This window comes from Macrobrachium nipponense, chromosome 4 (genome assembly GCF_015104395.2).
Source record: "Macrobrachium nipponense isolate FS-2020 chromosome 4, ASM1510439v2, whole genome shotgun sequence".
Lineage (NCBI taxonomy): Eukaryota > Metazoa > Arthropoda > Malacostraca > Decapoda > Palaemonidae > Macrobrachium > Macrobrachium nipponense.
The window spans coordinates 57,475,608-57,547,696 of NC_061100.1; the positions used below are offsets into that span (position 1 = coordinate 57,475,608).

At 38.2% G+C, this 72,089-nt stretch overlaps 2 protein-coding genes across 2 annotated transcripts; both read left to right on the forward strand.

Annotated features, from left to right (window-relative positions):
- Positions 1 to 39,229: 39,229 nt before the first annotated feature.
- On the forward strand, positions 39,230 to 40,256 carry LOC135211367 (uncharacterized protein DDB_G0271670-like). The gene is made up of 3 exons (XM_064244680.1): positions 39,230 to 39,296; positions 39,587 to 39,713; positions 40,013 to 40,256. The coding sequence occupies exons 1-3, from the start codon at positions 39,230 to 39,232 to the stop codon at positions 40,254 to 40,256; spliced, it is 438 nt and encodes a 145-aa protein (XP_064100750.1).
- Positions 40,257 to 44,245: 3,989 nt separating this feature from the next.
- LOC135211368 (uncharacterized) lies at positions 44,246 to 45,428 on the forward strand. The gene is made up of 3 exons (XM_064244681.1): positions 44,246 to 44,335; positions 44,757 to 45,206; positions 45,315 to 45,428. The coding sequence occupies exons 1-3, from the start codon at positions 44,246 to 44,248 to the stop codon at positions 45,426 to 45,428; spliced, it is 654 nt and encodes a 217-aa protein (XP_064100751.1).
- The last annotated feature ends 26,661 nt before the right edge of the window (positions 45,429 to 72,089 follow it).

Below are 72,089 nucleotides of genomic sequence, written 5' to 3' on the forward strand. Positions count from 1 at the left end.
AAAGCTTTAAAGAAAGCTATATATATGTTCATAAATCATGGCCAACAAAACCGGAATATCACAAACTTGGCATAGAATCGCAGGAACACGTAAACGCTCAAATAGTGCTCTTTGGTTTTGTTTTCCTACTCAAATTTTCATCCAATACATTTGCATTCTTACCAAAAAACTGTATCTTTTTCATATCATAGCATGCTTAATATAATAAAGAAAAATTTTTCTTTTTCAGTTTTCTGTAAAAGAAAGTTATCGAGATGGCTATTCGTCTGTCCGCCTTCAGTTGTTAAAAACTACGGAGACTAGGGGCTGCAAATTGGTTGACTATCCACCCTCCAATCATCAAAAATATCAAATTTTAGCTCTCTGGCCTCATAGTTTTCATTTTATTTAAGGTTAAAGTCAGCCATGATTGTCCGTCTGAGGTGCCAACAACACAGATCACCATCGGGCTGTGGCTGAAAGTTTCATTGACTGCGGCTGAGAGTTTCATACAGTATTATTATACGCTGTGCAGAAAACTCGTTTACGTATTTTTCACAAAAAAATTTCATTTTCTACACTGCTTTCTACAGGTTCTCCAAAAAGATTTATTAGTTCTATCTTGCTTTTTATATTTTCATGAAAAGATATTTAGTGCATACAGGATATGAGGAAACATATTTTGTGCCACATGTATTCATGAGCACATCTCTAAGCATTCGACATTGGAATTGTAAAGACATTGTCATGGTTCTCTTGGGCAACTTTCTTTACTTGCGAGTAGTTAAGGTTGTGAAAAGCTATTTTGAAATTGATTAGTGCTTATCGACAAAACGATTATTTTTCCGGTTCATTGCTCAGTATTACAATGAATCTAATTGATTCTGTAATAGGTAATATGCAAGTGTGGTAAATACAACTTCCCTATAAATATTTTGTGGTGTTCAATTTTTCGGAGTTCATTTATGAGATTTAAAACAAATTTCAATTACTGAACTACTAAACAACGAACAAATCTATCGTCATCTTTAAAGGATTCTGAATTTGTACTATATATACATTTTTGCTCGCAGTACCTGTGAATTAAGCTTTATTCAAAGGAAAGAATTAAGAGTTTACCAACAGTACGACTGAATTCAACGGATGACTTATCAGCAGCAAAAGAATTTGAATCGAAGGAACGGAAACGTCGGTAGAATTCCGGAAATATTCAAAATGATCAGTTTAGGACTTTGAAATAAAAAGGGTTATGAGACAATCTTAGCCTGTCGCTTCACTAACTGATCTGTCAATCAAGACTTCCCGTAGGCTAAAATGAACGGGAAGAAAGAGGGAAAAAGTCACAAAGATTCTGTATAGAAATCGAATAACACGTCAATAATTCAGTGACATATTGCATTTCATTTCATTCCTTTTCATTTTATTTTATTTCATTTCACTGTGAATAAAAGAGGAAAGATTTTCGTACTCTGAAAGGGTAAAGAGCCGCTCAATTATTGGTTCTTTTGGATAAACTGTAAAATTTAACCTATGGCATTTTTGTATATTCAAGACTTAATAGGAAGCCAGTCCTAGAAGCCAAACGAGTTTTTAGGTTCGGAGGGAGACCGGAAGAAAGGAAGAAATAAGACAACAAATCTGAAAACTTCTCTTATTTTGCCTCTCTTCTGAATTTGTCAAGAAGTCCCGAAACGAACGAAGCTTTGACCCAAAGCTCGTCCTGGATCCCTCGGGCAATGGTAAGGGATCAGACGATATCGAAATGTGAGCGACTGTCGACAACAGACGGCAATAAATTCTTTTCTTTAAGCTCACTTTCGTTGTCGTTTCGAGAAAATGGTCTTGCTGCTAACATCTCAGAACTATATTTACTGTACATCAAAAGGGGTACAAAACCAATGTCATCTCTCTCTCTCTCTCTCTCTCTCTCTCTCTCTCTCTCTCTCTCTCTCTCTCTCTCATCGAATAAAGCAGATCGAATGAACTACAAAGTTCACATTTAGGAGATCTTCATTCGCAGAGTCAACTATTTCCTTTTGAAATAATTAAAAAAATAATTGTAAATTTTTATCGAAATCTTTATAAAAGTTGCGTCCTCTTTAATTAGTATGTTCTATGACTTATTTGGTTAGGAATATAATCATAGAATATTCTGTTGCAATCATGCAAATCTATATAATATTGCATATCTAAGAAGCCAAAGGGTTCATCCACACCACATTAAACATGTCACAAACACACTTCGGTAACTTAATGAATTCAAATCTCACGCCGGTTGAAAACTCTGTGCTAATTGCAGACAAGAACCAGAGCTTTCAGTGAGCAAACCACTCACGTTCCATTTTCCCTTAAGTTACATCCGCATCTCTCCCGAAATCTAATCCGCGCTACTTAGTAGTCTTTGCTTAATTTTGTTAGCAAACCGACAAATTAACAAGCCGAGGGAAACCCCAAACAAAGTCCGCGGGCTGCACAATTTGATTATAAAACCTCGAAGCAACCAGTGGGATGCGCCCCCTTAAGATGATAGCCTGCCTCAATGGCCATGATTTATTGTGAAATCAGTCAATCAGCTCAGGGCAATTCATACTTCATATTTTATCACGTTCTCTCTTGCCTCTATCGAGCCTGGGCTGGATAAGGGCATTACGATCCGATATGATGCTTTCCCTTTCAGCGCTATCATAGATTTGTGACCCGGAGTTCAGACTTAAATAGACAATACATTTTACTTGACCATAGAGAATCGACAACAAGAATTACCATAAATGAGTAAAAAAAAAAAAATAATAAAGTACGGCGGAAAAAGACATAGATGAACGTTAGTCCAAAGAATTCCTGTTGAAAACCGGGAAATAATGAACGATCACAAAAACGAATTCTTTTTGCGACAGAAATATACGAAATTTGGCGAAGGAAACGGTTCGATTGGGGGGCTTACTGCGCGTATATTGTGATGCCATGAATTCCAGAAACGTTCGGTGTGTTGGAGGGTGTCCATTGAAGTTGGAAAGTCCACTAAAACTACGGCATTCCACGGAATGCATTCGTGTATCGAAATGAAAGCTGTTCATCCATATATACAAGGAATTCGATCCTAAATGCCTCCTGTGTTACGGGTTCAGCTGAGCGTCGTGGAAACTAATGCCGTTTCTCGGTTGTAAGCGAGGCAAATGGATGACTCCGATCAGAATAGCTATCCCCACCATACGAGGATTACTTTAAGTGACTAAAAAGTTGCAATTATATTTACTTTTTGTTCATGTTTATTTCTTCCAGGAGAAGGTTATCTTTCTAAAGTTTCATATTCAGAAGGATCTCATGTACCTTAGCTTATCATTCTCGATTTTCCCATCTATGAGCAAAAACTCACAGTTATTAGGTGAGAGTTACCCAAAGGAAAGAATTATGAGTCTATCAAATTTGCATTTTAAAAGCTTGAGGGCAACTTACAGAGAGACCTCATCAGCAATGACAAGACTTCCCGTAAATAAACTGAACCGTTTACCTTGTAGACTTGTTTAATAAACCTTTTTTCTTCTTTTTTCACAGTCTGTGGGTATGACTAAACAACTTCTATATATTCTGATTTACATTTTCCCCGTCAATAACATTTTTACCACACTTCCTTTTCTTTGTGCTTTAGCAACAACCATGCTCACTCACATGTTTAGAGTCAGCTCAATGACAAATACAAATTTCTCTGTTTCACTTTAAAAGGTACTAAACAAAGTAAGACTATGGAAACAAAACTCTCTCTCTCTCTCTCTCTCTCTCTCTCTCTCTCTCTCTCCTCTCTCTCTCTCTCTATGACTTGAAGAAGATCCGTTTCGTCCAACAATTTTTTTATTGAATGAACGAACAAAATTAACAATTCATCATGCATCCAATGGGGAAAGTATTATTAAGAGACGCGGTTGACAGGGACAAATGTATCCATTGGCCATTACCATCAAAACTGTAAGGCATATTTTACTTGCACAGTAAAATGAAAATCTCAACCCAAAATGGAACTAAATACAAGAAATTTACTTTAACAATATACAGCGAATATTTTATCCACATTATTCAAGGAGCCTACCATGTTTCCTAACAATTCAGGTGGATCTTCGAGAATTGGAAACATTTTGGTTAGAAGTATTATTTCCTATATGAGCGAGATCTGCTTGCTCTCTGCAGGATGTTTCAGTGCCTTCAGGTTGCACATTTGTATTGAGGTTAGCGTGAGCTTTGGTTTGGTATTTGGCTATATGTCAGCAATGTGATCACCTGAGGCATGGTTATTTGTTAAATAGAATTTTCTACCTGCACTTGAGCTTGATTCTTTTATTCCTTCTCAGTAAATTACCGTTAGTCATCTGAACTATATATGACCTTGGCTCGCCACACTTATGTTTAATGGCACCTGGAACCCAAGATTGTTTATTTGATTTTGTATTAAAACCTTCATTCCAGGCAATAACTAAGGAAGTTCAAACCCTGGAACTTGGCCAGTTTTGTCAACAAGGAGGCATGGTCTCGTAGCCTAAACAATTATAAATTATTTTAGCTGGTAGAGTAGGAATGAGTCTTCTTTCCATACAATTACTCAGCAGGACTTGGAGTTCTGCTGTCTACTAGGGTACTATGCAGGTATAATTGTGTCATTTGCAAATCACTGCCTGACTGTTTTATCATTTTGAGTACAGATTTCACTGTTTCCAGCATCCATTCAGTAAAGCATTGCTATGGGGATAATGTGGGCTTCTAGTAATATGTTCAAAATCCCAGTCCTTTGTCATTTTTATTAAATCAGCTACAGGGTATTGTGGCACATTGTCAAATATTTAGGCCCACCATAAATTGCGAACAAGTCTTTTCAGAGTTTACCACCTCAGCACATAGTTGTTTAGTCCTTAAACAAAAGTCATTTTGCTAAAATTATCTGCTATGCGGAATGCATGAATTTGCTTCTAACTCAAACAAATCACTTGAGACTTCTTGTCATTTATGTGAAGGGGTTTCATGGAAAATCATATCTTCCTACCTCGTACTTTCGGCATTCTGTAGGCATATTTCACAATCTTTTACAGTCCTCTTTTAGACAGCCATCATATTTGGCTAATAAAAGCAGTATTTAGGTCTAAGGTCACACCCTAGAGATCAACATGAACACTATCCATATGTTCTTCCCTGAAAACGTCTGGTAAAAAAATCTATGCCAGCAATATACCAAGGCATTATCTGCTAATAGGTGATCTCTCAGTAGCCAACATTATCAGATAATCTTTGGAACCAACTTTGACTGACTTGGCTATCCGCTTATTATCTGTTCATATAATACAGATGCAGTATCCTGCTGACTAGCAAAACAAAACCATATCTCTCCAGAGGGTGGTACACTGTCTCAATGGCATATGGCTAAATACAAAGTAGCATTTTTTGTAAATGAAAATGGGCCATGTTTGGCTGTTTTAGAATGATATTCCCTGAAGGTTTTATGGTCACTATAGATAATTAATGGCTTGACAAATAAATATTTATGGAATTCTCCTAAGTCAAAGCAAATACTAGGAGTTCTCTCTCAATATTAGCATAACTTGAAGATAATGCTTTTGATGTCAATTCTATAACCTTACCCAGCTGAACCAGTGCAACACCTAAGTATACCAACGAAGCATCAACCTCGATCTCAACAGTTTTATTTGGGTCAAAGTATGTTAGTCATATCTCCATGATCTGCCAATTTTAGTGCTTGAAAATCTTGTTAATGTTCAATTTCCCAGCCCCACTCTATATTGTCCTTAAGTAATTATCTGAAGTACTAGTCTTATCAGACAAATATGGAATTAAAGGACTCAAATACTGAATAAGCCCATAAAAAACTGTGCTTTCTTAACATCAAGCTTCATTCTATCTTTTTGACTATACAGAAACTTTTAAGATTTTATGTTTATCAGAGTCAAAGACTAGCCCATACTCTTTTGCAATATTCATGAGGAAATGTAATACTTCTTTGAGTTTTTCAATGCACTGCTACATCATCATCTATTCTAATAATAGCTCTCTACCTGCTGTTTTTTAACATCATCCATATATTTCTGGAATATGTCCTGTGAAACACAGAGACCGGAAGGTTCCCAACAAAATTTTAATTTTCTAGCTGGACTTTGGAAGGTACATTAATAACTGCTTTCATAACCTAGTTCAGCATTGTAATACTATTGCTAGGCACCTAATTTTAGAAACACTGTAGCACCAGCAAGCTCATGACTTATCCCCTTAGGTGTAGTTATCTTGCGGTAAGTGCACTTAATACCCTTCTTCAAATTTCTTGGATCCAAATAGACCATAAGCTCACCTGCAACTTTCCTTGAAAAAGCAATAGTTAACCCAATTGTATGTGCTTTCATCCGAAACTTAACTATCACTTCCAGTTTCTTCATTATAGTTAGTTTATAACAAACCTCCTATTATAACTGAATGGGATACTTGCGGGGAGGAGATACAACAGGTATATGACCATCCTTTATAATTCACTTTTATATTTCCTTGGAAAATTACCTATATCTTCAAAACATTTGGGATGCCATTCCCCCAACACTATTTTGTCTGTAATACATATGATCAGCGGTTCAATACGTGAATGGGGCATGGAGATTATGTGTTGCTGTGCGTGGGCGGAAGTTGACATGTCAGGTGAAAGACATCCGATTTAGTTTTGATCAGGTCTTATGAGCGGGTCATATTACCCTACGTACATGTGTGCATGACAGTGAATGCTCCCTATATAGAAGATTATGTATAGTTCGGCACTTGGGGCCGTGTCATTAGTTGCAATGAACCTATTTTGAGTGTGGGCTTATCTACTGCTGAAGGGGTAACCGGTTGAACTTACATTCTACGCCCATAGTATATTTTTTTTGTCTTTTAAATCTTGAACATTGTTGTCAGAGCTTTCTCTTTAATATGTGAATTTGTTTCAGGATATTATTTGCTTTGATTTTTGCATTTTCTTGTGTATTGATTTTTATAATTTTGGTATAGTTATATGGGATTCCTTCTCTCTCAGATGGATCTGGAAGTCCCTAAAAATGGGGAATGAGATGGTATATGTCAAATTGGCTAGGACTCTATTAACTGTATATTCTTGACTGGGGAGAATTATTTTGATTAATTATTTATTTTTTACTGTTGTGTAAAAAGGGATTTTGACTGGTTTTTTCCAAAACCCAATTTTTGGGGGTTTTTTTCTTTGTATTTTGATTTTGCCATTTTCTATGTCATTATATCATTTAGGTTTTGCTCATGTTTCATGTAGAAGTTAAATTTTCAGGACTCGACTTATTTAGTTAAGGGTTAAATAGTCTATTTTTATAATTCAGGAGAGAGGGAGAAAAGCCAGGTTGGCCAACACTACCTAATTATCTTTGCTTCCAAGATAAGTAGAATTCAAGCCTTTATAAACAGCATAGTAGATACATTGTTACGTGGACAGGATAGGAGGCCAAAATAGATATCACCAATATAAATCCTGGCATCCATCCGTACAGTGTAGGGCCCCTTGTGCTGTCCTAGTTAAATTTATAGGTAGGAAAACTGAGAGTTTTATTTTTCCTCTCAGGCTGTAAGTTCTGGAGTGGAGCACAGATTCCGAGGGTGATTGATGTTCCCGGTCAAGGCTAAGTATGAAATTGAGTTCGGTCCTTTGTTTGTGAGAAGCGCATGACTCTTAATATTTGTCTGTGGAGAACCACGCTACATGCAGCGGATGCTTGTCAAAAGGTGTCAGAGTAAGAAAATGTATGCTGAGGTAAAGGTGGAGTATTGAGAATTGGTGGTTTTTAGGATGTCTGGAAATGCACGCTTAGGTAAGTCTAGTCTTGTGTCTGGGAAATTAGGTCAAGTTGTTTGGTGGTAGCCTAACTTTAGAGAAACTTCATGTCTTTGGTACTACCTCAATATTTTTTTTTTTTCTGAGTGGTTCTGTAATGTACTTTACTTTGTCTGGGGCCATTGTAGATTAAGGCTAATGTTGAGTTCAGTAGGTGGTACTGTGATCGGTGCTAGGTGTATATATTTTGCTAAATGAATGTCATTTGTTTTATATACCTTTTATTACCCTCAAGCAGTATCAAGGTGGTATACTAGTAAAAACCTACGTGGGAAATCATCTCGCTACAATATATTAAAGTGCACTTGGAACAAATTTTTGTTTGTTTGCTGTTGGTGTGTTACAAACACCACAGCTGGTGGCAGCCTACCCAAAAGTGTATTAAATGTAATGAGTAAGTTGTAGAAGAGACTACTAAAGAACACGGATTTTTTATTCACTTGGATACATCTGTTTTAATCATCTTGGTGGTAAAATGTTTCCATCTGTATCAGCCTTTACTGAAAATGTAACACGCTGTGAAACATTTTTTGGTTGGACATTTAATTTTGTATCAAGTTCATCACCACTCACCAGATATGATAATGCCAACATATCTGAAAAACCATTGTCATCAAAGTCAACATTGTGATTTTGGTGACTTCACTTTTCTCATTTTGTTGTCTCTTTACATAACGCTTTTTGTTCTGTTTTTCTTTATTGGTTTATCACATGGCTTTCACTTTTCATGATCTGACAACGATTTTTGTGGTTTATGCATTTTTGAAAAATGATTTCCTGGTGACAAATTACACACTTTTTCCCATAAGCTGGGCACTGTTTTTGTGGATGGCTTTTGCCACAGAATCTACGCAACCAACTTTCACTTCTCAAGACACCATATAGCCAGGCGTAAAAGTAGTCTGTACAAAGTACCTTGAAAACCTTTAACAAAATCAATAGCTTCGTATAATTTTGAATAATTTCCTATCTTAATTAAATTTTTTCTTTCCTCTGACCAGTATACACCTTTTATCAGCTGAAAAGTATTGCTGATCACTAACAGCACTGTATGAAAATTAGCAAAGGTTAGCTTTTGCTTTCAAACTACACACAAAATCGTTTACAGACTCACCTCTCTTTGCACTGGTGTTTAAAGCTCAAACCTCATGATCTATTTACTGTAACTAACATGTGTTCCTCAAATATATCAACTACAAATGCTGGTGTTTTCTCATCCTTATCTAAACATGTGTTTTCAACAGTTTATGACCATTATGACCAGCTGTGAAAAGAATATAATGATACTTCTTTTTATCAGGAACATTGTCTATTACAAAATTACTACATAAGAAACCATACACTCTTCAGAAGCATTAATTTGGTCTGTTGCTCCTCAGTCAAGCGTTGATGTAAGACTGATGTATCATTGAAATGAGATATTTCAAATAACATGGATAAGTAAACACTGTTGTAATGAATTAGTATAAATAAACATTTCTAACCAGTGTTGGGTTACTCATAACCATGGCTAATTTACGGTTTACGTTTATGTGCTGTCAAGGTAGTCAAATTCATCCCAGAAGAGTGAGCAGCGAGTCATTAGGCGACCAGAGATCTAAATCCTGCGATTTAACAGTAAATGTGGCTCATCTTATGGCCTGTCCACACTAGCGCAGCTGTTTGTATTTTCTCTCGCTTCTGAAGCGGTGTTACCATGCGATTGCATCGTTCTGGCTACATACTCAGTTAGTATAGTAGAATGGATTATGGGAACAGTATTTGCCCGTCGGGCAGTGCCCGCTAGTGTGGACAGGGCCTTAATTACCTCGGGCTTCCAGAGGTAAAGTTTCCCAGTTAGTCTCCGCTTTTTACTTTTCCGCCAATACATCCACTATCGCCTCCAATGAAAAAAATATGTTTCTGGGTAGAAACTTACTTCAGTCATGGGCATCATCTGTGGGGTTGACATATCCTTCCACTTTTTAGTTGGGGGGACGACATATCAATTGTCCCCTGACTTTTTCCTCCAAGTTTTGTGTAACAGATGGTGGAAAAGAGGCTACTAATATTATAAAATATATACTCAACACAAGTATAAAACATTAAAATAATAAAGAAATAGATTATGCAATTTTTATTAGGTTTGTGGTTAGATTAATTGTTCATTTAATTTTGACTGACGTATCCCATTGTTAACATACATACAAAGTCGGGAAACGCCAACCCTTAAAGTAGCTGCCTGTGAGTTTATTATTATTTTTCCTGCATCTGGGCCTTTCATTTTCCTATTAGGCATAATTTTTCTGCAGATATATAATATTTTAAAGTTAAAACTGGCAACATGGTAGACCTGAATCTGGAATGGCTCAGTTTGGAAGCTACACTATCACTATGTTATAGGCCATATGCGATACACTGCTGGACAAGCTTCTCCCAACATATGAAACATTCACCATAATTTTGGTTAGGAACTACCTTGCTAAGTATGTTAATAAAGTGCCAGACACAAGGGCAAATATTTTTGGCAAATTACAATGCACCTATATATTGTTTGTCTGTATCCAGAGGTATTCTTCCTTTATCAGTTGCAAAGTTGGTTTAATCCTCGAAGGGGCGCCCACAAGTGAATTGCCTCCATGTATCTCTGTCCTCCACCGCTACTTCTCTTCTCATCCAACTATGTTATTGTTTGCAAAATTTTCACTTCATACATTCAACAATCAATTCATTCAGTGTTGTCCCTTTCTGTACTTTCTCCTGCTTCTCATTGTCCCCAGTAGTACATTCTTATTCTTTTCATTCACTTATTTACTACCTCTTTCGCTTCCATCCCTAACATTAGATATTAAAACCCACATTGGAGTAAAAAGCTTTATGTCCTATAAATTCTATAATATACTGCACCATAACCATTACTTATACTGTAAAATTTTGTAATGTTAAATATTGATCATAGCATCTACAGGGTTAAGTGGAGCTGTATATTGAGGATGTCACACTGTAAATTGTGCACTTATAAACTTGTTGACTGACTAATATTGATAAGTTAGTCATCCTTTTCCCTTGATGTCATCCATATAATCAAATTTATAGGGCATTAACTAAAAATGGCTTCTCTCACCAATATTAACCATATAATCTTCAGAATGTCCCCCACTCTTTTAGAGACCAGATGAAGGTCCTGACTTCAGTGAACAATATTTGATCTATACTGTATATGCCTTCCAACAGCTTATTCCCTATTCATGCGACACCTGCAGAGAAGGAATCAGGATCTGGTATACATTAATATTATCACGTGCATCTTTCAATGCACAGGCAGGCTCAATAATTTACATTTATTTAAAGAAAATTAAAGTAAATGTGTGTAGGTCGATAGGACCCCACAAGAAGCATCATAAATGACACTCCTTGCCAATTAGTGACTCACTACTCAGGGAACCCTCACGGAAATCTCCTACCTACTCCGCCCTCTCAGCCTTATGCTAAGGTCACACATTCACGTATCAATGCACGCACGCCCACGCATGAGCGGAAATTGGTAGTTGGCAACAGCTTACGTCAGTAAACCGTAAATGTAACATAAAACATGCGTAAAATCGTAGCCGTATGGTGACGGGTCGTCCGGGCTCTAAGCTCCGCCCACTAGGGCGCCGTAGCCCGCTCCAGTTTTGAAATGTTCGAAACAAGTCGTGGGTGGTCACGCCAAATGTCACCCGACGTAGCTCCAGGCATTGCACGTGGGACCCACGGTGACTATTGCGGGGTAAGCACTACATTGTTCGCCGTCATTGTTTTCTTTCCGCCGTAAAGCTCGTGGACCTCCTAATTGCGCTGTAGCCTACGGGGAAACCGATTCGCACATTTACACCCTGTACGACATGGCAACGCTGTAGCGTGGTATGAAAGGTCAGGTCGGCGCCCTCCTGAACAAGGGAAAAGCCTGTGCCAACAAGAAGTGTTGGCTCAATACAACAACAACAACAACAACCCTCAGGTCAGCTGTTGTTTCCGTCTCCCGAGACTAGCAGTTTTCTCCAAGTACTCTTCACAACGCCCTTCAAGATGCCGAACCTTCTAAAACGACCAAGGAAGGGACCATCAACGTCACATCTTCTTGCAGGAGCTTCTTTCGGCCAGGAGAAGACTCCTACAGCTACTCCTGCAGACACTCAGGTCGAGGAAATGTCATCTTTCACCTACAGGAGTCGGAGTTGGATGAGATACAGAGTGATGACAGCGACACGGAAGACGACTGACGGACAGAGAGAAGTGGATATTGAACATATTCTACTTCCTCAAGCCCCACATCGTCCGTCAGAAGAAGCCCAAGGTGTTGGGACTGCCAATGGTATGTATATTATAATGTTTGACTTATTTTTTTTTATTTGTTGAAAATATACAATATTTTACAGTTCATGCAGAATTCTACCAAAGTGAATTTACAACCTGGATTTTCAGAATGCAATATTTTTACATTCTCTCATACATGTTCCATCACTTTACAGTTTGCTCTGTTTACAGGTCGGCCATTTTGTACCCTAAAGCCCCACAACGGTGGGCGTGGTAACGACGTGAAGTTGACGTACATAGAACATTACACTATCGGCGTAAGTTCCAGGTAGACGTCCAACCTTGCTTTCTTTGCACATACATTTGCAGCGCAATTTACGGTGCTGGCTTTACATCCATTAGCCAGTGTCCTGTTTACCAGCTGTTCAAAGTCATTTCACCGCGATGATGCCCACGATCCACATACATGGGCATACGCCGTCATGATACATGAATGTGTGACCGCAGCATTAATGTCCAGCCATTGTATTTCCATTGTCCCATCCTGTGTGGCTGTTGCCAATTCCCTTTTTCATGACACCTGTATCTTGGGCTGTCAACAAGACGCTGGCTGATCGCCTATCGAGAGCCGGAAAGTTAACGGTAACCTCGCTCCTTGCCCTTGGACAGAGGCGGAAAAGTGGTAAAGGACCAGCATATTAGGAGAGGTTAGAGGTCGCTCGCGAGAGTTCGCAGCCAGATCAGACACATTGGCCGTTGGTCTTTCCCGAACCCTGACCCCTCTCCCACAGAGTGGCCTTTAGTTGTGTTAATCAAATCAAATAAAAAACTTTATTTCCTTTTTACAATGGTTATTCGACATGTCATAGTTGAAAATACATACATAATGAAAGGGGATTTGACGTTTTAAATAATACATATCGCTAGACTAGCAAAACAAAATTGCCAGCAACATCTGAGTTATGCTAAATTCACCCTAAATTTCTTATATGCTTGTGTTGTTACAAGTGATAAAAATGATTAAATAGAAAAAAACCAAATTTAATACATACAATAATGAGAAGTACAAAATGGTTCAATTACTGACAAACTGTGACTTTTTAGAACTTAAAATCTTAAAATCTTTAGAACTTAAAATCTTCAGAACTTAAAATCTAAAAAATCTGAATACATAGGCATTGCCGTTATAAAGTAATAGGTTAATGAAATCCATAACTGGGTAAACACACATCCACAACACTGGATGATCTAAGCATGAAAACGAAACCAAGTATGAGATGACTGTTAAAAAAAAAATATGTGAAAGTTTAAAGGGTATTACAACTTAATATTGCGACCCGACACCAAACCAACTTTATCATCAGTAACTGAGATCATCAATTAAGACCGACCCAAAATACAATCACGCTTTCTGAACAAATTCACCCACTCAACCAAAGTACAACACAGCAAAATTGTAATCAGAAACCACCGACCAAGGCTCAGGAAGAAGGAAAACCACTTATTATTAAGTTCCTGTTTAATTTCCCTCACTATGATTTATTTTCAAGGAAATGTGATTTCAATTTCATTTTGAAAAGCTTGATTGAAGGTGCAATCTTTATATTAGTTGGAATGTTGTTCCAGACCCTTGGCTCCTTAATCGATATTGATTTAGCTCCCATGTCAGTAGCTGTTCGTTTTACAAAGAGGTCTTACAAAGAGGTAGTAGTTGATTACGCTTAAGCCAACGACTCTATTATTGTTAGGCGAGATGTTTTATCTAACCTATCTTTTATGCGGTTCAGAAAGAATAAGACACCATTTACTTTTTGTATTATGTGACTGATGTGGCGATCAAATGACATATATTAGTCCATAAGGACACCTAGGTTCTTTACCATATGAGATGGCTTAATAGGTGTCTCATCAAAAAGTATTGTTACGTTTGAAGGTAATCCAGATACTAACTGGCGTGATCTTATAAATATACATTGGGTTTTTTTCACATTAACATTTAAGCCCTTCACTTGAAAATATCTTTTTGCTTCTTTTATAGCGACTTCAGCCTGATTCATCAAATCTTCAAGTTCATTAATATTTCCAGATATTACCTGAGAGTCATCTGCATACTGAATTAAATTATATTTACTTAGTGCTTTTGCCATGCCATTAATATAGATGAGAAACAGTATAGGCCCTAAGATTGATCCCTGTGGCACGTGCGATGTAACCTACACTCCTAGGAGATGACAAAACTGAGCTAATTCTTACTGACTGAACCCTGTTCGTTAAGTAGTCCTTAAACCAAAACTCATCAAAATGCAATTGTTTACATTTGTGTATGAGTATTGGGTGAGACACACTATCGAAGGCCTTGGAAAGGTCGAGTAGTAAGAGAAGTGATATCTATTGGCTGTCGATGTTTTCATAGATATATTCATTAACTTTCATAAGCGCAGATTCAGTTGATAACTGAGCTCTAAAACCGTGTTGCCTATTTGGACAATAAGTTATTACTCTCCAAAAAGAATATTAGCTGGCTGGCAACCATTTTTTCTAAGAGTTTTGACAGAATTGGGACCAATGACCCTTTGCTGTAAATTCAGTTTGGTTCAACATCAAGACGTCTATCTCCAGGATAAAGGTACAGTGAAAATATAAATTGTCCGACACATTTTCTTTCTACTATACTTCTCAGTTTGCTCTCATATTCACTCCCTTAGAACTTCCTTCGGAGTCTACGTGAATTGGTGTACCTAATCTCACTTGTGTAAAGTAACTCAGATGCGTTATCAGGTTTCCATTTAATTTTCTTTTGGGTGTATTCCCTCTCAGCCTTTAGCATTTCCCAGTTAAATGTGTTCGTTGTTTTGCAATCCAGTGACAGTGCATTTGTATTGCAGAATAGGTGATTGAGTAGCTGTGTGTCAACTGCTAACCACGCTCCCCCCATCTTCCCTGTGAGAAGAATCAAGATTTTATATCTGAAGAGATATTTAATTGTTACCCCACGTTACACGGTTCTGTTCGATCTTGATCTAATTTTAGAGTTTCTTAAACCCAGTGTAGTTATCTTATCATAAGGTGATGTTAACCTAGATCTAATCTTAAAGGTTCATAAATTCACTGTGAATATCTTCCATGTAAGATCTTGTTTAATCGTAAGAAACTAGAGAAGCTTATCTCATAATGATTTGCATCTGGCACTATTTGCTGCGTGAACTGACTTAATTACAGCGCCACGGAGCCGGTGATTCAGCTCCTGTGTAATTTTTCCTCTGATTCTTGTAATTATATCCTATTAAGTCAATCCTTGATTTTCCCTTAATGTCCATTGAAATTGCAATTTACGGAAACTTTAACTTTCTTTATACAAGTGTGGCCCCTAGTTAAATTCATTTAGAAAAACAGAGTAAAACTTATAAATCATATTGCAAGCCACTCACGTAAAAAATATCAATGAAACGATTTTGCAATAACCTCAGGTTAGTTGCTAAACATATTTAGCAAAGTGTGGGTTACGTTAGGGGTCGATAATCAAGAAAGAAGGAAGGTTTTTTGAGCCTGAGAGCAGAAGATATAAATGAACTATGAACCCTGTTAGCTTATCAGTAGATATTAACAAAATCTTAATCTTATAACAAGGCCCAATCCTGTATAGTGTCATGTTTCTAATAGCAATGTCCATTTTGCATCATAATGAGAACCATTTAGACCTTCATCGGCTTCAGCTAAACTTATTATCATTAGAAAACTCAAATGGCTTCAGTTAAAAAGTTTATTAAAAACCAGTGGAAATCACGTCAGCTAAACTTATCATCAGAAACCAGTACAAATGCCTTTACAAAACTTATCAGTAGGAACCTATGCAAAATAGTGTATATATACTTCTCAAGTATCAAAAAAATTGGGTTAACTTGACTTTACTTTCCACAACAATTATAGCAATAGTACTATATGAATTTCATGAATATTTTATAAAAAGATCAATACCCTGGTATTATATATGATGAAGTATCGTAAGAAAAATGAAACAAATAAATTGCATTGAAGTTTTTGTAATACACCTTTGTCCATAAAATAAGTTGTAAATAAAAATTAGTTTTGTTTTCAAATAAGTGGTGACTCATCTGGGAAAAGGATAAAACTGCGACTGTGCTGAGCGGATAATGGACATTCCCATCTGATCTCCTCGTCTGAGTGATGGTATGGTGGGAGTTTTTAAATGATATTATCTTGTTCAGCATTTGACTGATGATGATAGCTTTGATACGGATTTATTTCTCATCATTCTCTGTAAGAAGGACTCTCTCTCTCTCTCTCTCTCTCTCTCTCTCTCTCTCTCTCTCTCTCTCTCTCTCTCTCTCCACACAAACTCTTGACCTCTTCTGATCAATACTCCCCAAACGACTCAAAGATTTAAGCTTCAAATTTCTCCTAAACCTTCATTCCTTATGATCGTTAGGTAAGGAGTTCATAAGTAAAAGGACATATTTTTGGATTGTTCACTGAATTTGGAGTAGAGTGCAATTGGACTGCATGCCTCTTCCCCCTATGAAATTCGGGTACGTGACTTGGTCTATCAAAGGGAAATAGTTTTAGACATAAATGAGGTTCAAGTTTTCGTCCTTTTTTTTTTAAGTTCATCCTCAGTAAGTCTTCTTCGGAGGGATTTTACTTCAGCTCTTAGTAAATTTGGTAATTTTTTCAGTGATGTTGGTGTCCTTATGCCTTTAATAATGGTAACTATTACTCTACACAGCGAGGCCCATTAAGGAAAAATCCTGTACTTTTGATTAAGAGCATCAAATTTGACATGATTTACAATTCGCCCATCCAGAAACATTTTGGACGTGGATTACTAACGCCAAAATGCTATAGCAATTAATATAACAAAATATTTTGTAATTTTGCTCATCTGTCGTAATTTCCAGAGAAAATAAATTACATAGATATGCTCGCATCTCTGATCTTTCACATCACATCAATAATATGAAATATGGAATTGTTAAAAAATCCACAATCATATATTGAAAAATATTTCTATGTAAAAATAGAACAAAGACTTTCGAACACCTGAACGGTGTTCCTCATCAGTGTAACGTTAAAATGTAAATGGAGAGGATAGTTTCCTCCCGAAGAGCATCTAAAAAGGTGGGCGGGGCAAGAAAATAACAGCCCATCATCGAAGTGCTGGTTCGTGTGTTAAATAATCCTGAACTCAACAGGCAGTTGCGCCAACCTCCTCGATCTGCGAACCTGTGAAGTTGCTCCTGCTTGCACTGCATAGGTGCCATAGTCGGAAACATCCACAAGGACGTCGGCTATCTGGAGAGAGAGGGGAAGAGGAAGCAGAGCTTCAGGGTTCACATGGTCACCGTCAGTTTTGAAATAAAAATCTTTTAAATACTGCTTGGCAATGAAACTGTTTATAAAAGGGTCTTCATTTGTAAACGACTTGTTATCTTCAAAAGATAATCCCATGTTTATAGCAGCGCTTTCAACTAATCTTCTCACGTGAGAATCGTCGCTTTTAAAAATAATTTGTGCACCATCCCGATTGATTCTGTGGTCTGAATTAAAACTATGAGCCATCAAAGCGCTGCCCTGCGCATAAAGATCCTAGGCCCTTCTGTGTTCCCTTTATCTTACCTCTAATCCCCTACCACTTTCCCCGTAGTAACAACCATTGCAATCATGACATGGAACCTTGTACACACCGTTATTTCTCTTGGTACTGTTATTGTTCTTTGTAAGAGCCATTGCCAAAGTGTTTTTGTAGGTATAAACAATTTCTATATCCTTTTGGTGTTTATTTATATAATCACCTACTTTAGAGATATCATCGTCAAAGGGCAATGATACACGTTTCTTGGCTTTCATTTCCTTGACCAATATAAAACTTCTTTTTAGCTCGGCTAATGGCGTCAGTAATAAAATGTTCAGGGTACTTTAAGGACTTGAAGATGTCTACGACATGTTTGAGTTCTCAGTCTAGAAATGCGGGGTAGCATATACGAAGGCGATGCTACAAACATGGGATTATCTTTTGAAGATAACAAGTCGTTTACAAATGAAGACCCTTTTATAGACGGTTTCATTGCCAAGCAGTATTTAAAAGATTTTTATTTCAAAACTGACGGTGACCATGTGAACCCTGATGCTCTGCTTCCTCTTCCCCTCTCTCTCCAGATAGCCGACGTCCTTGTGGATGTTTCCGACTATGGCACCTATGCAGTGCAAGCAGGAGCAACTTCACAGGTTCGCAGATCGAGGAGGTTGGCGCAACTGCCTGTTGAGTTCAGGATTATTTAACACACGAACCAGCACTTCGATGATGGGCTGTTATTTTCTTGCCCCGCCCACCTTTTTAGATGCTCTTCAGGAGGAAACTATCCTCTCCATTTACATTTTAACGTTACACTGATGAGGAACACCGTTCGAAAGTCTTTGTTCTATTTTTACATAGAAATATTTTTCAATATATGATTGTGGATTTTTTAACAATTTGTTTTCACGAGACTGTGAATTTCTTAACAAATATGGAATTTATATCAATTATTGTTTTTTATTATTATTTTAGATAAGGAGATAATTAAGACATTCTCCTCAGTATGTTAACAATATTAAACCAGTCACCTACCTTAGCAGCTAAGTTTGGTGGCATAACCTCTGGTGACAAAGTAGATCTACTTACAGAGTTTGAATCTTCAGTAGAATCACAAGAATCAGTCCTATAAGTGACTTATTAGCCTTTCATTTCTTGAACATAAGGGGATAATTATAAGCACCAATTTCTAAGGCACCGAGGTTTATGCCATTTATGATGATTGAGTACTTTCATCAATAATGATGAATAAAAAAAAATCTCCTTTAATCTTGCTCAGATAAGGAAGCAAACATGAGGAGAGCATTACACCTTTTGAATTTTATATTATGTAGGACATACAAATATCGTAGAAAGAACATCAGATATAGGTGTGACTTTTCCTTAACAATATTCATTTCAGGGTGTGACGTCACTGCCTACACGCGTTAGGGTAGAAGAGGCTCCTTAAGCCTTGGCAGGCAACTCTTTTAGGAGAAGAACACTCTGAAATCAAACCACAGTTTGGAAGGGACCCTTTAGCCTTGGTAGGCAGCCCTTCTAAGAACAGGTTACTCTTATTACCTTGTTCTCCAACCTTGGATTGTGCCATAGCAATTGTACTGTAGCCTTCCATGGTTTTGGGTTTGAGTTCACATGCTTGAAGGTAAAAGAAGGCATTTTTCCTCTTTTAATATTTTTTTTACTTCCCACTTTAAAAAAAGAAAGAAAAGAAAGTGTGTTGGACAGGCTAATGAGAAACCAAAAGTTGCTTGGTGGATTATCAAGAGAGCACCTTCAACTTTACCTAATCTTGTCCTTCTAAGCTTTTTATAATTTTTAAATACCCTGACTGTCCTCCCTCAGTTGTTGTAGCAAACCTGACAGGTTTCTTATTTGCCTACAAGGCTCCACCTTGTTAAACATTTGGTTTTGGTGCACTTTTATTTAAAGACGTATGGTCAGCTTTGTTCATACCTGCAATTAAAGTATGTAAATAACGTAAATACTGTTACTGTTGATTTTATTGGTAATTCTGTTGATTTTTACTAGGTTGCTGTTGTTATTGGTTTATTTGCTTATAATTTTGTGATATTAATATTAATTGTTTCAGGAAACACTGAGCTGAACCTAGTCCTGCTACTCATTACAGTATGAAAATTGCAGAGTACTTTACTCAAATATTCGAGGTTTAAGGTCAAATTTTCTTGATCAGTCCAGAGTTGCGCCTGCTACTGCGATTAACAGGTCCAAGGTTAGGTTTTTAATCCCAGGGTTTGATTTCCATGACTATCTATAGTCGTAACATGCCACATGTCCAAGGTATGGCTGTATACACCTAGTCCAGATGACCTATTTATTGCCTTTTTAGCAAACTTTGGAATAAAGTTGCAATGATGTTCTTTATTATAAGATTTTCAGCAGATTCTACAGTGTTTGTGTATTTCCTATGTACCAAATCCTAATATTGCCAATTCTATATGTGACCGTATCTGAGAGTGGATTAATATGCTCAGTCACAGGATTCAAATGCTTTATTCTTTTTCTTTTTTTTGAGACTTCAGTGCAAAGCACAGCGAGTGGCTTTATTCAATTTCCATAAATCAACATGGCCAGTCTGCTCTTGAGTTCTGTGTTTCCTACAATTTTATACAGATAATTCAGGAACCTACACAGATTTCTGGAAATAGATTAGACCTCCTATTCACAGATCTTCCAGCTATCAACAGTCCGTGAATAAATAGGCACTTCCGACCATTGTGCCATTGAGATGGATATATCTGTCAATCAGTATATTCTTCATGTCACTATTGGAAAAACAGTCTGCAGAAATCTAGAGCCAAATGGGATCACATCACTGAAGTTTGTCAGGCACTTTATATTCTAAATTCTATATCAGATCCAGATCCAAAGAAATTAAATGAAATGCTGATGGCTATTTTAGTCATTTATATCCCTAGTAAATTCATCAAATGCAGGACAAATGACCAGACTTGGCTTGATAATACATGTAGGCAAGCTTACCATAACAGGCAAACCAATCCAACACCTGAGGGCGAAATCGTTCCATGAAACTTACACCGTTTTCATTGAGTTTTGTTGTTCTGCAAGTAGAATCTTCTATATATCTGATAGAAATTACAATAATTCGTTAAAGAGGAAATTTGAGGAAATTACTCAGCATCATCTATTGTAGACCAGATTGGCATCATCTATCTTTGGGTCATGCTCGTGATGGTAGATTGGTTACTAACCCAAGGAAAAGGCTGGACTGCTTCATCAAGTTTTGAAGCTAAGTAATCAGCTGAGGATGTCCCTCTCCCTAATACTAGTTATCTTGAACCGATTCTTATAAAATTGACTTTTCGTTCTAAGTTTGTCAAGAAAAGTTTTGATCATTTTGGTTGCTGGGGGAGAGATCCCAATGGTTTTTCCCTTTTGTTTTTTTTTTAAAGTTTCAAGTGTTTGTTGTCTCCCAAGATTAGATAGATTCTATAGATTTTCAGGTCAACATAGTATCTTTGTGGATGAGTGGAAGTTTAGTAATGCAGTACCTGTTCCAAAGAATGGCATATCTGCAGATTACAGTAACTACAGGCCAATTTATTCTCCTTGTGCTCTACAAAGTATGCAGAATCTAAAGGATTGTTGGCTAATAGTCATTGTGCACATGGGAAGCAGTTAGGTGCCGGTAATGATCTTTTAGATTTGATATGCCATTTGCAGTAGAACCTTGTTAGGGTTTAGAGTGTAGAGTAATTTAAATAAATGTTAGTGCTGCTTTCAGTTTAGTGAATTACAAGACACTTGTTCATAAACTTCAGAATCTTGGAGTGGCTGGTTATGTTTTAGGATTACTTCAAGATTTCCTTACAGGTAGGCAGCAGCGAGTTGCTTTTCAAGAGATCTTTAGCCAACTAAGACTAATTGTGTCTGGAGTTCCACGGGTAGTGTTCTTGTTCCATTGCTATTCTTAGTGTATACAAGTGATATGGTTGTTGTCCTTGAAAACAGTATGGTTATTATGCAACACTGTGGGGTTAGTAGTCTCCACTCATGATAAATGAAGCTGCCCTTGGTCTCAATCGTAACTTCGAGTGGATTAGTGAATGGTGCATCCGGTGGGGCATGAGGCTGAACTCCAGTAAAACTAAAATACCATTCATTAGTAGACCTTGTACAGATTTTCCACCCCATCATCCCCATCAAATAGATGGGACTGCTGAATGAGTCTTTAGCTTTAACTATTCTTGGTGTAATTTTTTACTCACATCTTTCTTTTGAGAAACATCTCTTGAAAGTGTCAATAAATGCCGCACGAAAGCTAGGAATTGTAAGTAAGACCTCATATATTCATAACAGTGATAAAATCAGTACTATCTGTTTCAAGTGACTTTTCCTTCCTTGACTAGAATACTGTTCCCTGGTAAGGATGTCTGCTTCTGCCAGAGATTTATCTCTTTTAAACAGAGCGGTTTGTGGTGGTAGGTTTCTGTTTCCTAACACTGGCATTACAACTTGGACTGTCAACGTGCAGACTGTTTGTCAATGTTTCGCAAGTTGTATTTTAGCAGAGATCGTTCACATTCACAATTAATCCCCGATCCTCTTTTCCTCCCGAGAACAACCAGATTTGCTGAGCAGAAGGACCAGATATTACTGTAATGGGCGTTATGTCTGTCGGTCCTTTTGTCATTCAATCACAGCCATTTGGCTGTGATTGAATGCCAGTGTTATGAAAGTTGGCAGGGTTGTAGTGAGAACCACTAAGATGTTTATAATGGGATTTCATCAACCCCCCCCCACACCTCCCCCCCCCCCCCCCCCCAACGCCCCCACCAACACTAGCCTGCACAGCAACCGTCGAAGCGACTCCTGGCGTTAAAACGGGCAATCTTACTATAATTGGCGTTATGTCTGTCTGTCTGTCTGTCCGCTAATAAAATACAATTGTGGCAGAGCTCATTGACCAAAGAGCAAGGGGAACCGCTGAACAGTTTGGAAACATTGTATATAAAGTGGCAGAGAAGCATAGCTGACTTGAGCGTACAGAAAGACAGAAGCATTGACCATGGAGCAAGGCAGATATAACTTTTTGTGAAAGTAAGTTTTCTTGATATAAATCATCTATCATACGAGTCAGATGAGTTTCGTATGCCAAGTTTCATGCCCATCGGACCAGCTGTTTGGCCGTAATTGAATGACAGACGGACGTACAGACATAACGACCACTATAGCAAGATAAGCATGAAGTAAATTTGTTTGTCATCTACCTTCTGTGTGAAAGGTAAAATTGCTATTGTAGATTCACTTCACCCGTGCATCTAATGCCCAGAGCCGTTCCTTATGACGCTCCCGGTTGGCTGTTGATAAGCCAATCACAGGGCTAGAAACTCTCAGTCTCTCGAGAGAGTTCACATAGGTAACATTTACGTTCCAACATCTTTCAAACATTATAACTTTCATTACACCACAGTTTTACCTGCAGAAAAGAAGCGCTTCCCAATTTCAGCACTAATCATTTTTAAGCCAGTGATTTAAGGATTATAATGATATAAGAACTATGTACTTCAGTAAACTTAATGCTGAAATATTTATAGTGAAACAAACATAAAATTCTTAATATGAAATGTATTCCTTCATTTCTTACATGATTATCGTCACTATCATTATCACCATCACCCTTTCATAATATCCTATAGTGGAAATCTCTATGTGAAAAAAAAATCGTTACTTATGGAAGAAATTTATTCATCCCATTGATTTTTCTTTTGCTACAATCAGCCCTCCTATATCCCTCTCATTATTCCTTTTGATTATATATTACGATTGTCTTCATAAATCTTATATCATCATAATTCTTAAATCACTGGCTCGTCGATGTTTAGTGGTGCACTCGGGAAACACTACTTTTCTGCCAGTAAAACTGAAGTGTAATGAAAGTTATAACTTTTGAAAGAGGAGAGGTGGAACATACACCCTGCCTATATGAATTCTCGAGAGAGGCTGAGAGTTTCTAGCCCTGTGATTGGCTTATCAACAGCCAATCAGGAGCGTCGTAAGGAACGGCGCTTGGCATGAGATGTACGGATGACATAAATGTACTATAGTACTACAGTGAATATGCCTCATTGACTGTGGAACTGTCTCCTTGAGGATGTGTGATTGAAACTTCAAAAGTTCAAGGGAAGATGTGACGCATTACCATCCTAAAACAATATTTGTATTTGAATAATTTACATACAGTTTATCTATTTATTTATTATTTTGTTATTTTTTTTCTAACAACTGATCTTTTCCTTCTCCATTTCCTGTTATCTTCTGTTGCTTCTCTCAAATGAACACCATAGTCTTTGAAAGCTTGAATTTCACGACAATGACCCCTGTGGGCGTATTCTACATGAATGAGGTTTGTGCTCTGATTAATAATAATAATAATAATAATAATAATAATAATAATAATAATAATAATAATAATAACACAAAAGGGATGTCTTTTAGTAACGTTAAGCATCACTGGCTCATTGCATCGCGTGGAATATATGCTGGAATGGGTCTGTCAAAAGTCAGTCTGACCAATACTTCAGTTACATTCTGGAAGTGGCCCTCCTCCTTTCTAGGAAGAAATAAAAGCATAGCATAAAAACCAGATGAAACATTCCAGAAAAATGTTTAGGAAAGTGGAAATTATAGGTTTGTTTATCCTGCTTCCTTTTATCAAATTTTGACCTCGGCTTCAAAGGATTTCCACAGAAAAGATTTTGTCATCTTTGGCGTTCAAAGATAGTTTGTACACATTCTATACGAAGAACTGTAGAACATTTCAATCTGTAACCTTAGCTTTGTCACGAAGTCTAAAATTTTACAGCATGTGATGTTGTAGCCTTATGCCCTCAGTCTTCTTGTAACCGCCCAGAGTAAGAGTCTTTTAAGATGTCAAGAAATAAGTTGTACATCATATTTACACAATATGTATGAACGCATGGAAGCATGCCCATGGTAAAATATTCCATTGCTGATAAGAATAATGATTCATTTTAATCTCTATAATGAATACTCGAAGGAAGATGAATGCGTTAAGATGACTCCAAAGGATACTAGCTATTTTCTTTATTTATGATTATTCTAAATACCAAATGAATATACAACTTGCGCATAGAACAATTCTAGGAAAATGATTACAGGACTTCGTTATTGCCAATTAAACATCATATAACACATAAATCTTACCCATATCATCAAAATGCATATCTTACTTTTGTCTGCAAGTAGCATTACATCTTCACCCTACGATACATAAATATAAACAAAGACATTGATTTCCATGTCTCTCAGAGTGCGCCCACATCACAGCTAAACAGGTCGTCGTAACCAGACCACGGCAAAGTATTATCTCTTTCATATCAAAAACTGGTTGAAAAAAGGTCAAACATAGCAAGTGGAGAATAATGGACATTTGGTCAATGCTGGTTAATCCTATGAAGAACTGGTTGAAACTTCCAATAAGTCATTACCTTTCATCGAACCTGTTCGTGATTTCCACGCGATGAGTACCAGCGTCCACATTTATCCAAAGTTCAGCTCGCTGTTAACACTCAGAAACTACATGTTACTGAAAAAAGATTTTATTGTCATTCACTCTTGCAGCTGTCGGGTTTGCTCTCCTGTGGAATATAAAATGAGCCAACTAAAACAAGTTCTTTAAATAAAGAGAGGGAATAGAGGTTAGTTAAGACTAAATCGGACTTGTTCAAAGACATTATAGAGAAGAAGAGGCCTGGGGTGGACCTCCGAACTCGAAGCAAGCATCCAAGCCGTCGTCGGAGGCGATGACATTATGCAGCAGGTATTGTTTCGTTGCAGACGTCCCATTTACCGATTTCGGAACTTCTGAACTGCAGGAGGATCACTAAATAGGTGGCGACGTAACTAAAGATCTGGGGACAACGAAAAGACTAAGATTTAATTTGCCTCCGTTTTGTATGTCTGCTTTAAGGACCATTTTTCTTATTGTCCCCATATATATTTATATATATATATATATATATATATATATATATATATATATATATATATATATATATATATATATATATATATATATATATATATATATATATATATATATATATATATATATATATAGATATATATATATATATATATATATATATATATATATATATATATATATATATATATGTATATAGTATATATATATATATATATATATATATATATATATATATATATATAGATTATATATATATATATATATATATATATATTATATATATATATATATATATATATATATATATATATATATATATATATATATATATATATATATATATATATATATATATATATTATATATATATATATATATATATATATATATATATATATATATATATATATATATATATATATATGTATGTATATATATATATATATATATATATATATATATATATTATATATATTATTTTGTATATATATATAGTATGTATGTATGATATATATATATATATATATATATATATATATATATATATATGTATATATATATATACATCGAGCTACAAGTGTCCTTTAATATCTAATTCGCTCTGCCTCGGAATTAATATATTTTCATATATGTTTAACCGATGGGGAATTTTTTAGTCAATAAGAGATTCGGTTAAACATATATGAAAATATATTAATTCCGAAGTAAAGTGATTAGATATTAAAGGACATTTGTAGCTCGATGTATGTATACGAATCACGGTAATGTGATATGACTCATATATATATATATATTATATATATATATATATATATATATATATATATATATATATATATATATATATATATATATATATATATATATATATATATATATATATATATATATATATATATATATATATACTACTTTTAACCTTGGCAGTGCAGGACACTGCCTTTATTTTTAATGGTAAAGCTTATGTGCAGGCTGACGGCATGGCAATGGGAAGTCCCCTTGGCCCGGTGCTGGCTAATATTTTTATGTGTGAGTTAGAGGAGCGGTTGCTGGACAACTACCCTCTGGTTTATCACCCGTTATTTTACTGTCGTTATGTCGTCGACACTTTTATCTTATTTAAAGATAAATATAGAGCCGACTTATTTTTAAACAATGCTAATCTAGCCCACCCGAATATAAAATTCACAATTGATTACGAGAAAGATAACAAACTTGCTTTTTTGGATATAGAAGTGTATCGTAATAATTCAGGATTTTACACGTCGATTTTCAGAAAGAAGACGTTCACAGGTTTGGGCACAAATTTCTATAGTTTCTGTAATTTCAATTTTAAGATAAATTCTCTTTTTACTCTTCTCCACAGGGCTTTTTCCCTTTCTTCTGGATGGTCTGAATTCCACAATGAGGTCACCTTTTTAAAAAAAATATTTTACTGATAACTGTTATCCCAGTAGTTTATTTTATAAATGCCTTCACAAATTTATGAATATGAAACTTTTACCTAGCAATGCTATTCAGACTGTACCTAGGATGCCGTTCTATGCCTATGTTCCATTTTTAATCAATTCGAAATTCTATGTCAAAATGCAACAGATTATTATAACTTACTGTCCGGCCATAAAATGTCAGCTGATCCCAACAAACCCATTGACAATTGGATCAATTTTTAAATATAAAGACAAGTTAAACCCTCTCATGGCATCTAATATTGTCTATTTATATACTTGTCCTAGTATATAAATAGACAGTATAAAAAAGTATATAAAATGAAGACTTCTTAAGGTCCGAATAGATTGTCATAGGGGGGTGAGTTCCGTACTGAAGTCAAATTATCATCTCCTGAATTTTCCAGCATCCGTGACCACACAAAGAAATGCAGAGTCAATATTGAATATAAAAACTTTAAGATCCTTTCAAAAGCGTCTTCTCCGCAGCAGCTAGCGGTCTTCGAATCACTCTTTATAAAGACTATTTTTCCAAAACTGAACAACCAAACTGCCTCCACCCCTCTGTACCTGGCGTAAACAACAGAGATGCCTTCGTGTTTTGTTTTTGTTTTTTTAGTTACTCGTCTTCCTTCCTCTACTGGAAATGGTACTTACGTTTAGTTGGTGTTCTTTTAATATGCTTTAAGTATTGTAATTGTATGATTTTTAGATGAGTAATTATTTTAATTTTATTTTATTATTGTAATTTTCAGTTTGAAAATGGGGCTGATCCCTGAAACGTTGCATTAAATAAACGCCCATATGAAACAGATGTCTCCATTTAAACCCTTACCCCATATATACCATATATATATATATATATATATATATATATATATTATATACATATATATATATATATATATATATGTATATATATCTATATATATATACATCTATATATATATATATATATAACACGTATATATGATATATAATATATTATATATATATATATATACATATATATATATATATATATATATATATATATATATATATATACGTATATATACTATATATATATATATATATATATATATATATATACATCTATATATATATATATATATGTATATATATATTTGTGTGTGTGGGTATTCCCGTGTTGCATTTTCCCTTTATAATATTTGATGGCACCTGTCCTACAATATTAATATAGAAAAACTGTATGGCTATTTGATAGGATGTTAATTATTACTATTATTATTCCATGTGAAGTTAGCTAACATTATCACAGATCCGTCATTTCCAGCAAAAACACATATAAATCTTAAGCGTTCGTTGGCGTATGAGTAATATATTTAAACTTGTTTTTTTTTTCTAAATGCCGCAGGAAAAAAAATTGCCTATAGAATATTTCAGTACATTAATAAAATTTCACAGAGCCTGGCGTGACTTGAACAAAGACAGCCCATTTGAGATGGAACTATCACGTCTAAGCAGTGACGGTAATAGACACATATTGTTGAAAATAGAAACTGCTCCGACAGAACCAAATGTACCTCACACGGTGCACCGTGGTCATTAATGAGGGGTGTTTGCAATGTCCCATCGGCCCCCAGCTGCGACAACTTTGTAGCCCTTTGCCTTATATCCATCCACTCCCACCTCCTTTCTTCGGTCTTGCTATCCAACCTCTTTAACTATTATATCTTAACGCAATGTGGGGGTTTTCTCCCAATTAAACCTCTAGATATTTGTTCTTTTCCTGTATTATCTGGATCGCTTCATCTTGCTGTTCAGCCATTGAAACTCTCTCTTTTTACTGTCACAAATGCTGAAATTGGCCCGGTGCTGGGCTTGACAGCCTAAATTTCGCAACTCAACGTAATTAGCCGTCACAGAAGCCAATTAGTAAATACAGTAATTCCTCAACTGGCCCTTTTTATGATAACATGCTTTTATTTAACTTGGCTGCAGCGTCTGTCTGTCTCTCTTGTCCTCAAATCTTGTAACTCAGTTTTCGAACTGTTCCCTTCGACCGATGGAATTGAAATTTTGCCTGGTTTCTCAATCCCAGTGATAATACAACCTTACATAATCAGTAGGACAGCAGTGACCCCTGGTGACCTTACAGTGACCTCTCCCGGTATCTCAGGATTTGTATGAAACTTCGGATTTTTCACAACTTTGACTCAGTAGACTCTCTATTCTAGAATATAACCCTCCCCACCCCCTCCCACCCTTTTATCGTTTAGGGGAGTAGGCAGAGAGAGAGAGGAGAGAGAGAGAGAGAGAGAGAGAGAGAGAGGAGAGAGAGAGAGAGAAGATCACTTGTATTGATAAATCGGCTTACAATGAATCGGTTTACCAAGCGCTACCTATCACGTTTACGAAAATGGCATTAACATATTACCGAATAAAAAGGCCATTATCAATGTAAACAATCATGATCCTAGGATCAAAATAATGAAATTCTATATCATCGACCAGTGTACTGCTGTGTCTTAGGAGTCAATGGAAAACCGCAAGTCACCTTTACATAATTGAGAGACGAAGTATAATTTCGCCTTTCATTATGAGAATTCAAGTGAGTTTAATAACCAATATCTTTAAACCAATACCTCAATTATAAGATAAAATCATTCGGAAAGCTTTTTCATTAATGATGTTTTTAAAGTGATGGAGAGATTTTACCAGAGCTGCCGTCAGTCTACTGGATAATAAGAGTTGAGTACTACTAGAAGTTTTCTTGACATCAGCAAGATGCAATATACAATGTTTTTTTATTGGAGTAATAGATAAGCTGAACTCCACGTTTAAGTAGAGTAACTGAGCAACAGGTAACAATACAGTGGTATTCTTGAACCAATTATACTAATGAATGAAGTCGTGGCCACGATTAAAACAAAACTATAAGATGTATGTTCTTCACGTTAGAGGAAAATAGAAATGTTTCGAGTTGTTTTCGAATATTTTAATTCGGCCTTGTTGATTCTGTCAAGGTATTCCATTAAATTTAGTTATGAAGAGAGAGAGAGAGAGAGAGAGAGGAGAGAGAGAGAGAGTTTCTTAATTGCGTTCATAAGTTTACTATTCAGACCAGAGCCATCACCAATAGTCTTCTTTATTGTTCTTGTGAGTGGGAGGCTAATTTTGTGGAAACTACAAGAAAATATTTCCCAATCATAAAAGTTTGAAGAAGTTAATCATCTAATTAGTCTACGAAATTTTCGCTTAACTTTCAAACTTCTGTTAGGAAACGATAGTTTTCTTATATGATTTTTTAAGCATTAAAGCACGGAAATAAAAAAAGTTAATCAGCAAATCGGCCTAAAAAATTTAAAATTTTATCTTACTGATAAGAAATTCTTGAAATGTTTTAGATATTTTAAACTGAAGAACAATAATTTATAAAATCAATTCCCACACTAAGTATTAAAACTGTTACTTCTTGAACTTGGATAGTTGCTATTGGGGAAAGTATATTTATAGATTTGCTTTCCCCGCGGCGTCTAAATGAATCTCTAAAAAGAATTAATTTAGTTAGCAAGAGATTCAACGAATTTCATCTGACCTATTAAAGGTTAGATTTACTTTCCTGATTGGAGAGAAAGGTTTACTATAAGATGAATCAGAAAAGAGGGTCGGTGTAGTTCTTAAAAATGCGAACAAAATCACGGCTATTTTCCTACCATAACTAATACACAAAAAGGAAGCCACGAGTAAAAATGGGTAAAAGGGGAAACAATGAAAAAGAAAACACAAAATTGTTAGTAAGTCTATTCAAGAAATGTAAACCCCAGAGGATAAGGAAATATATAATCTTTAAAATAACACCTGAGAATTTGAACACCTAATTTCACATGCACAAGGTTGCCAAATTAAACTATTCAAAGATAAAACTATTAAATGGAATCGAAAGAATTTGCTTTGAGTTGGATACACCAAGTGCAACCGAGAAGTGACAAAAAAAAAAAAATGTGTGGGGGAGGCGGCCAATAAGTATAGATGGCATTCACCAGTTACGGAGAAAACATGGTACTACAACATGACATATCCCAAAACCACAGAAGATAATGTATCCAGATGATATGATGAACATTAAATGTTTTGAGTTCATTGTAACTGTTTAAGGTATATGGTTCTGGTGAATATGACTAAAATACATATCAAGTATTAAATTTGCCAAAATGAAATGATAATCAGCATAGTATTATACTCAGTTAGAGAAATCTTATCAAGGTTTGTAAATTTTTTGTGAAATATAAACGTCACCAGTTCAGTCACTTGTGCAAATCAAATAATAATATACAATTTAGAAGTAGGACTGAACTTGCTACAATACACCACCATAACTTAATGGTATTACTGCAGATGTCACTGATTTCTTTTATCAAAAGAACTGAACTGTAAAGTCTCAAGAAATCGTGTTCGTTATGAAACTAAGTAGATGTATTGAATCATGAAAGAAACTGGCCTCTTGGTAACTTACGTCAAGAATACGAGCTCTTCCTAAAGTGAAGACTTGGCACAACTCAAATCCGGGTGATTCCTCGACCATTTCTTTCAGTTCATCAAGCTATTAAGAAATAAGATATTGATAAAATAATATTGATGGAGTGAGAGGCATCGTAGCTAATTTCCATGAAAATGAATTTCTCATTTCTGAAAATGTTATCCTAAAAACATAACTTCTGAATTTTAGTTTACCCTTGAAAAAAGGAATTATCTTCCAGGCAAACGAGATTTCCTTACTTTTATTTCTAAAAAGAATATAAGCTTGGGGTCTGACTGAAGAAGCGGAACCTTACCTCTCCTTTCATTGGGCGAAATTCTGGATCTCGTCTCATGGAGTTTACCAGGAGTTTCAAGTCGTTTACCTGTAGGTCATTTAATGATTTAATAAAGCTTACTTGTGGTTATCTCCTTCAGGGCTATTTGAAATACAATGGACAACACCTCTTTGAAAAACGGACTAGGATAAAAAAAAGTATTTCTTATAACTATGATCCCTAGAAGTAAACAAATAAAAGTAAACGACTGAGAATAATGAAGCCTATAGCAAGGTTGTCTATAATTCATTTTGAAAATAACTTATCCACTTATAGGTTGTCTTTAACAAAAAAAATTTTTACCGTAAGCAGTGAATTTATTTTCATTAGCAAATAATCTTTTCTAAAGCAGAATATCAGGGAAGTTTGATCAAGAAGATTATCATTAACATAATTCTGTGTTTTACCCTCGGATTCATGTTCTTGGCTTGTGTAGTTTCAAGTATCATTACCACTGACAGTTTTTTCTTTCTTTCAATATGCTGATCAACTAGCTGCAGCATCTGCATTTAACCAAATTCCCATCATTCAAATAAGGCACTCTAATTTCAGCTATGAGAACTTCGGCCATTTGCTGCCAGCAACCGCTTACCTTTAACTGAGCGGCGTTTGGGATGTTGGCGAACACGCAGACGGGGAGGCTCGACAGCAAGATGTGCAAGATGTTCATCACCGGATAGAAGACGTTCAGAGTCCTGCCGAGAAGCATCATGTAAACAGCAATGACACAAGAGAAGACAGAAGACAAGAGGATGACACCGATTGGCAGTCCTATGTAGTCGTGGAGGTGCCTGTGGAAATCCCTGTACCTCGATAAGCAGGGCTTTGACGTCCCTCGATGTCCTTAGCAGCTCGTGGACATTCGCATACCCTTTGGTGTCGTCACTTGTCAGAGAATGTCTCTTGTTATCTCCATGGCTCATCATCTGCGACTCGTTCATCAGGTTGCTTTCCTGACTCTCGCCGAGAGGGTTGACCTGACTCTTCACTGCTGTTAAGTCGCCTTTGATTTTGAAATAAGCAGATATGATCATGGACATGGACGAGTGATAGAAGCCCATTGTGAAGAGATACCACATGAAATTCAAGACGATTTCCAGGGTCTCTCCCGCAATGGCAATGGACAGAAAAGAAGAAAGCGAGAAAATCTTTTTCCCCACAAAAATCACTGTCGTGCTCGTGAAAAGCAATAAGCAAACGGTGAACTCATGACTAAAAACTGTGATTCTAGCGTAAAGCGGCACTTTCTTGGAGAGACGATGAAACTTGATGATCACCTCGGAGGCGTCTGATCGTTTCAGAATGAAGTAGATTCCGAGCAGAAGAACCGAACCCAGATTAACGATATCCTCGATCGAATCAGCCACGGAATATGTTAATCCTCTCTTCGAGCTTCTGTCGTCATCCCCATTCGAAATTTCTATGGCAATCAGCAGCAAATACGTCACGTACAACAACGAAACCACCAACGAGGTGGCGATCTCCAAGAAGGTGCTCTTCTGGTAGGCGGGAACATTCTCGCCGGATGGACTTTCCGCCTCATCTGGTAACTGCTTCTTTGGTGAGGAGCCCGGGAGGGATGGGCGAGTTCTTATCTCCTTATAAGGAAAGCCTCCAAGCAACTTCAGCAATGCCAGAGATACTTCCATTTGCTTGATAAGAAGAACCATGACGCTGACTAGCTTCCAACACGTTCATTTATTCTTACGGTCTTACCAGCAACGGACTAGATACTAATTGGTATATCCAGACTCGTTATCACACCAACTGTTTTTAAAAGGTATAGATTTTCTGTCACCTCTTCATCCTCCAATTAAAGACGGCGCCAGAACAATTATCGTTTTTATGCTCTGTTTGCTCTCACGTCATCATCAACAAAATCTTCAATGGGCTTTCATTGCTCCCCCTTGGGGTTTGGGGTGAAGGGCAACTCTAGAACAAAACCATCTCTGATTATGCCTCACTTAGAACAATTCAGTCTCTCATATTTCCTCTGTTCAGTTTAACCTATTCAATTTACTTTCTCGGCTTTTCGTTGGTGCTTAATAATATATACTACATCGTTTGAAAGGAAAGAAAGACCTCAAAATGTAGTTCTCTTCTCCTCTTTATGAAACCTAAATTTCAGAACCTAAGTGCAAACTATACATTACTGTATTGCGTGCAAAAACCTTCTCAAACCCAAAATAGACTGTTCGAAGCCAAATCCATATATCTTTAATTTTATTCAAGTTATTCAAATATTAGTAATAAGCAAAATTATACTACCAACCTGCTAAGTCAGTTACCACAGGATGTAATATCAAAACTGAATCAATATAATAAAAGGAAATTAAGATACAGAGGACAATATAAACTAAATAGATACGCTGACTAACAAATTACCAGAATAAAAATACTTACAAAAAAAGCATTATGAAAATTGATAAGGTAAGTAAGGGTAATGGTGTATGATACTTACAGGTAGAATTACATCTTCTGGACTTGATTTTAAAGGGGAAAAACTAAAAGTTTAGGGTTTTAGTAAAGTAGACGATGACATGCGACCCACATTGAAATACATCCAATGAGAGATGGGCAAACGAAAGTCTTACAACGGTAGTCAAAGTCATAAAAATCTTCCTCAAAAAATGGCATTGAATTCAAGTCATTTCGTGTAAAATTCAAAGATCATATGCTAAGGACATCCAGACAGGAGAATAGTATCCCATGAATGGGTGAATATATAAACAGAAGTGCAGTAACAGCCAGATCAACATCAGGTGAAGCGAAAAAGTAAAATTATAATGAGCAAATTATTTAGTCTTCTACATGCATACTATAGTTCTAAATTTAAGCAAAGGATTCTTCAGATACTACTCATCTGAGCCAAACAGACTGTCCTTTGACCGATGAATGAATATCTCATATGTAACTGGAGACGCGTTACCTGAACATTATTTCACGCCATTATTCATATTTAACTGGCTTATCATTAGGATGTTCATTGCACTCTGAATTGCAGACGCACAACTGTCGTGAGACGGCTTCTTTCACCTCGACCGAAGACCATTAACTTTTGATGGCAAAGAAACAAACCTCGAGTGAATTGCAGACCGTTTTAGTGACTCCGTCTTCTTTTATGCAACTATAAAACTTAATCGAAGGAATAAAAGGGTTCGAAATTATTCCCTCGACATCCCAGTAATAAGAGAGCGAATAGGACAAGCAAGGTAAGAACGCTTGAGAGTTGTTGATAAACTGTTGAACTTTAAGATAGTTTGCATACATGAATGTTAATAAATGGGTTTCATTATTTCGACATAGAGAATTTAGCAATAAAGAACAGTAACAACAGCTCTCAGTCGAGAAAAAAATACTGAACTGTTTGGCTAAATTTGAAGACAGTAAAATCATTTGCTTTTATCAATATAAAACCTAATCTTAGATGATGCTAAGAATAGTATATTGAATTGAAAATTCCTTAGTATGAACAAATGGGAAAGCTTGAAATCGAAGTATGGGGTGGAAAGGATTCTCATCACCTTTATCGAAACAAATCTTAAAATCACTCTTTTTGAACAAACAAAACCAAGCCTCTTTCGCACAAAAAGGCCATGCATCTCGTACACCAGCAGTCCTCCGTATGAGAAAAAAAATGAAACACGTTCGTGGCGCTGATGCAAATTTTAATAAGAGGGCCCGTCAGGGGTTTCCTCTTGCATTAACATATGGCTGGGGCGCCTGTTCTAAAGGAGATAAAATACCCTACTTCTTTCTCCCCGCTGCCATTGCGATGGAGAGGAAGCTAGAGGCAGAATTGCATCGCGTAATGAATTTTCATTCTTTGCGGAATTTTTACGACCGCGTTATCCATTACTCGAGAGTCAGGCTCTATTGCAACTCGATCTTTTTCAAGTTTATTTATTTGCCTGTCGCCTTTTGCTTTATTGAAAGTGTTGTTTATAGTGAGTAATCTCACTGACGTTTGCCACGGTTTTTGTCCAGCTGAGGTAATGTAATGTACGAGCATTCGTTAACCAAGATGCACTTCGCTCCGACCCCCGTGGCCACTGGCCACACATTATTGCTAGCGTCAGTGAACTGCCAGAAATAGGATTTATCAATTGGCTTGTGTAATATGACATCATAATAAGATTTGTTTCATTCATCATATGGAAATAATCGGAATAGCGGCAGATCCAAAAGCCTAATTTGCATGCTGGTTAATAGTTAGCACTACTAGTTGTACCTCTACCAGAGGCTATAAATATGAATTGCAGCACTTCCAGGCTTCCCATTGACATAACAGGACGCCATGTTTGTTTATATTTAGGGCAATGTGTGCAGTGCTCCCAACGGCGTGGGGCATGAGTATTATTTTGGTAGCTGTTGGTAGGTAGCAGAGCATGTTAGACCATAGATCCATACTTGTAGATCACATTAGACTGTAGATTTAAATTGATATACATATTTTTGATGCTATAATGGGTTGAGAGGACAGACATAGGCTACAGTACTTTACTGTACTTTAGTGTGGAGCTGATTGTATTTGAATGTATGACAGGGCCAGTCTGACAGCCTCACCATCACTCCTACTGCATTTTCCTGGCTTAAAGAGCATTCACACCCAAAATACTGTTGCTCTTTCAATACACACACTTCCGTATTTAACTATATTTTAAATAATGGAAATGCAATTTCCATTAACCCTTAAACGCCGACTGGACGTATTTTACGTCGACATTTTTTGTCCCTCGGGTGCCGACTGGACGTATTTTACGTCGACATACAAAAGTTTTTTTAAAAATTCGCGGAAAAATACTTTTAGGCCTACCAGCCAAAACTCTTGAATCACGCGCCTTGGGGGATGCTGGGAGTTCACGGATCAAGGTGTTGTTTTGTTTACAATCGTTACGCAGGCGCGCAAGCGCGAATTTCTTTCTTGCCGCACTAAAAAGTATCTGTGACACATCTCTGAAATTATTTTGTCACTTTGACATAATTTTTGTACCATTTTAAATTAGCCGTTACATAGAGTATTATATATGAAAATGTGCGCATTTTTATGTAAAATACAACAAAAAAATACTCATGATTGTAGCTTTTATCAGTTTTAAGATATTTTCATATAAATAACGATAAGTGCCAAAATTTCAACCTTCGGTCAACTTTGACTCTACCGAAATGGTCGAAAAACGCAATTGTAAGCTAAAACTCTTATATTTTAGTAATATTCAATCATTTAACTTAATTTTGCAACTAATTGGAAGTCTCTAGCACAATATTTCGATTTATGGTGAATTTATGAAAAAACTTTTTCCTTACGTCCGCGCGGTAACTCTTCCGAAAATAATCATACATGCGATTGTGGTAATGTTTGCACCATTTTAAATTAGCCGTTACATAAAGTTTTATATATGAAAATGTGCGCAATTTCATGCACAATACAACTAAAAACAACCCATGGTTGTAGCTTTTATCAATTTTGAAATATTTTCATATAAAAAATGATAAGTGACAAATTTTCAACCTTCGGTCAATTTTGACTCTACCGAAATGGTCGAAAAACGCAATTGTAAGCTAAAACGCCTATATTCTAGTAATATTCAAGCATTTACCTTCATTTTGCAACAAATTGGAAGTCTCTAGCACAATATTTCGATTTATGGTGAATTTATGAAAAAAATAACATTTTCTTTACGTCCGCGCGGTAACTCTTCCGAAAAAATCATACGTGCGATTGTGGTAATGTTTGCACCATTTTAATTAGCCGTTACATAACGTTTTATATATGAAATGTGCGCAATTTCATGTATAATACAACAATAAATAGTTGAAGGTTGTAGCTATTCTCATTTTCGAAATATTTGCATATAAATCACGATAAATAGAAAAAAAACCACGTTCGGTCAAATTTGACTCTACCGAAATGGTCGAAAAACGCAATTGTAAGATAAAACTCTTACAGTCTAGTAATATTCAGTCATTTATCTTCATCGTGAAACAAATTCGAAGTCTCTAGCACAATATTTAAATTTATGGTGAATTTTTAAAAAAAAACTTTCCTTCCCTCCGCGCGCGGATTCTCCGCCACAAATCTCCGAAATGCGTAAGTCCCATTCTCGGAATATTTGCTCCGTTTCATATTAGGCATTTCATAGAGTTTTATATATGAAAATGTGCGCAATTTCATGTAGAATAAAACGAAAAATATTTGAAAGTTGTAGCTTTTCTTATTTCTGAAATAATTGCATATAAAAAAATATATATATAAAAAATTCGACATTCGGTCAACTTTAGCTCGTCAGATATGGTTGAAAACTGCATTTGTAAGCTAATATTCTTACAGTATAGTAATATTCAATCATTTGTCTTTATTCTGAAACATATTGGAAGTCTCTAGGACAATATTTAGATTTATGGTGAATTTTTGAACAAAATATGTGTTTACGTAAGCGCGTTACGAATTCATGCATTATTTTGTAATAATATTTTCTCTGTGTTGCTTTTATCGTTTTACAATGTGTTATATATCAAAATTATCGAAATTTAGTGCACATTACAACGAAAAAAAAAGTAACTTGTTACCTTCAACCGTTTTGCGCACAGCGCGATTTGAATACAATTATATATGAAATTTCGTTTTTGCGCTATCATATATCGCATTATTTATATATGATAATGATAATTTTTTTTCATTTCTGATGGTTGCATACTAAACTTCAAGCAATGACAAAAAAAGGAGCCAAAAATGAACTCTTAATCTTGAAAACTAAGCGCGCTGTGATTTTTTGAAAAAAATATTTTTTCCGCTTACGCGCTCACTCTCAAACCCCTCCGGCATACGGGAGTCATTTTTTTATTTACCGCTCCGGCGTTTAAGGGTTAATAATTCATTATATATGTATATATATGTATATATATATGCATATATATGTATATGTATATATATATATATATATATATATATATATATATATATATATATATATATATAAGTGTGTATATATATATACAAGCCATCATTCTATTGCATTAGGAATTACTTTCAGCGAAGCTGGATATGGCCATTGAACTTTCAAACACAGTAGTTAGGCAGTTAACTACCTGCCGGTAAGTGGGAGCCCTGCCTGCTCGAATGTAAACACCCCACTATACTTATGGCCACGGTGCCATTGAGACGTGTGTTTCTTCACTCTCTCCCCCGACTGTTGTTGATCTTTTTTTGTTTTTGCTTGGTATATATGTGTGTTTGTGCTTAATGATAACATGCGAACCCACAAATCATCAGACATACCTGTACATAAGGACACCATTCTCCAGCATGTGTCCTGGGGTTGGTGGTAGTAAGAAATGGGGTAATTTCCGTTCATATGCTGATGAAGATCCTCATGTTCTCTGTACCCATTATGGGGGGTATGAGTGTTCTTGTGATTTTACCTGTGCAGAGTGTTGTTCCCGTTCACCTGGGCAGTGGGCAAAGTTTGAAGGGATGAAATGTTACAAGAGGAAGGCTTCCAAAGCATCGTCCAAGGGTAACACCACCAACTACACCCTTGGTTGACGTCACTTCTTCCTCGTTTCTTCCTCCTGGCAAGCTTTCCCTTCTTGCCATTTCTCCTTCAGGAGGGAACTCTTCTTCGTTGTCTTCATCCGATTCGTTGAGTGAAGAAGAGCGGGGAGGGGTGGGCATTCAGGACAATCTCTCTTTGGGTCCCTCCGCTCGCTCTAAGGGAGAGATTCCTCCTTCAAAGTAAGAGGGCTCTCTCCTCATTGACCTGACTGTTGCTTCTGCAGGTGTGGTGGATGAGCATACAAGAGACTTTCAGCATGCATAGCTCGCCCTAGGTTTCTTTGGCACTCCTTCATTTTTGGGCTTGGTGCCACACTTCTTGAATTCTGCAGTGATGCATGCTGCCACTACCATGACTTCTACTACTGTTGTGTCACCTGCCCTTGTGCTGTTTGTTGCTCATGAGATGATTCCTGCTGTACCTCACACTCTTGCCACCGTTGCTCCCTCTGCTGCTTTTACTGCCCTGGCTGCCCCAGCTGCTCCTGTGATGTCTCCTCCATGGTTGAATTGGCCATAATCCTGAAGAAGCTGACGAAGGAGAGGTCTTGGAAGGTGTCATCATCTTCTTCTTCGTCGACTTCATCTTCATCTCCTTCATCTCCCGCTTCCTCTCCTTCTTCTGAGGCTCATTGGCCAAAAAAGAAGATGGCTGCCTCCTTCCACAGGGAAAGCAGTGGGAGCTCTCATCAGCTTTTCCCAACCTTTGGATTTGGGAACTGAAACATGTGTTTCAGGGGCATAGTTCAGGCACATGATAAGAGAAAGGGATGAGTCATGCAGGTGTCTCGCCCCTTCCTGCTAACACTGCTGGTACCGTTCGGTCAGGCTCTCAGCGTAGTATCTCAATCCCACAGGAACGAGCACCTGGAGAGGCAGCGAGTAGGACCCATGTGAAATCTTCTTCTGTCAAGGTTTCAGCCTCAAAGAAGACTTGAGCATGTGGTGAGGATGGCGGATGTTCTCACAAGCCAGCAGCTCATTCGACTCCTCCCTGGCCCCACTATCGTTCACTTGATCAGTCGGGCACAGTTAAGGCGAGCACTCAGCTCGCTCCAAGGGAACCTCTCTGCTCTCCTTAGGGGAGCAGTATGCCAAGTCATAAGTTCTCTCCTAGACCCTCGCTGCTGACATCACAGAGGGGTGGTGACCACGCTAGGGTTGCCTCTCCTACTGGTTCTGCCAGCAGGACAGGTGGGAGTTCCTGATCCTCATCACCTGTTGCATCAACTTTCTGGAGTGTTACTGGGAACCGCTATACGAACAGGGGAACTTGGAGGAGACCTCTCCTCAGAGTTTGCCTATGAGGGCCTATATCACTAGTTTGGTTTTAGGATTGACCAGGACATATGCCCAAGTAGTTCAGGATGGATCCAAGGGGTCTGCCTGGAGAGTAGATCGGGAGGACCGCACCCTAGAATGAGGACACCCGAAATACAGAGGACCTTTGCAGAGGTCATTATGCTGATTCATCAGCACAGTGATCTCAGGACGAGGCCACATTCTCTTCTGTGGATCGTCCTTCATACCTCAAATGCTTTTGTGGAACACCCAGCTTTCTTCTTCCTCTGGGAGGGACATGAAATCACAACCCTTTCAGCCTGCTTTCCCTTCCAGAGAAGGGGGCAAAGGGAAGACAAAGAAGGGGAAACACCTTAGATGACATTCCTCTCCAGTTGCTGCCATGGGTGGGGGGTTGCCCACTGAGACATTGGACAACATGGAAGAGCTACGGAGCCGAGACCTGGGTAGTAGATGTCCTTCGGGAGGGATATCTACTTCCCTTCAAGTGTCGACCCCCTCCCCTACTCTCCAATCCATCTCCTTACTAAGATTCCTGGTTCAATTTCAAAGGATCTCACACTTAGGCAAGAAGTGCAGGCCATGTTGAGCAAGGGTGCTGTGGAAGCCATATCAGACTGGTTCCCATGCTTTTAGAGCATATCTTTCTTGTGAAAAGATCCTCAGGACCCTGGGGACGAGTCATAGATCTATCTCCCATGAACCAACTCATTCACCAGACTCAGTTCACAATGGAAGCAGCGGTCTGTGCTTGCCTTCATCAGGGAGAACGACTTCATGCTTACGGTGGACTTGAAGGATACATTTTTTTCAAATTCCTATCCATCTGTCCTCCCATGAGTACTTTTGCTTTATCCTTGGGGAGACTGTGTTCCAATTCAGGGCACTCTGTTCTGGGCTCTCGACTGCTCCTCAGGAGTTCATGCAAGTGTTCACCTTGGTGTCAGAGGAATGGAGTGGCAGACAAGCTCTGTTGCCAGAATCAAGTGATATGAAGAGATTGTTCGACCTGTGGGGACATCCAGCAATACAAAAACCTTAAGGTCTTCTGTTCCGTTGTGTCAGACCCATGGGCCACTGCAGAGGACACATTCCAGCACCCGTTGGACAAACTCGACATCTGTGCCTTCCCTTTGTTTTGTCTGATTCACAGGGGTATCAACCAAGTGTCGATCATCCCAAATCTCAGGATGATTCTGGTGGCTCTGGTACTCCAACCTGCTAGCTCTGCTCTCCAAGGAAATGAGAGATATCGAACTGGCCCAACCTTCTGTGTCAACCTTACATAGAAAGGTACCATCAGGCAGTGCAGTCCCTGTGTCTTTACAGCTGAAGGTTATCCACCATCTCTTGCAAGCGAGACACTTTTTGCACCACAGAGAAATGGCGATGGCTGGATACCTCAGACAGTCATCTGCAGTGGTATACCACGGAAAGTGGGCAATCTCCTATGGTTGTATCGTAGACAGGGTCTCTCTCCGGTTGGAGCAACTCTTCGGCAGGTCATAGACTTCCTCACCTTCCTTCACCAAGAGAAGCTTTCCTCCATTTCAGCTGAGAAAGACTATAGAGCTGCGCTCTGTCTAGTCTTATGGCTGAAAGGAGAAGACACCTCTTCCTCCTTAGAGATTTTGCTACTCATGAGAAGCTTAGAAAGGTCTTCTCCACCCAGGAAACCCAGGCCCCCATATGGGATGTGACTTTCATCCTGAGGAGCCTAACTCTTGCACTGTATGAACCTTTATGAGAGTCGTCAGACAGGGATCTGGCCCTTAAGACCATCTTCCTGCTGGCCCTGGCTTCCTTCATGATCCTTTCCCTAGAACACTTTATAGGTAACGACTCTTCATTAGCACTGACTTGTCCAAGAAAGAAATGTCCAAGAACACAATTTCTTTCTGACTTCATGAGATGATCACGAGAGCGTACTTTGCCTTCCTCCCCTCCCAAGAGCTCGGGAAGTCAGGAGCCTCACTGCAACCCTCGCATTATGGAAGAACCTATCGGTTCCTCAGGTACTGAAGGCAGGTGTGTGGTTGCACCAGACCACCATCACTTTTTTCAACTTTCGGGACATTGCCCACAAGTCCTTGGTCACTTTTTCCTTTGGACCTGTGATGGCTGTTCAACAATTTGTGCAGCTTACCTGGCTCATTTAATGGGACAAGGTTGCATCGACCAACCGTTCTATTTTTCTGTTCCCAGATTTATAGAAGCAATCCCGCTCCTTCCTCTAGCAAGGGGAGGAAGGATACCCTGAAATAAGTCAAACCTAATACTTATATTTGCCTTATTGTCACTGACATTCAAGGTTCATCCTAGCCTATTTTCATCAAGATTACATTTATCTCCCCCATTCGAAAATGGCCCAGAAGTCTGGCATTTGATTTACAGTTCCTATGCACTGATCATTTCGTCTGGGGCAAGGTTCTTTTCCTCGCTTCATCATTAAGGAAAAGAATCCCAGGTGAGGCGAACTCCAGTCTGCTCATAAAGACTCACACAGATTCCTACCTCCGACCAGTGAGTTTTCATAAAGTAAAGTAATAGCATTAAACTTTTATGGGATCATTAAACAACCTTTGAACCCTGACCAATATCTTAAGTTAAGATAGGGGATGATACATACGGGTCAAACAGTCCAAGACACTATATGCACCATGCCAAATTTTAAGCATTTTTGTAATTCACCAAGTAAGACACTTTATTCAAGTACTCGAGACTAAGTTTAAATTTTCTTGACCTTCGTGTATGACAACATATCGTTCTTGAAATATTGGTATCTCGACCTAAATAGGAGACAGTTAGTCATTCCAGAATTCAGTGAGTAACTGCCATGAAATTTTGTTATGAAGTATATAACCCCAAAAGCATCTTTTGTTATTTTCAATTCAATGTTTTCAGTCCTAGGCTTAGAGAATCTTGTACCACAAGGTACTGATCAGTATGGCAGGTCTGCAATTAAAATCTTTTACTATTATGATTTTGTATGGTTGGAACCACTAATATTTCTGATGTTATTCTGAATTTGGCAATAATCGGTATGTCACTAAAAATTCAGGTCAGTATCTGCAAGTTTAGCGACACTCCTGATCATTAAACATCGATGCCACAGTTAGCAACAACTATAACTGAGGGTAAGGCCACACCGGACAAGTAACGTGTTGAGGTACAGGCACAACTCAGGAAGCCCATCAAGATCTACTCCTTGCCCATCCCAGAAAGAGCCCAACATGCCTTGGACCTTATGAACCAGCCCTGGGATGAACTACGAGGTCTCCTGATGCTGCCGGACTGCGACGAATGTGGCAAAAGAAGGGAGATCAACTTATTGTGAGAAATAATCCTGTGGCACCTTTCCCAGGAGGTGAGGGCACAAATCATGGAGGCAGCCACATTTCAATGGGTAAATGGTAGATGTTGCACATAAACTCCACAAAGCCACCAAGGCCTCCAAGCACACCACAGCACCCGCAGCCTGCAGCCTGATAGAAAAGAAGGTTGAGGAGGGGGATACATGTGCAATATACAGAAAAAAGGCACTACTGCAGCAGCAGAGGATGTGGACGAATCCAGCCTGGTGTTATTTCCACCGACAATTCAGGAAAAATGCCAGAAACTTCAGAGCTCCCTGTGAATTCCAAAAAAACACAGAGGGCAGCCACCCATAACAGCAGTGGCCACAAACAACAGGGAATCCCAACCAGTGGGATTCTTCATCTACGACGCAATCTCAGGGCGCTGAATAGTGGTAGACACGGGTGCCATGCAGTCGGTCTTTCTGCCATCGAGAGAGGACCACACCACCTGCCACAGCTGCAATGGTAGCTGCAAACAGAAGCCCCATCCATAACTACAGAACCCAGACCCGCAGAGTATCCATTCTGGGTCATAAATACAAATGGCCCTTCATCATCGCAGGCGTCAGGTTCCCAGGGCACCGATTTTCTGGCACAACACGGGATGCTGGGGGATGTCGGCTGTAAATGCCTTCTAGACACCAGAACCTGCTGCTCCCGCTCGCTCAGCGCTGGCCCGGGAATGCCCGCTGTATGTGCTGCCACATCATCCAAATACAGCGCTCTCCGGCACGAATTCCCAGATGTCTTCAAGCTGGAGCTACGCCAGGTGCCAGGAACACACATCAAGCACGGCATCTACCACCACATCACCACCACGGGCCCACCGAAACATGCCAAGTTTCGCCGCCTGCTGCCCAAAAAGCTCCAGGATGTTAAACAAGCATTCGCAGAAATAGACAGAATGGGTATATGCAAGAAGGCATCAAGCCCATGGGCGTCCCCCCTCCACATGGTGAAGAAGCCAGATGGTTCCTGGAGGCCCTGTGGGGACTATTGTCGATTGAACATGGTGACAATGCCTGACCATTAACCCCTGCCAAGCATGCAGGACCTAACAAGAGCCCTACACGGTGCCAAAATATTTACTAAAATGGATCTGCTTAAATCTTATTTTCAGGTGCCAGTATATCCCAACGACATTCTGAAGACAGCCATCATCACGCCATTCGGAACATACACCTTCTCCTACTCCACTGTTGGCCTTAGGAATGCCAGGGCCACATTCCAATGACTGATAGACAGCATTCTGGGGAGCCTATCTTTCTGTGTCTGCTATGTGGACAATATCCTGATATTCTCCAGGTCCTCGGATTCGACAAGTGTTCCTTCAGCATAGAGAAAGTGGACTTCCTGAGACACAAGGTCCCCCCAACAGGCGTCCACCCCATGGCCTCCAAGGTAGAGGTGGTAAGCAACTTCCCTACACGAAGGCGATCAGTCCCCTGCAGGATTGTCCTCGGCATGTTCAACTTCCCTACACAGAAGACGATCAAGTCCCTGCAGGAGTTCCTCGGCATGGTCAACTACTACCAACGATTCATGCCAGACATTGCCCACATCATGTGTCTCCTGACCAAGGTGCTGAAGGGGAAACCGAAGATGCTGACGTGGGAAACAATACAGCGGAGGGCTATTGAGCAGATGGCAGCCCTTGCCAGAGCCACCACCCTAGCCTACCAGGGCCCCACCAGACTTACGACCAATGCCAGCAACGTCACCTGCACAGCCATACTGGAGCAGATACTGGACAGATCCCCCAGCCCGATTACCTTTTTCAGTCGCCGGAGACCCGCTACAGTGCATTCAACAGGGTATTGCTGGACATCTACCAGGATGTGCGACACTTCAAATACCTCCTAGATAGCAGTCCCTTCACCATCCAGACAGACCACAAGCCTTTGGTACATACTTTCACGAAGGCTGGGAACACATGGTCAGCAAGACAGCACCGGCACTTGGCTGCTATATCCAAATTTGAATCCTGTCAAGGATTGAAATAAATTTGGTCCACCTGGGCATTGACTATGAGGACCTGTTGATGTACAACAATGCGCCTGATGACCGAGAAGTTCGTGTGGCATGGGAGATAGGCAAAGAACTGCATACGTGCCAAACAAGCAAGATCTCCCAGCACACAGAGCCAGGCATCTCAGAGTTCCCTCAACCACGAAAACGGTTAAGGCACATTCCCATGGATGTCATAGGACCTCTGCCCCAATCAGGAGATGGCCGGAAGCAACACTGGTGGCAGGAGCATCTACAAGCAGCTGCGCTGAAGCCCTACTATCAAGTTAGATAAGCCGTTTCGGTGTGCCGGACGACATCACTGCGCATAGCGGTTTGGCATTCCTGTCAGAACTCTGGGTCTCCCTGGCACACTTGATGTGGACAACACTCCACAGCACGATGGCATATAACACTGTGGCCAACGGAATGGTGGAAAGATGCCCACTGTTCGCTAAAAGCGGCACTGATGGCACAGTGTACCGACAAAAACTGGAAGGCGCTGCTACCCTAGGTCCTACTAGGACTTCGAACAGCACCAAAAGTAAACAGCAAAGAATATCATGCAGAAAAGGTCTCCAGGGAAGCACTGGCAGTACTGGGCGAATTCTTCCCCATGGAACTAGACGACCAAGATATGCCCATCAGAAGACTAAGAAAAATAGCAAAGGAATTCGCTCCCTGCCGGAATACTTTCGACAGGCACATAGCTACAGACCAGAAGGCCTAGAATCCTGCACACACGTCTTCCTTAGGGATGATGCCCGCTGCCCATCCCTGTCCAGACAATACAGAGGCCCATACCATGTCATCACAAGGAAATCCAAGGCCTACCTCATCGATATCCATGGGCGGGAAAACTGGGTACCCGTCGACAGATTAAAGCCAGCTTTCCTGATAGATAACGAAACCCGGTAAGAGATCGGCAGATGTTCGAGAATTCCTCCACAAAACAAGACCTCAAGTGAAGGAACAGATTTCCCGAGACGACCCAACAGTTGAGACCGCCCCACAACCTCAAATATCAAGAACTCAGTGATGGCTCCTGATACCAACAGGATATCGTAATTAACTGTATAAATCTTTCAATTATTCATTATTAATTATGCTTTATCTAATTATTCATTATTAATCATTAATACTTCGTTAACCACTAATCACAATCTTGTATTTCATCTAGCTAAGCAGCAAAAATCACATCTATATGTTTGTGTGTAGAATTTCCTGGCCTTTCCGCCTATATATAATTCATCAATGTATGTTCATTATGTCCTTTGTTATTAACATTTCATTAATTGCTAAAAAACACAAATTCTTCTCTGAGTGCGAGTCGTGGGCCCCAGGGGGTCGGGCACTCTGTTTCCATTCACACACTGCTATGTATATCACGTGCCCAGGTAATAAATCATCAGTAACCAGACACGATGGACACTTCAGCAACTGATAAAATTTGGATTTAAGGCCAAGCGCTGGGATTTATGAGGTCATTCTGCGCTGAAAAGGAAATTGACAGTTAGCAGGTTTGAAATGTGTGACAGGATGAAAACCTCGTTGTTGACTACGAAAAAATTGCTTGAGAGGGTGGAAAATCAGATGGTAGAAAAAGAATATGAAAACAGATGTACAGTAAAAGACATGAAAGGTGTCGCAGCTAGGGGCCGAAGAGACGCTGCAAAGACCCGTAAGTGATGCCTACAGTGCACTACATGAGGTGCACTGACCGGACTACCCTCCACACTGATGGAAAATGGTGTTGTTTTGGGGGAAGACGCTGGGAACCACCTCGGTATTTTAAAACATGTAACATCACTTGGCACCAACTGCAGAGGGTAGAGCCTTCCCGCTCGTCCGGTGTGGCCACCCACATAAGATACATTGTTTCAAACAGCCGCGGGAACCTCTTCCGTACAACCTTCATGCTCGCCGCGTCCGGTGTGCCTTTACCCTAAAGTCTTGGGCCAGCGTAGAAATAATAGAGCATAGTAGTGCAACTATTCAGATACCTAAAGCTAATCCTGACTTCCATCCCATCTAGAAACTGAATCTTTACCAATCACACATTGAAACTTGCTTTATCTGAAAAATTTCTGTCGAAATCCAGGCTTGAATTCCACTTGGGTTTAATGCTTCTAGACAGGTATACCACATTTGAAATAGGGGGATGAAATTGCATCTAGTCGAACGACCAGTTCTTTACTAAGCTTGAGAGGAGTCAAATAGATCTCTTAGATTCCAGAGAAAATTAAAGTTAGAAAGGACCAGACTGCAGAATATAAACTTTTTTTCAGTTTGCAGGAAAAGGATCTGTTAGGTAGTACCTTGAATCCAGACAATTACTTCAAAACAGTTCTTATGGTAATAGCCACGCCTGATGATGAGTTATATATACAGTCTATGAGTTAGTACATGCAATTAGAAGATGATCTGTTATTTTTTCAAGATGAGCCTGCTTCAACGATAGTACCACCTTTTTACCTGAGATATATGTGTGCAAAAGATTCCAGGCTTTTTTACTTAAGAAAATTAAATTTTCCTGAATATTCTGTTTTGCTTTCTATGTGAAATATTTTTTTCTAACAAAAAGAGTACTTTTTCCTTTGATGCAAGTCCTTGCAGGTTTTGCAACAGCATTTAATCAAACTAAATATTATACGTTAACGATTCCCTTTCAGTGAAACAGCAAGACAACCATTAACATTCTTTTCCTAATGCGCCAGTTATGGAAAGTAATTCAGATAGTGAAGTTTTCACTTATTGTGATTCAAACCAAGTCGTCTCCCGTCACGACTTGAAGGATATCAAAATGTTAATCTTCAGCAAAGGCTTTCCCGATGTTTTCAGGTCTGAAATATCTCAAGATTTTGAATACATTTCTGTAATTACCTTCTGCATTTTTCCTGTCATTTTCGTAACTGATAATGTCATCCATCATATGAAGACGTGACACGTAAAATGATTATTCTAAAAGCGCTCTAAAGAACTTACTATTGACGTATTTCAAGTCAATTATGCCAAGCTGCATCTTGTCTTGAAAGTACAATACTTTTATTCATTACGAGTAAGTTTTCATCTTTAAAATGGCTTAGCAATAAAATGAAGAAATATCCAAATGTTTTCGTCAGTTTATTCACATTTCTGGAGAACTTTATGTCGCAGTATCAAGAGGTAAACATTTCATGGAGAAAAAAGTATTATTTATGAATATAACAAAATTGTTTAACAAGTTCAATCACTGTGTAGAGAAATTGTTAGTGATATATGCTTTACATTCTGTTTTGGCATAGCTTATGTGAAACTACAAGCTTCATATTGTTGATGCTTGTTCTGTCATGCACGAAAATATGAGATCTTTTAGCTAGTGAATTTTATCTATGACATTTCAACATAAATATTAAAAAGCCGCTTCTTAGCGATGTGTCAGAAACAACAGCCACGCAAAGATATTTGATATCTAATTTGTGCAATAATATTGCAGTAGGGTACGTCTGAGACTGTTTTGTGGTTAAATCAAGTTTAAACGAGGATTTCGGTCAGATTTTCTCTAGCTATGCCAATCGAAATGAGGAAATGTGGAAACAAGGATACATCTGTTATATGACACAAAGAGGAAATAAAATGTTGAAGTCTATAACACAAGGAGAGTTTCTCATATCAAAAATTAACACGTACGTTATAGGTTGTATAGAGACATGTCGTACTGCCATTAAAGGATATGGCCGAAGATTTCACGATATCGACGTTATAAATAAAGGCATTATAGTCTACCTGGGTGACTCCAAACTGCCTCATATTTCTTGTGCTATCATTATTAGAACTATATTCATGTCTGGATATCAACAGCGTCCTGGAATGTCTTGATAAAGGTACACGAAATTCCTTTTTGTTTCAAACGTCATCACATTTAATCATTCTTCGGCATATAGGCTACGTAGCTCATCATTTTCTTAACTTGCATTTCTATCTTCTTGACAGCCAGTGCTTCCATGGTCAGTTAGTGCTGCTTGTTTTGCAGCTTTATTTTCCAGAGCCTATTCAGGAGACCAATGTTGCGCCGTCCAAAGCTAGAGAATTTTATTTCCTTTTACTGAAGTACTATGAGGCAGATTCATTGGCAGTTTCATCTCTATTGATGGTCGTGAGGTTAACGTTACTGGAAAGAGCCGTGCTCCTCTGGCTTTATTTTTCTGACCTTTTATTTCCAAACCTCAAGATATTTATGCATGTTTATGTTTCTTATTTCTCCCTTTTTTTATTAGATTAGATTTTTGTCATTTTTTTCTACATCTGAACACTATATTGTGCAAATTTACTTAGAAAGTGATTGATGATATTTGATTTTCATTTATGGGCAAAAAAATGATTAATTCTCTCTCTCTCTCTCTCTCTCTCTCTCTCTCTCTCTCTCTCTTCTCTCGACCAATCTGTTGCCATCCCGCCATCCATCTTCGAAGTATCTAACCAGACTCTGCTGTTGAGTTGAATTCAGGGCAATTTCCCTCTTCGGTGGTTTTGAACTGCAGTAAGATGATGAGATACGTCGCCATGTAACTAAAGATCTGTGAATAAGAAAGTAGATTTTCTTTAATCTTTCGTAGTTTGGGGTCATCCAGGCTCACTGGCTTGGAGCAATAATGGTATCATTAATATTCAAGGAATCAACAAAGAGTGTTCATAGTTATTTTCGTTTTACTTTTGCAGGACGAGAACTTTACTAACAGTCCATCTTTTATATGACACTACAGTTGCTTGATTACTTACATCAAGAATGCGCGGCCGACCAAGAGTAAAGAGATGACACAGCTCGAACCCAGGAGCTTCGTCAAGTAAGTCTTTAATCACACCTAGCTGTAATGGAGAAAGTTATTAAATTATAAAAAGTTATTAAATTATCACATCATTACCGTTTCACTTGAGTCTAACCGGTACTAAAATATGAATATAAAGACTAGACGAAAACGTTAGGATGATGTACCTGGAATGTTATAATGGATATGAAAGAAAAGTTACGAGGACAGTTGAAGCATTTTGAAAATTTTTTGCAGAAGGTCAGTATTATATAAGGGAAAAGGAAGGTGAAATAAACAGTAGAGTATATATAGGCAAAATAAATTGGTACTCACCTCTAAATATTTATAAGTAACTGCCAGCATAGAATTGTCTTGAAAGATTTAAGTTGCATAAGATATGTAATCAGCAAAATCGCTCGGAGAACTCTGCGGAAGCTGTGAGAAAGAAAAGAAGAATCGCAAGAAAGGCAAAAGTTGAACTATTTGAAGGACCTGGTAGACTAAGAACTTCATAAAAGTAGAATATAGCGACTGAATGCGAATTAAAGTTGACAGACCGTTGAAATTAAATTTCTCCTTACTGAAAGACAAGAACAAAGGTTGAAAAGAGTGGAAACTGTGGAGATCAAAGAAATACTTTTACGTAATGGAGAGCTGGGCTTAGCTGAAAAGATGGACCAAATTGTGCTGAGGTTTTTCTTTCGTGTACAGACATTGGAGACGCATAGACTGGTGGAAAAAATATATAATTCGAATGTTATATCAGAAAGGATTGGTTGGATTCAGCAGCAGAGCTGTTAAAATGAAAGAAAATTAAAATCCTGGAATCAGGAGAGTTTGTGCAAAATACGTGAGTGATGTTACCATGCACGTAGCTACATAGAGCAGCTTTGATAGTGTGAAGATTCTAAAAGACAAAATACATTTACAAATCTTATTTCTGGAGGGGTGCAACAGAGAACAGAATGAATGGATCTCTCAGCAGAACTATTGTCATTCTTAGTAGGAGAGCCTATGCGACCTTTACAGATAGCAGAGGTAGTGTCGATTTCGACTGAAAATTTCCCTTAACGATTCAAAATGGCTGAATTATGCATTGACATTTTTCAGGTACAAATAAATTTAACCGAACGTAATTACAAAGCAAGGTCAATAGCGGGGTATCAAATGCAAAAGCAAATTACTTCATCCTAGGAATATTCAAATTCGTTACTGAATTTTGTTCTTGTGTCATAGTAGGCTATTATTTTATTTGTCACTTATGTTAAAGTTCTGTTAAAACTTCACTTCCTTAGCAAGTATTTGGGTGGATAATCTTTAACAGTCATTCATGGAAAGGTGTTATTTAATCAGGTTTTTCTCCTAACCCTTGGCACCGCTTAGAATCAAGAAGAAACTATAATAATGGCGAGAACTAAGTGTTTTGAAAACTTGCATAAGTGAGAAAAACCAGAGTAAAACCGCATGCTTTTGAAAACTACTTACCTCTTCCCGCAGCGCTGAACAAGTGGTCTCTCGCTTCATCGTTTTTACAAGGCATTGCAGATCGTGTTTCTGTGGACATAAATCGTCCGTATCATTTTATGTCTAAAGTTCTTTGTACCAAACATAAGCATAGAAGTATGCGCCTGTGAATGTTCACCTCCAGCCCTCAATGCCTCCATTGGAAGGTCCCTGAATTCAAAGAACACTAAGCTTACACAAGGTTCCAGCCAAAGGTATCCAAGAGAAACCGTAACGTTAAATATAGGCATTGGTTATGAGCAGAGCATCCAATTTATTAGTCATCATCATTACCGCAAAACTATATTTAAAAGATTTTTATTTCAAACATTTGTAGGTATTGCAAACTGTATTTTAAAACCTGTTATAACTAACAGATTGCATATTCTCAACAAAAAATGTTCACAGGTGTTGTGGATTTTTCTGAGAAAAGAGCCTGCTGCAACAACCTATGCAGTTATTTAATGATGCAGTCAGTTGAAAGCAGGAGATACTCAAAACAAAATCGAAGTAATGGGTGACATTATCTGTAATTAGGAACATTTCACTACGACAAGCATATGGCAGAATCAGAGGTAGAAGATGGAAATACCCTTGGAATTCAATTCAAATGTCTGCTAACTAAGAATTCCATTGATAGGTGATTCCCCAAAAACTGTTCAAAACAATTGCCTAGTACAAACAAGTTTCCATCGCACTAGTCATTGCATATAAGAATATGACTAGAGTCAAATATCATGTACTGTAAAATCTACTTGTTAACTGTCACACTTCGAGGAAGAATGTTTCAGATGTAGCTCAGAAGTCTGTGAAATGATGATTCTATTTCTTACTCAAAAACTATGATATGGTAAGTGAAGGTGAGCATCCCTCCTCCGTCACTCATACATTAGTAATTTTTTAATGTTAATCATAGCGCGTCCTTCAGTTGAAGTTATTTGTTCTCCATTATGGAAGATAACAGTCTGGTCAGTATTCATAGTTGATTGAATGTCCAATGTAATCAATACCACAGACCTCAGAGCCTTTTCTCCGCCATTGTTGGAGTATTGTTTTCCTGGCGCCGGAAAGGTTTGAAAGGTGTAACAGGAAGAAAATCTGGCAGTTGCCCTCCGATTCAGTTGTTAGGAGGAGGTGGGAAGTAAGATGGAAGAGAGCATATGAAAAGAGGTACAGTAAGAGGAATGAAAGGCGGCGCAGCTAGGGGACGAAGGCACGCTGCAAGGAACCTCAAGACGCCTACTGTGCACCGCATGAGAGTGCACTGACGGCACTGCTCCCCTACGGGATGTGTACCTTAGGGTGTGCCAACATCGCAGTGAAACGTCATAAACACACGTTGGCAGCTTATGTCACACTTATTGCAAGCAAGTTGAGACCAAGTAAATAAACAAACTTTTCGTCAATGCTGGCTAGCTGTATTAAGCAGTAATTACGACTACCAATAAGTCGCTAATTTGTATTTATACTATTTGCGATGTGTGTGCAATAAGTTGCCAACTTGTGTTTACGACACATTTACTGCAGTGTGGAGGCACTCTTGAAAATGGCCGTGCAATGACAAGAACTCTAGATGTGATATTAACACTTGATACACCGTCCTCAAGACACTTGCCTTTTTCAACACCCTCACAGGAACGTTGGGAAAGATTATGATAGGGAGGAAGGACGCAGCCAGAAACCCCAGATGTAGCCCGACTTCCAAGAGTTTTTTCACGCCCTTCACAAAAAGATAGTAGGTTGAGACGATGCCCGATACTATATAGAGGGATAATAAGACCGTTATCGGGAAGCCGATGTAATCATGTAAGAGGTTTTGGAATCTGTGCGTCTCTAGCAGCAAATTCCTCGCCTCTCTCAGTGATGGATACCAGGCTCTCCGTCCCCTGAAATGATCTGGGACGCTTTCTCCTCCCTCTGTCCTTTCGTTCGCACAATGCCATACTGATACGTGTGATTTAGAGCCACGCAGACCTATGGCAGGATTTTCAGTTGCTTCAATAATATCTTGTATAAAATTGTAGGCAGCACAGATCAACGACATTGAAGTGTAATAAAGACCCAGAGCGAAGTATAACATTATGGTATTGAAAACGACTTCAAAAACTTCATTTATTCTGGAAAAGGCAGCGAAGGAAGCGAATGCAAAGATCACATTACCAAGGCTTAAAATGTTGATGACTGTGTTAAATACGAGAAATGCTTTCATTTTTATTTGACTCAAACTTTTTCCCGTTAACTTTGAAGGGATCTTCCACATCAGGCAACGGAAGGAGCCTACTAGTTTCATGACAAAATGCTTTTCCTTCATCAGGTATCCTCCGAGAGCCACGTTGCTGATGAGATTGAAGATGTCCTCAATGGCGTCGACTATGAAATAAGTGTCTCCTCTAGTCAGGGTTACGGTGTCCCTTCCAAACACGGACCATGCAGTGAGCGCCGCGTAAGTGCCGTAGGATATGCAAACAAATACGATGGCCATAGCTTCCAAATAGATGTTCCGCTCTAGGCAATTGTAATTATCGGGAAGTTCTAGTATGTGGTTACCGTCAGAACTCGTTCTTCCTACTGATACCGAGTTTTTGAGCCTCCTCGATATCCATTTTCCGAGAGGGAAGCCCCCAAGAATTTTAAGCATCACCAAGCTCTTCTCCAGTTCTTTTTCCAGTAGGTTCATTTCTTTTGAATTCCTCTTGAGGACTACCTTCTCTAGCTACCAACAAAGGCAGACATACGAGGGCGGTAGAAATTCATGAGCGAATGTCAACAGGTATCGATTGGTAAAACATTTGCGGGGAGAAAACAACTAATGAAAGTAAACACAGAACACTTTCTTGTCACCTGTTAATCGAGATAATGCGTTTGGCATTAACCATTTATATGAAGATAAGAACGGAAGTGGGGAGAACGAGGTCAACAACGTACGAAGTAAAGGAATATTACATTCCAAAAGGAAAGGTGCACTCCACGCGACGTATTACTGCGAAGTAAATCTAGTACTGACTCATCACGCCATCGTTGGAAAGAAATGAATGTTTTTCATGTAGCAAGCAAACTTTTCTTTGCCAGAGATATTGCGGTACCAGCTGATTTATTAAACGCGTTTTATATTTCGTGAGTTATTGAGGAACTTTGCTTTCGTGGCCACACGCAGTTCAATCTTTCAATGCAGACTTTTCTGTCTAATTGCGCACAGCGTACTTTAAGAATCAAAGTTATATATGTTACAAACAAGATTAATTAGTCTACATATTTTTTCTACCCTACTTAATATATTTGACTGAAATTGCTTAAGAATGTCGAGTAAAGGCATCTGTTTTCCAAAAAAAAAATAATAATTCCTTAGTTGATAAGATATAATGAAGCACAAGAATGATAAAACTGTAAAATAAAATTGAGCAAAAGAATTGTAAGACTACGAAATAAAATACAGTAAAAAAATATAAAACGACAAAATAATATAGAACACAAGAATGATAACACGAATAATAAAGTTTCCAAATCTGAGAGCACGTGACCACCTTCAAAGTGTCAAGGGAACGCGCCTTGAACCACCATGATATGTGAAACTTGAAATAAGAAATGAAAACGATTGATAAAATGGCCACCGGTGACACGGCTGGGCAGACGTAGATGAAGACCGACGATGGATCACGGGCTAAACTTTCCCTTATTCAATATATATTGAAGTTGTATTATTACTCTTTAATATTTTTCAAGGTCGCATTCACTAATTATTTCGATATTGCTACTATTTTTATGTATAGTGATACTTTTATGTATATTTTACGCGAGCTGCGTGTTGCCTAACTAGATGTCATCATTATTAACGAATAAACTTTATCAGTGCGCCTTCAAAAGCAGTCTGGTTAACTGAATAAATTCAAATTCCCAGACAGACATATGGCATCCCAGTTAACGGAGGTATTAAATTTCATTTCTGTAAAACAATAAAGAAACCCGCAGTACTTTTGCCATCTTAAAATATTCGATGCAAAGCAAAACGTATTAGCTGCACAGTTGATTCACTGGCTAGTAAAGTTAACCTAAGAAGTTCACTTTGAATCAGTGATCGCTTTTTTTTCTTTTCTTTTTTATTCTGCACCCTCAAAGAAAACAAACAGAGCGTTAACGTGCTCAGATATGAGTCAGACTCATTCATAAGGAGCCACACCAACTAAACCATACACCGACAAAGACAATTACTGCAAGCGTCAGCACCGCAACCAGACATTGTCCATCGACAAGAGATCCTTCTCTTTCACAATCCTCAGAGCCACAGAATTGCACCAAAATGTGGCAAGAAAATGAACGATGAATCTTCCGAATGGTACAAAGCAAAATGATTGATGCACAACAATTTTTATAAAAAGTATAAAATACTCCTCACCCACATCTAAATTTTCCTTGAAGTCTGATGAACAAATAAACCTGCCCCGAGCAAGAAAATGTAAAGAACTGAGAGCCAACCGTTATTAATTATTGGCGTATTTATGCAAATGTTATATTTCATGTAACTGGTGTAGTATAGTCCCAAAATGAAGCAGTGAATGCATGGAACAGATCTTATTTCTCAAAATCCAGCGTGCCAGTTGGCGAAAGTCTTGTCTGATGGGATAGGATGTACTACAAGGGATATCTGTGAAACGACTTTTCTTGAAACGTTGTGGCGTAAATATAACTTTCTAGAACACGTAAAAAAAAAAAAAAAAAAAAAAAAAAAAAAAAAAAAGGGAAAATAATTGAGGCATATAGAAAGTTATAAATGGCCTTCCAACAGCAGTGTCTTCTTGCTGTTCCTTCATACTAAGAGAAACGGAGAGAGAGAGAGAGAGAGAGAGAGAGAGAGAGAGAACGCATACAGAAACACACCTCAGATCATCGATGAGTCAAGTTGGGTTACTTAAAATACGAGGAAATTTGTGAAATCTTACATTTTAGATTCTCCTTCATTTTATAACGCCATGCAATGAGTAATCAGCCAATCTCGGACAGCATTGTGGTAAGAAATTAGCATTCTTATGAAGCACTGCGGAAAACTGTAAAATGCATGACGTCAAAAAATGCCTTCTCTGCATTTTCTATCATGCGAGATATATTCAAATGACCTAAACTCACACTTAACGATATGATCCTTCTCACCCTATACCACCTAATTTTAGGTCACTTATTCCCATCTTTGCTGACTGTACTAGCTCAGAACCTTTCCTCATCCCTCAAACATATCTAATAAATGTTCATTTTGCTATCTTTACTTCGTAAGTGACTTGAATTAAATGTACATGTGCTTTTGATATTTATTTCCTCCCTCATTTTCTCAATCTCTGAAGACCTTGGTAATTTAGCGAGATAATGGCCTCGACAGTTTGTATCTGTTGTAATGCCCTAAAATACTGCTGATTGTTTCTTCACCATTTAATTTTCCTTTTCTGGTTTCCATCTCTAAGCTCTTATATCACCACTTCCAACGTCACCTGACGCAAATGGCCTCTGTATATACAAGTGTGTGTACGAGTATATGCGTGTGCTTGTGTTCATTTGTGTTTTACTAGGTTTGGAGAACACAAAAGAGTGATTGATCTAAGGAAATTGAAAGAATGGGTACGTGACAGAGAAAGAAGGTTCAAAGCGGATAATACATTCCGGGAATAAATGATAAGGAAGCGGTATCTTATTGAAATGTGGTTGGAAATGAGATTGATTATTGGAAATAACAATGTTCTCTGGGACGAAGGATAGACAAGTGCGCTTAAGAAAGCGAAAATGGAGAGGAAAGGGGGTTTGGGTTCACGCATGAACGCCAAGTCGATGGAAAAGCAAGGTAAGAAGATGCGCTGCTGAGAGTAGCTATGTATGATCATTACCTGGCTGAGGCAAACTTTAAGTGAGATGGAAGTGGAAGCTATGGAACAACAGATGGCAATTCAGTTATAAGGGGTAATTAACAGAAGTGAGTCGATAAGGTGCAAGCAAGGGGTCACAAGGAGTTACAAGGATTAGGATGTCTCAAAGACTTATTAGTCCATCCGAAGAGATTTCGTGTGCTCACTTATCTCTAGGAGCAGGTTTGACTGTTCATTCAGTGTCCTAATGATTTTGTCTAGCTTTCTTTTAAACTCTTCCACATTGGAGAGTCATGTAAGGAGAAAGTTAAGTATAGCTTAGTTTTACCAGACTACTGAGCTGATTAACAGCTCTCTATAGGGCTGGCCCGAAGGATTAAATATTTTTACGTGGCAAGGAACCAATTGGTCACCTCGCAACGGGACCTACAGCTTATTGTGGGATCCGAGCCACACTATATCGAGAAATTAATTTCTATCACCAGAAATAAATTCCTCTGATTCCGTGCTGACCGAGCCGGGAATCGAACCTCGGACTATCGGATTGGCAGCCGAGCACGAAAACCACTCGTTCAGCGAGAAACTCATATAAGGAGAAAATATATGTATGTGGCATTGGGTTAAAAACACAGAGGTTAAAGAGGAACCATGTGACAAGTAGGCAAAATTCCAAGATGGGATTATGGAGTCAGCAAGCAGTGCGTCTGTTCTCAAGAAAGTAGAAAGAGAGAATAGAGACAGTGAGTGATTAAATGAGAAATTTAGTTAAGGGATATGTAGACTGTTTTAGGTGCATTTGCAGTCTAGAAAGGAGGTATGTAAAAAGTACAAAAGAGTGGATAGGATTATTAACATCGAAATGAGAGAGAAAGTAAAAGGTGAGTAATAAAAAAAACCTGGAGGGAAAGGTAAGCACAACTTCATGGAGAATAAGAATTGTTCTACAAGAAGGTAAATGCAGAGAGAAAAGTTAAGAACTAAGCAATATCAATTAAAAAAATGCAAATGGAAAGGTGCTATCTGAAGACAATACAGTTCTTTGTCGATATTAAGGGTATTTTGAGGATTTGTTAACTGTGGATGGTAGAAGAAAAACAGAGCGAAAAAATTCTAGAGTGGAAGGGGTAACGTAGGATTGAAAATGCTTCTGAAATTTACTGCTGAGGATATACAGAGTGCAAATACGAGGCTGAAAAAGAGGTGCCAGGAGTTGATAGGATTACCAGTGAAATGCTGCTGTATGGTTGGGGTTGAGTGATAGACTAAGGTATGTTAGGTATGTTTGGCTGAGGGAAAGGTTCAGTAGGAATTAATGGGTTGGAGGGACAATTTTTCCTTTACATATGAGCGAAGGTGATGAAGCATCCTATAAGAATTATAAGAGCATAACTTTTGTTGAGTATGCCAGGGAGTCTGTATGGTAGGATTTGGATTGAGAAGGCGAGGCAGATGACAGGAGGCCTGGTGGGGAAGAACAAGATGCATTTAGACAGGGGAGAGGCTGCATGAATCAAGTGTTTGTCACATACCAGTTATGCAAGAAGGTAATTCTAAGCCCTCATTCCGCGGTAAAGGTAGGCTATGGCAGTTGACGTTTTCCTGCGTTATTTTACTTACTGAACAAGAATTAAAAGTAATATTTATTCGGACGACTGTAATTAACCCCCAGGGGCCAGTAGTAAACACGGCGAAATACATTGGACGCCCCAATCCCTAGTGGATGTCGTATCTACGGTTACGTTCCTTGCAGTTCGTGCGGAACTATTCTTTAGAATTACCCTGCAAGAAACGTAACCGCAAGTACGACATCCACTAGGGATTGGGGCGTCCAATGTTTTTCGCCGTGTTTAGTACTGGCCCCTGGGGGTTGATTACAGTCGTCCGAATAAATATTACTTTAAATTCTTGTTCAGTAAGTAAAATAACGTAGGAAAACGTCAACTGCCATAGTCTATTTTACCGCGGAATGAGGGCTTACAATTACCTGCAAGAATACTGGAAGTAAAGAGAAACGTGACTTTCTTGTACCTGGAGAAAGCTTTTGAAAGAAATAAACAGATCCAATGTACAGGGTGTTAAGGATGTCCTGTATAGAGGTTAAACTGCGGAGTGATAACGACTTTTTATTATTCAAATGAACATATTAGTGTCTGTGGAATACTGAAATATTTGTTCATCAAACAGAAAAAATCGTGTAACCTTTTCATTAACAACGTATGTTCCTGTTATGATTAAAGTGTGCACACGTTAACAGAATACGAAAAAATTCATAGAAGCTGTACTTGATTATTAAATTGTAACAAAATGAGTTAGTATTAAATACAGCACTATATAAACGCAAACCACGTTAGCTCTACAAGCTATTTACTATTTTTCTTTATTATAAGTGAATTTGTTTTTCAACCACAAACTTACCTTTTTCTGTATCATTACGGGTATGTTTGGCAGGATCAACATGGGCAGCAATGCTGAAAGGACGTACCCGCAATTCAAGGCACTTTCGAACTTTGCCTTGACCCTGTGGCAAAGAAGAAATACAAGGTGAAGATGTTGGCCGCTACTGAATAAGCAAGGATGACAACAATCGGGAATCCGATGTAGGCGTGTAACAACTTTTGGAATCGATGAGTTTCTAACAATAACTCCTTCGCCCGGCCAAGACTTTGGTGAAATTTCCCGCAGACATCCTCAACCTTGGGCATTTCGTCTTTTTCATTCTTCCTGTCCCGATGAAGGCACGAAGCTTCTTTTGAGCGAATCACTATCACATTCAGATTGCCCCCGTTTTCGATGAATTCGTAGACTGCATTGTACGTAACTCTTATCAGAGACATCGAGGTGTAGTAAAAACTCATTGTGAAAGAATTAAAGAGGAAATTAAAGAGTATTTCGAAAATTTCGTTGGATTTCGAGTGATTGCCCAAGAGTGTCACTGCGCAGATCTGTTCGGCTAGAGGAGCAACGCTGGTGATGGTGAGAAGTATGTAAAGCAATTTGATTCTGAAGTGTCCGTGCGATTTCCTGGTTAACCTTGACGGAAGACTGACTGCCAGGCAGCGAAAGCTTCGGACAACTTCCTTGGCAGAATGTTTTTCCATCATCAAGTACATCCCGAGTAAAAGTACAGCTACCAGATTGACGACATCCTCTATTGAATCTGCGATGAGATAAGTGTTTCCCCTCGTCAGGGATGTTTCGTCTCGGAAAAATAAGGACCAGAATGTGAGTGACGTGAAAACGACATAGAAAAGGCACAGCAGTACTCTAGATGCGATTTCGAAAGGTTTGCTCCACTTATTCGACTTGGCAGATTTTACTCTGCCTCTTATTGCTAGTCTGTAAATATTATGCACCTCCCTATCAAACAGAGTCAATTGTAGCAAACTATTTGCATTGATGTTTGTACTTCTGTATGGAAATCCTCCCAGAAGTCTTAAGAATACCAGGGATCCTTCTAATTCCTTTTCCAACGGTTTCATTGCTTTTGCAAGCCCTTGTTATGCACCTCTTTACAACAAAGGAACACAGACATGAATGCGTCCCAAGAACAGCGGTGCAGCTATGGAGAAATATTGATTTAGGACCGGTAAACAGACGAGCTCTAGTCTTATGTAACTGCGAATACACTTGCGAAGTTTACAAGAGAAAAGACATGCTAAAAATTTTATGCGGAAACAGTTTCTATTTGACAATTTGGTAGCAATTTTAAGCGTGGTTTTTATTTCTTTTTTTTTTATTTTTTAGTAAAACTTAAACACATGAAGGACTTTTTTTTTGCTTCCTTGTTGGAGATAAAAGTATAGGAATAATTTCAAAAACATCAAGTGAGATAGCAGACTCCTTTTTATCTATTCTAAACGAAATTATAGTTACTGATGTTCTGTTGTATATGTCTTGGAAATTTCAAAGTTGATTCTCTCTTACATAGAATGTATCAAGCCTCGTTAGTCTCGTCTGTAATCATAAGCGTAAACTAATTCTTTTGAGCCTGAGCGACTAAGTTTCTCTCGTCCTGTCCTTTATCATTCGAAACCCCCATTTTACTTCCATGGCGTACCTATATATCTACTGCTAAACCGGATTTCACTCTTATCACACTATCTATTCAATCGCTGTCCATCTCATTTTCATTCAATCTCGAAGACCAATTTCCCCATTTGTAGTTCAGAAAAGAAAAAAGAAAACAGGCAGTACGTATGAGCCAAGAGCAAGTGCAAGTTCAAGGCCATATTAATCCAATATAGATACAAAAACGACGAAGACGGACACGTATTTGAAAGGTTCGAAAACTTTCCTTTATCGCAAAGGTTTTACGATCTCGCCAACTTTCGGAATATGGTCTATTTTCAGCTCCAATCCACAATTTTATTTTCGTTCATTATGCACATCTTACTTTTTTAATGCGTTCTTCTGTGACAAAATAAATTTTAATAGTTGGAATTCTGATCTTGCCATTCAAGTTGAGATATACCTGTACATTATATCTTAACTGAACTCATCACCGAATGCAAATTTTGCCTTCGAACTGCAACATCGTTAAACAGGCGTATCAAATTCTGGATTTTTAACCGTACAAGAAACAAATGAATAACCTTTCTCTTGAATAATACCCATTCCTATAACCTTCTCCTCATAAGTTATGATAACTACTTATTCTGTTATATATATATATATATTATATATATATATATATATATATATATATATATATATATATATGTGTGTGTGTGTGTGTGTGTGTGTGTGTGTGTGTGTGTGTGTGTGTGTGTGTAATATGCCCTATATATTCTACGCATAATTCTATAGATATCTCTACCCATATTAGTACATGGCATATAAATTACTGATTTTTTTTTTTTTTTTAAAAAAGAATGGAAATATATCTAAAATCATTCCGTTTAAACCTTGACACGTCATAAGAGATTAGGTTAGACCGTTTCCGAAAGTTCTGTACATGCCAGTATTCCTGCACTACATAGCAATCGGTTTTGATGGTATAAAATGAGCGTTACTTCATATCATATCAAGAGGTTTTCAAAATATGTTACTGTCAGAGCGCGAGAATGTAGTCTCAGCATTGAACTACATTTTCGCATCAGCCGCAGAACAAAAAGAAAAAAGAATGTATATATGATACTGACAGCTTAATGCTATAAAAGGATAGGCCCATGACCTTGAAACCTAAGTCAAACTCATAGACAACGGAATCAAGTGGCCAGTTGCCAATGGAAATAAAGAGAAAACACACACACACACACACACACACACACACACACACACACACATATATATATATATATATATATATATATATATATATATATATATATATATATATACATATATATATATATATATATATATATATATATATATATATATATATATATATAATGCAGCTGGGGTAGCAATTGCTTTTAATAAAACATGTTTAAAAGAGGGTTTACTTCCAGAACAATAATAATAATAATAATAATACTCAGCCTAAAGCATTTTTTTTTCTTCCTTTTACAGATCATGCAGCAATCAAAATAGCTCAAGAAAACCTTTTGGGTACGCGTTCTTGTTATGGTAAGGATTAATAATTTTAATGACGAATGTAATAAATATATTACTGCTAAAGATTAATAAACAAGAAGTAGATGTGCGGCAGTTGCTTCTACTAGCTACCGCGGGTGGAGCACTAAATCCTAAAAAAATATATTTTAAAAGCTCCTCAGAATTGAAACGACGAAAAAATCAACTATCTGTTCAAATGGCTATCCTGGAGTCTCGTAACCAGGTTATTGTAATAAAACATTTCTTCATAAGATCCTCTTCGAACTCTGATGTGGACGTATTTCGTTCCTATAGTTTATCATTTGATACCATTTTCTATTAATTATAGCAACTAGTTACGTTTTCTATGCTGATCATTTTGCTAAACTAAAGTGTATTAAGAGACTACACCAGTGGTCTACTCTTCTACTTGTCAGTAACGTCGAAATTTTTTACCTCTTTGCGCATGTTGCACAGTCATAATCCTCTACATCTGATGCTAATTAAAAGACGAATGTATTGTGGATGTAAAACTTGAATGATGTTAAAGACTAGCAATGAGAATTGGCTAGTGATCCATCACAGTAACTAATTTCATTTTCTTATTGTGTATGTACTTGTATGCTACATTATACATTTTATAGGCGTTACATTCATTGATAAATGTATTTGTAATTGCTTATGTGATGGGAAAAGAACTTACGTGTATACGTCCCAGCCAGCATGAAGGGACAAAAACGTACCGCAGCTGCTTTAGGTAGCCTCGACCTCCACAACACCTTGAATAGAAGCGGGAACCTCTCTGCGCCCGAGAATGAGCGTCCACCCAAGGACAGTTCCTCCTCTAAGCAAATTGTCACCGACAGAATATTGCACTTCAAAGACGCTGGGGAAATCTTCTAGCTCTCTCTTCTTTCTCCTAACTTCACCCACTGTTCAGAAGGCTAAAGCCGGAACTCTAAGCATGGGCTGCTTTGGTTACACTTATTTTACGTATAACACAGAATGAATAAGAGTCACCCTCAATAGAGGAGAGAACAGTTACACGGCCTACCCTTTCCTGGACAGCGCCTAAAAAAGAAGGCTTACATAATTGAGGGGTTTTGCGGGTTTGCATGGTTATAACAAACAACAATCACACAAAATATATTTTAAGCAAATAATTCATAAAAAAGAAAGCAAGCAGCTGTCGGGCAGAGAAGTACAGATATGTCTTCACATGACGGTGGCCGAAAGTATGGGTGGGCTGGACATCCCCTTACCCATCATTAGTTAAAGACATAGATGTAGAGGGAGAGATTGGATAGCTGTAAGGACAACGCCTTATCGCAAATTCCTCTGTATATAATTCTACAATCGCGTTGTTCTTACTTCCCTCCTCGAGAGCGTTCAGCGGGCTTTCCGCCAATGTATATATCTTGTAAGCTCATATTTCATGTACTTTTATATTCTAAGTTATACGTCTCGCAAGAAACACAAATCGGCTCTCGCCGACCCACTTTTACTCTCTTGCAGGTCGGATACCACATTTCCGCCCGCATGCTGTATATTTGAATTTCCCTACCTGTAATAAAGATTAGTATGCTTCTACCTGCCTCTTTGTTCACACCTCACAACTGGTGACCTCCCGGTTTGGACGGTGACCCAAGCGGTTTTGGCTCAACCATTAAGGGACTAACTACCGCCGCTCACCTTCAGAGATCTTTAGCGGACTCACACGGCGCCTCAGTTTAGATCTCTGAAAGCTCCTACCATGGAAAAAACCAACGCCTCTAATGGACTAAATACGGCATACCTTCCCAAGGTGTGTTCAGGCGTTCCTCAAACGGTTTGGCCCGCCATTTATGTAATGGGAAAAATATTCCTTTAATTATTAATGATTTATTTAGGAATTGATTCATCATCCTCCCCTAATATCTTTACTGTTGTAAAATGATTTGAACTATAAGATGTTTTCATTTTTGTTGTGGACACGAGTGTGGCAGTGTAGCCAGTCCCTTGTTTTGTTTTTCTTTCGCTCTGAGTATGGGAGCGCTGCCCTGAATCTTTCGTCTGCATTTTGGTAACACTAAAAGACATGGAAGGATCACGAATGCTTTCATGTGAAAAGGACGTCAATCAGTCCACCTCTCAGTTTGGCTATTTTACCAAATTAATAATGCAAATTATTATCTATCCCTTGCAAGGGATCTAGTCCAGGGATCTAGTCCAGGGGATCTAGTCCAGAAATCTAGTCCAGTAGTTCTGAAGACTAGGTAAATTAATCAAGTCCAGGAGACTAGGCTTGGGAGAAATTCGGCATGATGTAATGAGTAATAAAGAAACCAGCTGAATACCAGGAATTTTCTTCAATACCCCTAAAAGGGAAATCAGCACTTCAACTGCCTCCCAGTGGGAAGACATCACCTGGCCTCATCAGTAGTAAGACCCATACACACAAGGAATATCATGTAATAGCAGGTAGGACAGGCCTGCCCCATTTCCCAGGCAGCGTAAAAATCAGTCTTCATACCTACCGTGTCAACAATGACACAGCACCATTCTCCGAACCGTGTCTCCAGGCAAGAAGACTGACAAAAGTGTATATGTATACTAGTAGTCTTATTCTTCTCGTATCTTAATGTCATGGTGAGGGGAAATCCGCCCGTGACATTTGGTGGCAGCGGTGGGATCTGTAGCCCAGTGCTATTGATCCAGACCCACTGTGCCTATATATTATGTAGGTCACTTATAATGTTTTGTCGTATTGTATGCATTTCTTTATACAATATTGTTGATTTTTGTCTGATTAAGGTCATGACTTATTTACATGCATATTCATTATTTCTGTAGGGAGATGTATGGTATTGTCTCTTAATGTAGTTTACATTTTATTATTTGATTATATATAAGGGTTTGAAATATTGTAACAATGGGGACTGGTAATGATGAATCATATATTGATCTAATTCAATTAGAACAAGAAACACAACAAACATTACAGACAGTTAAGAGCTTCACTCAATCTTACCAGGATGTTTGGTCTCAAGTGGGAGATTTATCAAGTCAAATCAAGGACTTGGACCAGAAGTTGGTTGACATACAGGGTACAATACAACACTTAACACCCAAACATAATAACACTCAACCACCCATAATGTCTACACCACATATGTCTCACATTCCAAGTAATCCATTCTCATGTGACAACCTCAGTACCATAACAGGAACCCCACAATACATACCCCCAATACCGCCTCGTACAAATACTAAGTACCCACCACAAAACACAACTACTATTACAAGTACAGTACCCTTAATACCCATAAATGTCTCAGCAACTCCACCTAACCCTGCAGTGGTAGTACAACCATCCACACCTATACCTAATCCATCATCAGGTAACTCTTGTCAAGACCCTCATACCAGTCAGTCAAACCCATTCATTTTGCAGCAAGGTCAACAGACTGTAATAACCAATCCTTTCTTTGGACCACAGCCTACTTATCCCTTTAATAATACCAATCCATTCTTTTATTCAATAAATACTCCAGTAGCAATTCCTCAGAATGTACCAGTGTTAAAGCCAAAAGATGTAGCCCTTCTCAAACTTTCTGAACTCAAGGGAGTTCTTGCTGACAACAGACTTAATACTTTTTTTAGACAAGTAGAGTCATGCACTAGCTCGGATGACAGGAGAATAGAAGTGGCAATGGCCCGGGCTGAACCGGATATAGCTACGTTCTTAACAGCAGCGTTAGTAAAACAGGGTAATAATCTACCTTGGGATGAGATTAAGAAACTTATGAAGAAGCAGTTTATTGGCTCAGCCACTCTGTTACAGGCATGGCAAAAGATTACTGCCATGACTTACTATTTTGATGAACCTCCTAGTTCCTTTATTAACAAATTACAGTGTAAAATCTCAGCTTTAACTTTGAAATTCCCCAATGATCCAATTCCAACATCAGATAAATTCCTTAAGACAAAGGTTTATAAGGGATTGAATTCACAGGCCCAAGGCCAAACTAGTTGATTTCTTAGCAGACCATATTCCGTTGGAAAATTTCATGACATGGGCCGAAGAAGAATATTATAGGGCTCAAGGAATGAATAGTAGTGATGGGAATAGAGTCTTGCCAATTTCAGGCACTGGGAATCCTCTGTCATCAACCCCAGTAACAGGTGTTCAACAGGGGGAAATACAAAGAAGTGAGCTAGATAATTTAAGAAAGAAGCTTGAAGAGTTAAATAAAAAACTGGAGAAAGTAAACATGAAGAAACAAAAGAGTAATAGTAAATATTATGCCTTTTGCAGAGTGACTGACCATAATCTATCTGATTGTCCTCTTGATCCTCCAAAGGGAGTTTGTTTTGATTGTTTCCAACAAAATAGTAGGAGAGGTCATGTAGGATGTCCAGGAAAAGTAGGTATAAAATGACTAGGGAGTCCGGCACGAGCTCCTACTATCAGTCTGGTGGTTAATGATAACATGATTGAAGCCTTAGTTGATAAAGGTAGCTGTGCCAGCATAGTTAAGAAATCCTTTGTGGAAAGCTTATGTTTGAAGCCTGCCAAGATGAGAAAATTACCAAGGTTAACGGGAGTCACCCAGGCAGTTGCACCAGTACTAGGATCTGTTTATTTAGATGTTCATAGTGGCACTAGAGTTGTTACTCACTTATTTTTTATTGTGCCAGACAACTTGTTAGATACAGAAATTCTATTGGGCACAGATTTGCTTGGGGTTGCTTGTCTAACATGGGACCATAAAAAGGGTATAGTAATTTGGGATAATATTACATATCATGTGCGGCTTCTTAAACTGAGACCTTCCACAAGGAGAATTAGGAATCTCAAAACTATTCAGCCATTAAGCCTTGGAGTACATGAGATAAGATTAAAGAAAAAAATTATTCTACCTCCCCCTTCTGCAGGTATTTATGCTGTTTCTGTAAATGAATTAAAAGATACAATACTCGAATATACCTCAGAATTAAAAGCCTATGTTGCTACGAAGGCTTTGTGCCTTAAAGTCACTGATAATCAGGAAGTACATATACCTCTCATAAATAGTACAAAGGGCGTAGTTAAGTTGAAAATAGGAACACTGATAGGTACTTACAATAAGATTGATGAAAGGGACATCAGTTCAGTAGCTCCCACATGTCGAAAGATTGAAATTATGAATGAGCTGATACCTGAAAGCATACGGGGTGGGAGTTCGAGTTGGGAAGTACCTGGGAGGTGTTTGTCCAAACAATTGTATGCAACTAGAGAAGAAAAAGCTTGTTAAAATGTTTGGAATGCAACGAGCAAGATTGGTCACATTTAGATGATGAACAGCAAGCCCAATTAAAGACTCTAGTCATGAAAAATCACCAAGTTTTCATAGTGGAGAGTAATGAAATCGGAAAATTCAAGGGAGTTCAGGGACATATTAATGTTAGTGATTCCGAACCAGTTAGGTCACCCATGTATAGATACCCTGAGAAAGCCAAGCAGCTTATTGCGAATATGTTGGAGGATATGGAAGCTAAAGATATAATTGAGCCATCCACAGCTGCATGGTTAAGTCCTATAGTCTTGGTGAGGAAACCAGACAATTCTCAAAGGATGTGCTTGGACTATCGAAAAGTCAATACCCACCTTCAAACTGACATCCATCCTTTGCCTAGATTAGAAGAGTTAGTTGAGTCAGCATCAGGGAATCAATTTTATGCTTCATTGGACATGAAAGACGCTTATTATCAAGTAGAATTAGATGAAGATAGTAGAGATCTGACAACTTTTAGTGATGGAGTCTCCTTATATAGGTTTAAGAGGTTACCGTTTGGTTTGAGTTGCAGCCCAGCTATATTTTCTTTTAAGGGTAATAGGTAATATCTTGGCTACCATTACTAAAAAAGGGATACATAAAGAATTATTTAGATGATATTGTAGTATGGGCACCCAGCTTGGAAGAATTAATCCAGAGATTAGAAGAGCTGTTCAAATTATTTAGTGAAAAGGGTGTGAAATTAAACATCAAGAAGTGTCAGTTTGCACAAAAAGAGATAAAATTTCTCGGCCATATAATATCCAAAGAAGGATGCAAGCCTTGTCCTGACAACATAAGTGCCATCAGATATGAAAGCTCCCTACTGATGTCAAAGAATCTAGAAGAATTTTTAGGAATGTGCGGGTTTTTATCGTAAGCAACATACAAAATTTTGCTAAAATTGCTGTCCCCTTAACCAATCTTTTAAGAAGGAAAGAGCCATTTGCATGGACACCAGAGTGGCAAGTCTTAGTTCTTTGAGCAGTTGAAACAGCCTCCTTATGAAACCGCTAACCTGTGAACTCATAAAAGGCAGACATGACAAGACCTTTTCAGTTATTCACAGATGCTAGTCTGAATCATGTAGGTGCAGTGCTGATGCAGGAGAGTGATGGCCTTTTGAAACCTGTTGGATACTTTTCAAAGAAATTGAAGCCTGTAGAACAGAGATATTCTACTACTGATAGGGAAGCCTTGGCTATTGTGTTAGCATGTAGGCGGTTTCATCATTTTCTTTGGGGTGTTCCATTTACCATTCACACAGACCATCAGCCTCTTGTGTCAGTATTCAAAAGAAAGACAAAGTCACCTAGGATGAATAGATGGATTATTGAAATGCAGGATTGTCGCTTCAAAGTTGTGTATAGGCCAGGAAAGCACAATGAGGTAGCTGATCAGTTAAGAAGGCCAGTTAGGGCAATCTTTCACAACAATCAAGACAATTATCTTGGGTTGAGTAAGGAAGAATACAAGGCTAAGCAGATAGGTGAAACAAGATGGGGTGAGTTAATTGCATACTTAGAAGGAGGAAAATTGCCTAGGAAGAAGTTTCCCAGAGCGTTCATCCATCAGTTTATGCTGTATGAAGGCTTGTTATATCTGAGTGCTGATAAGCATGACAATAGTATTCAGTTGAGACTTGTGGTACCGCAGGAGCTTAGGAAAGCTGCTTTGAAGTTTGGTCATGAGTCTGTTGTTAGTCATTTAGGGAGAAGGAAAACTATTGATGCTCTGGAGACTTATTTCTATTGGCCTTCACTTAGATCTGATGTGGTTAAGTTTGTTAAAGAATGCATTACATGTCAGGTTCATAAAGGCAGTCCATCCTTACAGCAGAAATTCCAAGAACTTCCACCAGTACATAAACCCTTGGAGCGTATCAGTATTGATTTGACAGATATGATGTCTGGTGCAAATGGGTACCGTTATGTGCTTACAGTGATTGATCATTATTCACGCTTTGTGAAGTTCTACCCACTGAGAAATAAGACTACAGAAGAGGTCAGTAAGAATTTTCAGAAATATTTAAATGATTTTGAAATTCCAGGGTGTGTAATTCTTGACAATGGTGCTGAATTCACATCACAACAGTTTAGAGATCTTTGCCAAAAGCACGATATAAATACTGGTTCATCACACCATACCAGCCTGAAGGTAACAGCATATCAGAAAGAATGCATAGGACTATGAAGACCCTATTGAATGTCATGTGTCAGGGTCATCCTTATCAGTGGCCAACCTATTTAGGCGAAACCCAATGAGTCCTTAATTGTGCTGTCCACGCAACAACAGGTGAACAGCCACATTATGTCTTCTTTAGCAGGAGACCTGCTAGACAAATAATAACTACATTGCCGTCAATTGATGATGAAGTGAGTGATTCTGATATTGCCAAAGTTCATGAGATAATCCAACAGACCCACTTGGAGAGGTTAAAAACATTTTTAAGTATAGCTAACCCGAAAGCGAGTGAATACGGGTGTTTGAAAAGAATTCACTAGTCTGGGTCAGAAATGAGACGCAAATACCTGGTACTATCGACAGTTAAATGTTAAGTGGCTCGGACCCTATAGAGTAGTAGAAGTTGTGCGAGATGGAATCCCATCTTATGTGTTGAAAAATTTGTTTGATGATCTATCGTAGAACGAGCTGCAAATAAACTAAAAGCCATTCCACGGTGATGAAGAATGGTTCAGTTACCATGAAAGAGCACTCTGAAAATGTGCATGAAATAGTAAACGAAGGAGTTAGTACAAGACGGTGCCAGGATATTGTGCCTCATCACGTCTCATTGAAGAGATAAGACTCTGTGTGATGATGTACAGTACTGTAATTTTGAGTTTTGTATTCTTTTTTTTTCTTTCGTTTGAGATTGTGAAAATGTAATTTTTTTTTCTGTTTCACAGTGGCCATAATG

Excerpts from the sequence above, each read along its gene's own strand:
- LOC135211367 (XM_064244680.1), top strand. The coding sequence starts at position 39,230 with ATGCGAACCCACAAATCATCAGACATACCTGTACATAAGGACACCATT. Across the intron at positions 39,297-39,586 it reads TCTCCAGCATGTGTCCTGGG|GAGGGAACTCTTCTTCGTTG; the intron begins GTTGGTGGTAGT and ends TTTCTCCTTCAG. Across the intron at positions 39,714-40,012 it reads GGAGAGATTCCTCCTTCAAA|CTGCTCCTGTGATGTCTCCT; the intron begins GTAAGAGGGCTC and ends TGGCTGCCCCAG.
- LOC135211368 (XM_064244681.1), top strand. The coding sequence starts at position 44,246 with ATGGTAGATGTTGCACATAAACTCCACAAAGCCACCAAGGCCTCCAAG. Across the intron at positions 44,336-44,756 it reads GCAGCCTGATAGAAAAGAAG|GCGTCAGGTTCCCAGGGCAC; the intron begins GTTGAGGAGGGG and ends TCATCATCGCAG. Across the intron at positions 45,207-45,314 it reads ACTATTGTCGATTGAACATG|GTGCCAGTATATCCCAACGA; the intron begins GTGACAATGCCT and ends TCTTATTTTCAG.